This window comes from Triturus cristatus, chromosome 10 (genome assembly GCF_964204655.1).
Source record: "Triturus cristatus chromosome 10, aTriCri1.1, whole genome shotgun sequence".
Lineage (NCBI taxonomy): Eukaryota > Metazoa > Chordata > Amphibia > Caudata > Salamandridae > Triturus > Triturus cristatus.
The window spans coordinates 545,675,883-545,747,971 of NC_140593.1; positions in this window are offsets into that span (position 1 = coordinate 545,675,883).

Here is a 72,089-nt window from a genome sequence, read left to right on the forward strand (position 1 = left end):
CATTTGCTACACTTGTTATTTCTGTCATACTTGGTTTTGTCACAGTGCCTATGAAATGCACCATTCATGCTGCAACCCACAACATGGAGCAAAAACAGCCTTAGACAGTATGTGGGAATGCATATTTTACAATCCTGAACAGGGTTATCTCAATGGCTGGATTCATACAAACGACCTAATGAGTGCCTTACTAACCATAATCTCATTTTTGTTAACCTCATGGAGTACCAACCCTACATGACAGCATCAATCAATTTCCTGTCTCCCTTGCTCCTGGAAGCAATATGGTTCCTCAGTGAGCACTCTACAAATCCAGAAACATATACATAGTCTAAGTCCTAAATTCGACTGACACCACAAAGCAATCAGTGTAATACAGGCAAGGTGCGTTAATATTACATGAGCATGTACGTTTACAAGGACTATTTGAGCCACTATTGGACAGATAATTATAGAATGTACTGCAAATACCTTACCAGAATCTAAAAAAGTACACATTAACCAAAGCAACCCCATGACTAGCTCTGATTACCGCATATCGCCAACCATGGTCACAATTCAGTAACAGTGAACTCCACCCCCTGAACACATGTCTGTAAAGTTTGCCCCGTACTCTTCAGGCTGAAGCCCAATAGTGCTAGGTGTTACACATCCATCAGGACCTTAAGCCATGACACCCCAACCTTTCACAACTCATCACAGGGTGGGGAGGGGTCCACAAGACTCACTGATCCTACCCCACGAGTGTGACATGGCATGAAAGGGAGGTGTTAGAGGTTGCAGGCCGGAAGATGAACCCTGGAACCAATGCACTGTACCAGCATGGAGGTTTGTATAAATAGGGAGCAAGATCCAAATCACAGCTTCCGACGCTGACTGGACACTGAACACTGCAGGGAGTGTGCACTGTAGAGCACAGCTCTTCAGCTTTCAGTCTTCTGCGTCCAGTGCTCTTCACCTACGAGCCCATGAGGAGATAGGATCTGGTAGAGGCAGACTGAGCAAGAGAAAACCTTCCTTCTAAGGTGCCTGCTACCAGAAAGGAATGTATATGTGTGCGATTGGTTAATTTACATATGGAAAGGCTGCCCAAGATCCAGTATAGGCGTTAACTGATGAAGTCACTTGAAGCTTCATCGTGAAAAAGAGGTCAGAGAAAAAAAATTGTTTAACAAATATTGTGGTGCAACAATATTATGCCAAACATATCGAGGGATAGATTATAGAAGAAAACAATATTTTTTTATGTATACAATATTATTTTTTAGATATTGTAACATATAACTTGTTTACTTTGCTCTAGTTTTTCAATAGAATTTTTAAATTTACTTTTAATTATTTGATATATACATATATAATATAGGTTATCCTATTTTTAGGTATTAGTATTATTATAATAATTGTACATGTTTGAAATATAGTTTTTAAGTTTTGAAGTGCGATTACAAATGTTCACATTTAGTTTGTAATTTATAATTTAGTAGCAGGTCGTTGGGTTTGTAGGGGAATGGAGTGGGAGGTTATTTAAATAATTCGTTTTTTATTTTAAATTATTTGTTATATTATTTACACATTTAATTGGTAATTAATATCTAAATGATGATTCAATATTTTTCTTTTAATTATTTATGTGTTTTTTTTAGTAATCTAATTTTTCTATAGTTTCATTGCAATTGTAGAATTTGGTAGCAAGTTGATGGATTTGCAAAGGAATAGAGTACAAAGTTGTTTAAATTATGGGTTATTGATTCTTTAAAAAAGTATATGTTAAATGGTAAATAATTATGTACCTTATTTTAAATATTTGTTGTATTTTAATTCATTGTTAATTCGTAGATAAGTGTATTTAATATTCAGTTTTAATGAATTTTATATGTAATGCTTTTTTAAATGTATTTGTGTTATTTCATAATTTTTTAATGTTAGTAATATTTTCTATAGTTCTTTACAAGACGTTCCTTATTTTGGTAGTAGAGAAGGATGTGTATTTATATCAAATTCATTTATTTTGTTTAAGATTTGTTAAACTTTTTTTGCATTATTGATTTTTATTTTTCTATTACAGTTAAGTTTAGTTATGCATATAATTTTTATCTCAAATATGCTTTAATATTTTTTGTTGTTATGTTTGTAAATGGTTTTAAATAATAGATTAGGAATTGGAATGGTATATCTTACCATTGTAAAGTCCAACACTTTTCCTGCTTTGCTTAACCTGCAGTTGAAATAGAGTTAAATCAAACCCCTCTAAAGCCTAACACTTTCCCAATGGTTGCTTCGATTGTAGTGGGAATTGCAAATATCTATCTATCTATCTATCTATCTATCTATCTATCTATCTATCTATCTATCTATCTATCTATCTATCTATCTATCTATCTATCTATCTATCTATCTATCTATCTATCTATCTATCTATCTATCTATCTAGCTATCTAGCTATCTATCTATCTATCTATCTATCTATCTATCTATCTATCTATCTATCTATCTATCTATCTATCTATCTATCTATCATTATAGTTATATTTATTTATTAATTTATCTATTTTAAATAACTAATGAAACAGTTTTAGTTACATTATTATTTCCTAATTTTATATTTTAATTAAATTGCATATAATAAATATTATATATATTCATATTTAAACATTGTTGGGTTCGGAAGTTCATTCATCTAAAGAAAAGGCTTACACTGGGTACAATTTGATTGCATATTAGTAAACATATATATTTTGAAAGCACTTCTTTTATCTTCTACACTAAATTTGTTTGCACATTTTGCAGCTGCCTAATATATAGGGTAATACAATGTCTATATAATCACTTGCATAGTCACATTACTTTTAGACGTAGGCTGGGACCTCATTGCACCATAAACGCACAGCTCTATTCATCAGTATGCTACCCAGTCTTATGACGGTCTAGAACACACATACATCTGCAGTGATTGCATTACTTGGCTGAGCTGTCATTACGTAAAAGAATGCATTTAATTTGCATTTTTTTCCCATTAGGTGTGCATTATATTTTATGTACATTTACCCGTAGGTGAAAGGTCAATTAAACATAAGCAGAATATTTTTTTCTTTTAGCCACATCTGTAACTAATTATAGACAGCTTAACAAATGCATTTTCACTAGTTGGCCTAGTGACCTCAAACTCGGGCCTCTTTGCGGGTTTCATCATGTTGAATAATTGTGTTGGAAAATGCACCATGTATCCACATTTTCATAGCTCTGGGGGAGAACACCTTGAACCCACTTGGGGCACTCGTGTTCACATGCTTAGTTCATTTGATAGTAGTGCCTTGCTCCTCACCACTTCCAAAGTTCACAGACACTGCTAGTTCTATTTAAACAACATTGAGCATTGCATGGTAAATTAATCGGAGTTATCACTATCACGAGGCCCTGTGATTGTAACTTCGACCAATCTGACCAAGATGCTAGACTTCTTCTGACCCTTCTCACTTGTCTACCACGTTACAGCTGATGTTCACTTATCATGCATGTTATCATTTGTCAAGTGTTGCCAAAGTTGCATTGAAGTAACATTGAACTAAACTACAATGAGGCCTTTTGATTGTAGCTCTGACCAAGATGCTGAACTCCTTTTGTCCCTTCTCACCTGTCTGCCATATTACAAATGATCTACACTAGTCATGCAGGTCACCATTTGTCAAGTGCTGCTAAAGTGACATTGATGTGTCTACAACTACCATGAGGCCCTTTCACTCAAATTCTAACCAAGATGCTATAGTGAATGTGACACACTCACATTGCACACATCCAAGTTACTGTTTGATGTCAAAGAAACATCTGTATAGATGTGTCATTAAACTGAAACACACCTTCTCTAATACAACTCTGTAATGGACTCTCACACATCAGCCACATGAAAAGGCAATGTCAGTCAATGGGATTAAATAGAATCAGTGTGAGAACCATTCTAAGGGCACAATGGAAACACTCTCTGCAGATTAGCTATGCCTATATGAGGGGGAACCCTGAAAGGCTGGGGCATAGCACATTTTGCACATGTGTGACAAACTCTATGTGAACTGGACCTGGGAACTTAAGCATATCAAGGACAACCAATAGCAGAACCAAGTGCCATGCATGTGTAGGCAATGGGTAAGTGCAACTTATGACAGCAAACACAGCTTTAAAAACATTTGGTACACATCTCGATGAAATAGCTGTAAGGTACACACTAAACATTGGACACATGCCCATGCAGAACTCCACAAAGTTATGACAAGTTGACACCTCCATGTGTGGATGCACAACTATCTAACTTCAACACATCAAACACATACATCTCCAACCTACATCATAGGGAGAAGTGCAGCCTAAATGATGAGGAAAGTGGCCAGGCCAAGCTGAAATACTTACCATATAACGTCACCCAATGCAAAGTCTGCCCCATTGGGAAGTCATTTCCAATAGACATCCATCCAACATTTCCCCTTGTTCTGTCTAACTCCAGCACTGGCTCCAAGGTCACATCATACTAACAACTTCAACTGGAAAAGCAATCAGGGAACAAACAAACACAACTGTACTCACACTATATAATACTATACAATAGCATAAAATATTCAGAAAAGTAGTGGCAGGATTTCCAAACTGTAAACGTTTTTATTGAATGAATGAAAAAATCAAGAAATCAACCAAGGCAAATGGCCAGCCCATATTAGCACACTGTGCCACAGTACAAGGCTGTGCCACCAAACTTGCCCTTACTGACACTGCCAGGGAACCTCCAAACAAAGGGGCATCCATTGGGCATAGAAGGCAGCTCAAAGATGTTATTTGGGAAGGGGAGGGCGGAGGTTTAGGGAGGGGTGGGTTTGTCCTTGGGAGGGAGCTTCTTGGTTTTGGGGTCTTTAGGGCTGGGTTTAGAATTTTTTTTTCTTTTTTGGGCTGCGTCACGGGGTGGGGAGGTTGTTTTTTAGGGGTGGAATGGGAAGTGGAAGGGATGGGTTTGGGTGTGGGAGAAGGTTTTGGGACTTTGAGAGGGGTGATCAGGTGTCCCAGTGTTAAGGGGTAGGGTAAACAACAGATCTTCATGGGGAAAATGGATAGGGTGTTTGGGATGGAGTTCGGGTTGGGAGGAAGAGGGAGTGGAAGTATGAGGTGGGTCTGCTGCCTGCACTGTGTGTTGTGTTGGTGTCTGTTGTGTGAGTGACAGTGAGTGTTTGCTTTTTTAGGTGGGGTGATAAGGATATGCTGAGTGTTACAGACGGGTCTGTGGCTGTTGGTGCCGTTTCTGGGGATATAGGTGTTGTAGAGGGGTCTGTGGCTGTTGGTGCAGTGTCTGGGGATATGGGTGTTGTGGAGAGCTCTGTGGCTGTTGGTACGGTGTCTTGGGATATGGATGTTGTGGAGAGCTCTGTGAGTGTGGGTGAGGTGTCTGTAGGTGTGTAAGTGTCTGTGGTGGGGTCAAAAAGTGCTAGTGTGGTGTAAGCAGTTATGGGTGTGTCTGTGGAGGGGTCCGTATGTGTTGTTGTGGTGTGTGGGAGTATGCTGGAGGTGGTAGGGGTAGTGAGGGGTTGAGTGCCTGCTGTGTGCGTACATGTTTGAGTGTTTTAGATGTCTTTTGTTTGTGTGTGGTGCTTGTGTCTATTGAAGTGTGTGCTTAATTAGGAGTATGTGTGTGTGCTTGGGATAGGAAGGGTAATAAAGAATGTGGATGTGGAAGGGCAAGGGGCAGGGGCAGGAGGGGGGTGAAAGGTTGGGATGGGTGGAGGGCTGCCATGAAGGAGGATCCCAAAGCATGAAAAGATCTCTATAGGGCAGACATGGCAGTGTTTATGCCTTCTAGGTAGACAACCACCTGGGTCCGTTTTTTGTCTTGCCCCTGGACTGCATTTAGCACTTCTGTCTGACCCACAGAGATAATCCTCAGGTCAATAGCCTCCTCACTCAGGGCAAGGGGGTTTAAAGGGGCGGTGGATGAGATGCCTGGAGTGAAGGAGACTGCTCCCCTAAAAGCCTAACTTGTGGGGGGACAACAGAGAGGGTGGCACTAATCCTGTTTGGTCTGCCACCACTCAGGAGTGTCCACTGGAGGAAGACTCAAAAGATGACTAGCTTGAGATGCTCTCTTCCTGGGCAGTCCTCACACCCTCCTGGTCATTGGGTCCCTCCTTGTCCGACTTCTCACGTCTGAAGCCTGCTACTGGCTACTTCTCCTCTGCTTTCCCTTTATGTATCTGAAATGACATGTAACATGGGTTTATTGCAACTACGTTTCCACTCCTAACCATCACAAATCCACTGAAAACATTGAAGTCCACACATCACACCACCTTCATGGTTCCCACCATAGGCTTCTAATTTAGCCTGAACACATGCATGCATGCTGCATGACCTGCAAACAGTTGGGTCCCCTTATGCCATAACCACGTGTCAGCCCTAATGCATTGATGGAATTGTCTACACTCCCTCCTTATGTCCATAAAAGGGATAGTTGATCACCCTGCATACTTTGACACCTGCTGCATACCATTGTAAAGAGATGTAACCAAATAGGATGGATCCAAGTGTGAGATGTACACAAGGCCCAGATTCAAACACATCAAACTATTACTAACACATCACGATGAAATGACGATGTGCACAGTTCTGTAACAGACCTGTGAAGGCCATCTTGGGCATAAATGCTAGATGTTTAAGATTTGAGATTAATGATGTAAAATGTGTAGTGATGCATGTAGCATTCATGTTCAGATACATCACTTTTGCCTTACTCTTCACATATGTTACTCTGCACACTATGACCAATATACATATTTTGTGTTACTCCTCACATAAGAACCCTGTGAGAGAGAGAAGATGTCAGGCTCCAGTGTAACGTCCATTTCCAGACCTACACACCATAGAAAAGGGACATGTTATACAGAAGTTCAATTTGATTCGTCAAGCTATCCTGAATTTATGTAATCAGTTGGAGCATGACCTCCTAACTCACATCAGTAATCCTACATCAATCACACCACTTGTTAAACTCATGTCAGTTTAGCATTTTTTGGCCACAGTCTCAATTCAATTTACTGTGGCTATTTCAGGTGGAATGTCACAACCTACATTAAGTCGGGTACACACAGAGGTGTTAGCAGCACTTTTGAGACACGAGGGCAGCTACAACCAGTTCGCGAGGCATGAGGATTTAGCCACTGTGTATGCGGATTTCTATGGATTTGGCCACATCACACACGTAATTGGACCTATTGATGACAGGAAGCAAGCGTACCGAAACTGGAAGCACTTCCATTCTTTTAATGTGCAAGTTGCCTGCTTACTGAATTTGTACATCAAAAACATCTGTGCCTGGTTCCCAGGATCTGCACATGATACCATCTTACTGCGGAACAGCACCATACCCAAACTGATGACACAACTACTACATGAGAGACCCTGGCTTTTAGGTAAGTGTGATCTGTCCTAACTTATTGTGGGAAATGTCAGGTAGTATGATCTGAAAGTGTGAAATTAAATGTAACCCTTCTTTCATTCTTCCATCTAGGAGACTCGGCGTATCCCAACCGGTCATGGTTGTTGCACTGCTGAGGAATCCTAAAACGCCTGGGTAAGTTCAGTTCTATGAGACCCATGGAAGAACACAGGGGCTAGTGGAGTGGGCTTTTGGACTCCTGAAAGTCAGATTCAGATGTCTGGCCAGGACTGGGGAAGCCCTCCACTACTCACCCGGGAAGGTGTGTAAGATCACTGTGACCTGCTTCACACTCCATAACAGTGCCCTACGTCAGAATATACCTTACATAGCACCGGGTGGGCATCCTGAAATGGCAAACGAAGATGGTGATAGTGGTTAAGAGGAAGGAGTTGACTTGCATCAAGGTCTCATCCAGAACTACTTCTCCTAAGGGTAAGTATGGTGTGAGATGTGTTGACGTTGACTTCAGATGTATATCTGAGTAGAGCATTGTCTGTACATTTCAAACTCCATGATGAGAGTAGATCAGTTGTAACATGGCAGACAAGTGAAAATGGGCAAAAAGAGTCTAGTATATTTGTAGGAGAGTAGGATCTGCTTCACATGGGTACCCCCACTTTTTGCTGGTGTTTCACTCTTTTTCGACCTTAGTCTGGCTGTCGCCCTGCTAATCAGGACCCCAGCCTAGCTGCTTCCTCTCTAAAATGGTTTCCATGTACATCAGGTACATCTCTAATTGGATTCTGCAGTGCCTTATGAGCCCCTAGTATATGGTATACTATGTGCCTAGGGCATAGGTACCTCAGAGGCCTACCAGGGGCTGAAGCATGTATTATGCCACCCCTGGGAAGCACTCCAAAATGACACCACAGGTCTGCTCCTGCAGCCTGGGTAAGGTGGTGCATGCACCCCTTACTGTGGTATAGGCTAAATAGATCACTACCATTGCACACACATATAAAACCTATAAGTCACTCCTATGGCAGGCCTTAACAATCCTGAAGGCAGAGTGCTTGGTTTTTATGTGAGAGGGTGCCCCTGCATGAGCAGAGCCCCTCTGCAGCGCTCGGAGTACCTCCTCTGATGCTGCTTGTGGTGCAGCCTGACCATATACTCTTAAGTGCATTATAACCTCGCGGTAAATGCTAACTTTGGACTGGCTGCACGGAAACATGTCGTGTTTGGGGTCAAACACTTTGGAATACTACCCCCCCACCAGTTCTGGCAGAGGGGGTAGCATTCCACCCTTCTAGAGAGAGAGACATGTTCACACTGGTCTACCCGGTAAAGACTTTCTAAAGCCCTGGCATTACAAAATGGATGCCACAGACACAGGTCTGGCCTCCTGCTGCTGACCGAAACTCCGACAGGGGAGGCCTGGACAATAGGTTTCCTGTCTCAGGGAGGTGTAACCACCTCCCCAGACAGGCAGATGTGTATTGGGGCTGGGCGGGAGCACTCTCTAGTGCTTTGAAGTCCTGCACTGGGGGCACACTTGGTGTCCCTGTGCATAGTCCAGTTCAAACCGGTTGCAGGGGCTACCTGCCCCTGCTCTGGTGTGAAACTGGACAAAGGAAATGGGTGTAACCACCCCTCTTTCCAAACCCTCCCATAGGTGGGTCCCCAGAGTATGTCCAACCCCCTATCTTAGTATAAGTATGGGAACCCAGTCCTGGAGACTTTAGATTACCCTGGATGAAACTCTGCAACATATATCCTGGACCTTCGACTTTCTATTTTTGCTAGAAGACTGAAGAAATCTCCCTTGGGGTCAAGGAGTGACTCCCCTGCTTGGCAGGCACCAAAGAAGCAACTGTCCGGTCTGCAACTCTGAAGCTCCTGCCAGATGCCGAAGTCTTTGCATCACCAGAGGTATTTTCCAGACTTCCCTGAGGCTACCCTGAGTCCACAGCACAGCTGAGGCCTGTGGCTATCATGGGTGACGTGAAACTGTGATCCCTGGACACCATGATCTTTTGCCGATCCATCATCTTCCTGGTATTCCTTGAAGTTGTGCTTTGGGCTCCGAGTAGCCCCAGCCTTGAGCACCTCTTACACCAAAGATCTCTGGCCTCCACTCCACTAGTGACCCGTGGGCCAGTTTCAAGCGCGACTGCTTGAGGCTCCTTCATGATCGCTAGCCCGTTGGCTAGTGGGTCCCCACGAAGGCAACTCCTCTTCTGATTGGGCTTTTCTGGTTGCTCCCGATGTGCACCAACTTACCTTCACAGGGTGAGTCCCCCAGACCTTGCTGGTTTGCACCAACGTCCTTTTTCTATTTCCATGTGACTTGCCGTTGCCAAGGCTTGTTGGGTCCATCCTGGTTGCTGACACTGCAGCACTCGACAACCTTTGTGGGACAGCTCGAATACAGCTCCTGGTCATCGTTGACACCTCCTGGACCTTGTGGCTGAAGAGTCAAGACACCCGTCAACTCAATCGAAGCACCCAACATCTGTGGGCATTGGACTATCGTGCCCCTGGTCACTGGTAAGTGACCCAGACTCTGTCCCCTCTGCTTTCAGGTTCCTTCCATCCTCAATCCAGGCTTGGATCTCTTCGGACACTTCTCCTCTTCACGGCGTCAACACTTCTTTGCCAGCTTCCATTGAAAACAGCGACTCGACCCGACACCAAAAGACACCTATGCACCCGGCTTCCCTGGGTGAGGTAGCTCGAGTACTCCGGTGCTTCCATGGGTGTTGGCCCTAGACACCTCTAAGTCCAAAAGGGTTTGCTTGTAGTCATCCTCTAGGTGTCCTTAAACTCTTCATTTCCAACTGCGACTTTCCCCATAGAAGTTAACGGCGATTCGCGGCTGTGTTCTCACACTGCACGTGTCCCATGTGGGTCCCCTGTGTCACTACCTTGGGTGGTTCCTTGTGGTCCAAGCACTTCTACAGGCTCTAGGCCTTGTTTCTAGTTCAGTCGTGGTTCTTATCCCACTTTATTGGTATATGGTTTGGTACGCCCCTAGAGCCCAAACGTGTATTTGTGCTTTTACTGCTGAATACTGACTTGTAACTTAAGTACTTCAAACTCCAGCCTCATAAAGAGACTGGAGGGGTGTGTTTTATCTTAAACACATATATTTTAAATATATACCTGGTGTGGTTGTCCTTTCATTTGGTCATTCAAGAGATTATAGACTGGTAAAACAAGCTGCTTTACATTCCTTCAAGACTTAGCCTGAAGGCTGCTCTCCATAGGTACCACTAGGACAGCTTTCAATAAAAGTTGTCTTTAACCTATCACCATAAGGGGTTTGTTTGGACTGGTACAAGGTGCCCACTTTAATTAGTGGACATCATATACCAGGCCAACTTCTCACAATATTGGTCAGAGTTACAATCACAAAGCCTCATGGTAGTGGTAGTCACTTCAATGTCACTTATGCAACATTTGACAAATGGTAACCTGCATGACTCAAGTATATCAGTTGTAACATGGCAGACAAGTAAGAAGAAGCAAAAGGAGTTGTTGCAGGGATTCTGCTCAGGAGCAGAACTATGCTTGAGATCATAGACCATGGGGACTGAGTCATCATACCACCTCAGTATCTATGATCGCGAGTCCGACTAGCTATAGTGCCTCACTTGCTCTCCTAACCTTACCAGAGAAACAAGTGAATTGTCGCCCCAAAACACATCACTCTCGACCCTCTCAGGGATCGCGATGAAAGGACACACCCTTTTGCTCTCTCACTCATACTACTACACAGTAAAATAAACGAGACATAAAGGAAGTTTAGAATATGTATTCAAACTAATGTGTCTTAAAATGCAGTATTTTTGCCAAAATTAGAAAACAAATGCATACTAAAAATACTGTTGGCATGGTCAATAACCCACATATCCTAAAAAGCCCTGTCATGTATAAGACAGAATATCCTAAAACCCCCTCCCTTCTACTGAAACCAAATGAACATATATCAAAGATCTCTGGGATTAGTGACAGACCTGCACCTTAGCATTCATAGATGGGTATTCTGCATCTTAGCTGACGTAGCAGTCTTGTGTCAGGACCTTTGCTCGGTATGTATTTAAATTCTTGTGCTCAGTTATATGACAAGACAAGTGCTCATAAACAGCAGCTGCATTCTTGTGCTATGTCTAGGTGCTAGTGCAGAACACAAAAAATGTGCAGGTTCTGTGTGAAAATACAATGTGGCACAAAAGCAAGCGTGTTTATATAGTAAAGGAAAGTGCGGCCTAAAATGTGCACAATTAGGCTAACATAGGGGAAACTACAATGGGCCATGCAGGAAACACACGAAAGAGGGGCATATTCTCAAGAACATGTGATAACTACCGCAAAATTAGCTTAACACAACTCTTCACTTCGCAGTCTATCGTGGGAAAATAACGCCGCGTTAACGTGGTATTCCCAACACGGCGATACCGTGCGATAGTCTCACGATAACATGTCAAATGAACGTGTTAAAATCAACACGACGCCGCAAACATGGGAAACACAAACGCAAAAATAGTACCGATGACACCAATCGCGATACAAAAATCAGCAAAAATCAGCCACAGGCCTGAAATACCCATGTGTCACGTGGGAAAATGCACTATGAAAACAACAAAAAAACACTCTCAAACCAACTCAAACTGCGTAGCACCATGGATGCACCCGGACCGAGTGCAGAGGACAACCCGAACCCCACAAGCCCCACGGAGGGCCAGCCAGGAACCCCGTGTTTGGGGAAGGGCAAGGAGAAGAGGAAGACGGGGTTCAGTCCGCAGGAAGATTGGATCATCGTCACGGAGGTGATAGAACACTACCAACAACTGTTCGTCACCTCCACTGCGTCATTGGCAACACAAACGGAAATATGGCAGACCATCGTCACCAACGTGAATGTAGTCGGAGTGACAAGGAGGTCAGTGGAGGAGGTCAAGAGGTGCTGGCATGAAGTGCACAGCCAAACCAAACAGAAACTCGCTGCCAACAAAAAGGCAGCAAAGGCAACTGGAGGTGGGAGTCCTGCGCCACAGGAGGAGTTGGATGAGCTGGAGAAAATGGTGTCCACAGTCATCAGTGTGGAGATGGTGCAAGGATTTGGGGGTCTGGACACAGCTCGATATGAACTGACCCAACAGCAACAGGGTGAGCAACGACCAGGGACTGGGGGGACGGAGGGAGATGGGCACAATGGCACAATCATGTTCAGCACACTGCACACCCACAATGAGTGTGGAACATGTCCCTGATACACTTGGCACACTGCAGCACACATAGAAACACCAAGTAGGCCCCCGTCCACAATGTGCAAAAATGGGGCCCCCTCCATAGCACCAATGCCACAACCTACCCACGCACATGTGCTGAATCCAGAAAAGCAGCGGCTCTGTGAGCCACACTGACAATGCAAGTGCCACTGCATGACAGATAGCATGGCTGCAGTCACAATACATGACATGGTGCACGAGACGACATTGAGGTGGTAGAGTGTGGACCACATCCGTAAAGGAGCAGGCCACACTCTGACACATCCACATGCACCTACAACCCATGACGTCAGAAACAGATCTGCAGACACACAATGCACAAGAGTACAAATTTGTCCAAGAGCACAAATGACACAAGTCGCCAACATCCCAGCACCCGAAAAGCACACAAGTGAAAGGCACACCGACTCAAAGGGAACAATGCAGCACACACACATAGCAATCACAGTACATCAGCATTGACGACAATGTGGTACAAATTTCAACCCTTACACCACTGGACAGAGGACACAACTGGTGCCGCTCGTGCGTAGAAACTGGCCAATCACATCTGGCATTGCATGACTCTGTGAAATGATAATGTCCAATCAAATAGCCAGCTTCACCAAAACACTCACAATGTACATTGTCATGCAGTCTGAATGTAAACATCTACAATGCGTCAACATACATGGAACTCACTGTTAACCTGCATCTCCCCTTTTCGTTGCAGAGTGACAATCAACACTTCCTGCAGAGCAGACCACACATCTCTTCAGTGATGATGAAGAGGACACCCTGCACATTTGCTCAGACACCCTCCAATGGCTAATGGACAGCCTCCGCACTCTACCCCCAGGAGCAGGGCAGCCCAGCTGTATAGTGGTGACCCCACACCCTTCACACACCACCACGGCTGGCTCCCAGGACCCCCACGACCAACACATGGCATTCCAACGCCATATGTTAGGGTGCCAGGAGTAGATGGCTGATCAGCTGCAGGTGGGGTTCGACCTCATGGCAGTCAAACTCAATGCCATACGTGGATGTCTGAGTCCCATCAGGGATCACTTATAGTCCCTAAAGGACACCCACTGTCCGCACCAGGCACACCAACAATCCTTGGCTGACATCGTTGGGGCCATTACTCGGATACAGGAACTGTCTAGTCAGACAGGCTCCAGCGATGACAGCACAGAGTTGGCACAGATGCGGAGGACAATGGAGACCATGGAGCTGATGCAGCCTGGAAGTATGGCTGCCACGGCTGAACACCAGCGAGATGTAGCTGGGATCTTCCATGCCTTGCAGATCCTCATCTTGCCATTGCTGCCACTGAACCTGTACCAGATGACTGCTGCAGGAACCGCGACACACACATCTTCACCCCCGACATGTCATTGGCACATAGTGATGCAGCCCTATCACCTTCTCACCCTGATGTATCAGTGGCACCCAGTGATGCAACCATAACACCACCACACACACCTGACACACCGGACACAGAAGACGTCTCAGAGGAGTAAGATGTGGAGGGTAATAACCATGTGAGGAAGGAGGTAGTAGCATCCGTCCCCGCCATATGGCCTGTTCTGCCTGGTTCAGCCCTATGCATCATGCCATGGAACAACACCTCCCACTGTCCCCCGAAACACTCTACGACATTCACCTGGACCCCGACATGGACTGCCATATCTGCTCTAGTACCAATGACACAGCAATCCGGCTGCGGACTGAACTCTTCCTCTTCAGATTAACTTTTCATTCCCCCAAGGACTCTGGTTGGCACTCCACTGTGCAACCATGTAATGTGGGGTGTGCATGGCCATTTACTGCTCCAGCTCCGACACTCCCCAGAATGTGAATAAAACATTCCAAATCACACAGATGTGTTATGTCTATGTTCACTCACGTATAAAAGTATGGATGAATGTAGGGACATTGATTGCACTAAGAGGTTCGCCCTGGTAAATGTCATCAATGCGCATGTTTGACCCTGACCCACATGGCCAATTAGATGACTGTGAAGGTGTGAACTAGCTGTGGCCTCATTACACATGAACAACAATCTTGTTACCCCCCAACGTAGCCCCACTTCCATGTGTTAAATAGGGCTGTGTGGAAATGTCAAATTCGGTAGTAGTCCTGAAGTGGTGTCCCCATCACATGTGACAACAGAACGTCTCTTCGTATACCTACTCACACACATCTGTGTGGACACAGTCTGTTTTGATGTACAACCTTGATCTACATGGCAAGAAGTTGGACACCATACTCACAATGCTGAAGACACGTAAGAGCACAGGGCTGCCAGCAACTAACCCAACCACAATGTCTGGCTCACAGAGGTGGAGCTGTCAATAGGGACTCACCCCAATTTACAAGGGTCAGACAATCCCTCCCTGTGTACGGACAATGCTCATGGAGGCACACGATTTGTCATAATAATCAACACTCATCACAGTTGTACACTAGTGAAGTTGCGTAGACTTTATTAGCATGTGCGTGTCAGTATGGGCAAGGCAAGGGCCACAACATGCAGACCAATGTTTAAGACACTTACAGGCAGCTTAGGAACATGTTGAGGTGCAAAAAATGGGGTGGCAAAAACGAACACAAATCCTCACAGATGTCAACGGTCTCAGCCCACCTTGCCTTGTTGGACGAGTCATGTGATGCTTGGCATCTGCTCATTGCCCCATGTCAGGGGAGACGACTCACAGCCCTTGGGATCTGCATAGTGCTGTACCACCAGACTGCGCCGACTGTTGGTCTCGTAGCACCGGCACTCTTCTGACAGGCGGCAGTTATGTGGACAATATGCCACTGCTCGGAGCAATGAGTTGTATGTGTGTGCAACGTTTGTAAGTATGGGTTGTTTTTTAATTATGTGTCAAGGACATCACATGCAGGTGTACCTCAAGCAGGGACAAGTGTGTGTGGGGTGTGGACACGTTGGTCTTTCATTTGCGCATGTCATGGTGTGGGAGCATGGCAGTTCGGGCTGGACTGTTCCCATGAGGCACAGGGTCAGACTGATTTGCATATGGCCATGTCTCAAAAGGGGTGGTGGAGTGAGCTAAAGAATGATGATGGATTAAACCCAGATCAGTTGACTGGGGGTGAGTGTTTGATTTGCTCAAGCGCTCCGTCCATCATCCCCTTTGGTATCGCCGTGGTGTGGGAGCCATCCAGATCTGGTATGGTATCTCTCGCAGGGAGTGCCAGCCGCATTCAAGACCAAAGTCGTGGGTTCAGATGTCCTTCCGCCTTGTGTATTGAGACAAAGGAGCTTTCATACCTAATGTCAGTCTGACTACGGCTTGCATTTTTGAAATGTGATGTGGCCTTCGTGTTGCAATTGATGCCAGGCCTTTGACTTGGTGTGCACCAATAGCGATACACACACAACAGTTGGCATATATGAGCCAAGACCTCGATTGGCCTTGCGCTTCTTGTACAATCTCACTCTTTCTCTCTCTTCCTTTCTCTTTCTCTCTCTTTCTCTCTCTTTCTCTCTCTTTCTCTCTCTCCCTCTCCCTCTCTTTCTCTCACTCTCTCTATCTCTATCTCTGTTTCTCTCTCTCCTTCTCTCTCTTTCTCTCTCTTCCTCTCCCTCTCTTTCTCTCACTCTCTCTATCTTTATCTCTGTCTCTCTCTCTTTCGCTTGCTCTCTCTGTCCTTTGATGAGCGAATGACACACCTTCTTATCTTGAATTTTGTTTTGCAGGATGTGACTTACAGATTGTCCTGAGACGACCCACCATGACTCTTCAAAATAGTTGTTTTGTGTTTATTCTGAATGAAACAAATTATTTGGAAATTCTAAGATGAATGTATGATTCTCATTTTTCTGACCACACGTGTATGTTAGGTGTTGTAATTGTGCGACATCAGGCACATTGTTTTGTTCATGATTTCGCAACATTGATGTGACATATCTTTGTTCGGGGGTGGGTGGGGTGTGCCCGAATTGGGGCACTGGGGAGGGGTCCTGGGGGTGGTGGCGGTAGGTGTTGTTGCCCTCTTGGGGCTCCGGGATGCATGGTCAGTGGCTCCATGGCATCTGTTGTTCTTCATGTGTGGCTCTGGGCTGGGCTCCCTTTGATGGTGCAGGTTGTTGTCCAACTTTACACCAGGTCAGAGCAGATGTTAGATTTCTGCTGCTAACAAGCATTATCACATGTTTTGAGATCTTATCGTCGATCTGGCTGGTCGTTGAGAATGTTGCGGAGTGGTGTTGTCGCGGCCTTTTGCATGGGCATGCCTACTCTGCATCTCATTAGCGATAGTTGCCGGGCTCATCTGTGGAGATGTTTTTTGCGGCTGCTATCACAGGTAAACCGGTGTTATCGGCTGTTAGCACCAGGTTGTGTATGGGGCGATAAATTTATTGTGACTTTGGCTGCGATAAAGTGCCGATAACTCGGCAATAGATCCTTGAGAATATGCCTCAGAGTGTAGCATCTTGGTTAGAGATGGAGAGAGAACCTCATGGTAGTTGTCATTCAATGTCACTTTAGCAACACTTGACAAATGGTAACCTGCATTACTAGTGTAGATTAGTTGTAAAATGGCAGACAAGTGAGAATTGGCAAGACGTGTCAAGCATCTTGGTCAGAGTTACAATCACAAGGCCTCATGGTAGTTGTAGTCACTTCAATGTCACTTTAGCAACACTTGAAAATTGGCAACCTGCATGACTAGTAAAGATCAGTTGTAACTTGGCAGACAAGTGAGAAGGGGAAAAAAGGAAGGAGTCTAACATCTTGGTTAGAGTTGAGTGAGAGGGCCTCATGGTAGTTGTAGTCACTTCAATCTCACTTTACCAACACTTGACGAACGGTTATTGTACCATAGCTATTGGCAACATACATTTCTGATGGTACATATATTTACATTTGAACCCATATCATTGGTCCTGGATTGATATTTTGATGGTAATGCACTTGCAGACAGCATTGCAACATGTGGCAGTTGATGGAGTTGGATACATGTGCTCTTATATACAGCAATACACATTGCCACAGACAAACAACCATCTCAGATACTTTGAGTATTGCATGTTAGTAAAGTAGATAGGGAACACAATAGTAAAAGCAGAGGTGTGAGCAAACAGGACATTGTGATACTGTGGCAGTCATTGAAGAGTAATGGAATTTGAGAAGGGCACTCACTGATTTATTATAAACTTAAATACTACTAGTACTGGTGTGCTTCTGAGGAAGGCACGCTGTCAGAACATGCCAGAAACCTATTTAGGAACAATGCAAGTAGGTCAAGACTTGCACTCAGAGCAACTTACCCTGTTAGCTAATGCTAACGCATATTTAGAAAAATAACAATGGTTTTGTAATTAGCCAGAATAAACCGGATATTTGTGAATGAAATCAACAACCAGAACAATTTGTCAAAAATTACTCAAATACAGGTTGACATTTATTTTTGTTAAAGTCACAAAATATGTCTTGTTTATATTCAGAAATACAATAACATGTCAATCCATGATCATATTCATGTCTGCCCAATGCATTTCGGGCCTTTCTGTGGCCCTTCTTCAGGGGTAATGATCTGAAAACAATATAAATATTATGAACATTACATTTTGCGCGTGCAGGGAAGCACTGTTGTCAAAAAACTAATAAACAATCCTAACACAAACGACTGCATCTTTTTCTTCGCTTTAAATCTTGAATTATAAAAATGCCAAAATGTAACATTAAAGAATTTGCAATAAAGAAACCAAGAAGAAACCAATCACCCTGTGTGATGATGCTAGAAAGTAACATAACTAAAAAAATCTAAAAAAATAGCGTGATAAGTATGCGAAAATATTATAAAGGGTCACCGCTTGTATGAGAGGAAGTACCTGGATAATCTGTTCTCGTAAACTTCCTGAAACGCAATAAACCAACACCAAGAATTACTGGACATGAAAAGAAAACATCGGTACCCTCTAACCACAGCTGAACACTCTGCTAGAACTAACCTTAAATCTTCAAATGGTAAACTTGTTCGGATACCAACTTGCTATTGCACAACGTAGAACGGTATGGCTACAAGGAAAAAAGCGGAACGATTTAAAAACGAGTTGTGGTCCCCGTATGTATGAGTAGAGCCTAGGTAAATACAAAGATATCTAATCTCCTGCTCACCTTCAGCGGAACCCTCCGGTATCCATACAATAAAGGCTGCAATCTGTTCGACTCGTTCACTCGTTGTAAGTTTTCCTATTGACTCCAGCGTCTACCATATAAGGCTATCTGACCAAGTGATAAAAAACGGACTACACCTCGCTGCTCACTCGACTTTATACACGCCATCTTGAAATGGGAAACCAAGGAAGCTCTAATCTGCGTTCCACTGCAAAAATTCAGATGACTAAAACGCGTAGGGGTAACTGACTGGAAGTGATCCTACGAAAAAAAAACTCAACAATGAACAGGCTGTGCTAAAAAAATGTGATAAATGTGGATACTGAAGAAGAATGTGAAAAAAAGGAAAGATACAAAAACGAGGGAAGATAAAGAAGCGAAATAATAACACTTTAGAAAATACTATGATACATTTGGCATGCTTCAAATTCCTAATACATCGTATACAAAAAAGATCACAGGTGTATAGAATGAGTCTCCATGACCTCTAACATGGTAGAGTATATCGGGCTATAAGTAACATCCTAACTCAACTTTACCATTAATCCCCTTGGGATCTTGAGTATTTAACCTTCTTATCCAAAAATGTTCTCTCTGAAAAAGCGTTTTGGTTAGATTTCTACCAGGGGCTGGGACCACTTGATCAATAACTTGAAATTTAAGTTGTGATATAGAGTGTTTGAATTTAATCCAATGAACTGCCAGACTGCTTTTTATATTGGCATTGCGAATGGTACTTTTATGTTCCGAGATGCGAGTCTTGATTTTCCTCTCGGTCTTGCCTATATAAAGAAGTCCACACGGACACTTTATGGCATAGATCAAATTCATGGAATTGCAGTTTGCATTATGTCGCAATTTGATCGTTTCACCAGTTGATGGATGATGTACTTCATTTTCACTTATTACATTATTGCAATGCACGCAATTCTGGCAGCGTTGAGTGCCTTTAAATTCTGTGGTATTGGTCATCGGAGTGGAGGTGAGCATCTCTTTTAAATTCATTGACCTACATGTTCCAGACAAATCAAAAAGATTATTAATACAAGATGGGAGATGCTGCAAAATGAAGAAGACTTTAAAGATTTATTTAATGAGAAACCTTTATTTGCCTACAAAAGGTCAAGGAATTTAAAAGAGATGCTCACCTCCACTCCGATGACCAATACCACAGAATTTAAAGGCACTCAACGCTGCCAGAATTGCGTGCATTGCAATAACGTAATAAGTGGAAATGAAGTACATCATCCATCAACTGGTGAAACGATCAAATTGCGACATAATGCAAACTGCAATTCCATGAATTTGATCTATGCCATAAAGTGTCCGTGTGGACTTCTTTATATAGGCAAGACCGAGAGGAAAATCAAGACTCGCATCTCGGAACATAAAAGTACCATTCGCAATGCCAATATGAAAAGCAGTCTGGCAGTTCATTGGATTAAATTCAAACACTCTATATCACAACTTAAATTTCAAGTTATTGAACAAGTGGTCCCAGCCCCTGGTAGAAATCCAACCAAAACGCTTTTACAGAGAGAATTTTTTTGGATAAGAAGGTTAAATACTCAAGATCCCAAGGGGATTAATGATAAAGTTGAGTTAGGATATCACTTATAGCCCGATATACTCTACCATGTTAGAGTTCATGTAGACTCATTCTATACACCTGTGATCTTTTTTGTATACGATGTATTAGGAATTTGAAGCATGCCAAATGTATCATAGTATTTTCAAAAGTGTTATTATTTCGCTTCTTTATCTTCCCCTCGTTTTTGTATCTTTCCTTTTATTCACATTCTTCTTCAGTATCCACATTTATCACATTTTTTCAGCACAGCCTGTTCATTGTTGAGCGTTTTTTTAGGATCACTTCCAGTCAGTTACCCCTACGCGTTTTAGTCATCTGAATTTTTGCAGTGGAACGCAGATTAGAGCTTCCTTGGTTTCCCATTTCTTCATCATCACACAGGGTGATTGGTTTCTTCTTGGTTTCTTTATTGCAAATTCTTTAATGTTACATTCAGGCATTTTTATAATTCAAGCTTTAAAGCGAAGAAAAAGATGCAGTCGTTTGTGTTAGGATTGTTTATTAGTTTTTTTACAACAGTGCTTTACAACAGTGCTTCCCTGCACGCGCAAAATGTAATGTTCATATTATTTATATTGTTTTCAGATCATTACCCCTGAAGAAGGGCCACAGAAAGGCCCGAAATGCATTGGGCAGGCATAAATATGATCATGGATTGACATGTTATTGTATTTCTGAATATAAACAAGACATATTTTGTGACTTTAACAAAAATAAATGTCAACCTGTATTTGAGTAATTTTTGACAAATTGTTCTGGTTGTTGATTTTATTCACAAATATCCGGTTTATTCTGGCTAATTACAAAACCATTGTTATTTTTCTAAATATGCGTTAGCATTAGCTAACAGGGTAAATTGCTCTGAGGGCAAGTCTTGACCTACTTGCATTGTTCCTAAATAAGTCATTGAAGAGTATCTTACCTGAGTCCACTCCCCCTCCTGTCAAGTCCACAGTCTATAGGATGGCCAAGACCTTCTCCTCCCAAGTAAATAATTGTAATCGTGTGCTGGAAGGGCCAGTCCTCTGAGCCTCCAGGTGGTGGCAGTTGTACTTGGTACGTACCCTCAGCCTGAGGTCGTTCCACCTCTTCCTAATGTATCCCTGTGTGTGCAGGGTGGTACCAACAGCATTCACTCTGTTGAATATCCTGTCCCACATTTCAGATTTCCTACTGAGAGGAGTCAAAATTGTGTGGCTCTACTCTAATGATTTCATCCACCATCACTGTCAACTCTTGCTCAGTAAAGCTTTTTTTCCCCAGGCATGGTGAAAAAATAAAATGTGAGTATATGAATGAAAAACAAACAAGTGATAGAGGTTAAAAGGTGCAAAACAAAATATTACAGGTGGAGAAGAATGCTAAATGGAAAGAGGAAAAAGGTGTGCCTTAATCTAAAAATGCAGAAAACGCTGGTGCTTGTTTTGTGGGGTGCAGATGTAAACCAAAGGATTATGGCCAGGGATGGAGTGTGTCTTATAGTGTGATTTGCAGGTGTGTTCACTTGCCAAAGCACATCAGGTGTGTAATTTTCAAATCCATCCAATGGTCACTATTCTGTTGTTTTTTTGTACCATGGACCGCAGCGGTCAACTGCCATTGGATAACCACCGTTTGTTGACCACAGATGGGAGACCCGTGAGTATGATTGTGTTGTCTTTATGTACTCAGCGGGTGGACCGCACACCTGGCAGTGTCAGTGGATGCACCGCCAACATTGGTCTAGCTGGGTAGACCGCCATGGCTGCGGGCAGCTTTTCAGACAGCATAACTTATAATACAGTGGATGGTAGATTGCCGGCGCAGCATTGGCGTAGACAACACAGATGCTGTTCTTAGCGGTTGTACCGCCAAACTCATAATCAGCCCTTAAATGTGCAAAAGCAATTTTCACACTCTATGTTAGCTAGATTGTCCATTAACAGGCAGAGGTAAAATTTGAATCCTTCATTTCTATATTTTCCTGTGAACATAGCAGCTACACGATTCAAAGTTATTTCCCACTATTCAATACAGAAGAAGATTTTTGATAACTTTAGAGGAAAAGTGTTAAGATTCCAGTTCTTCTGGAGCAGTAGCTTAAAGATGCCCACCTTCTTCAAACACCAACTCTGCAAAAAGTAAACGGAGCTTTGGAGAAGCTTTTCATGGACAGGGCTATTAGGGAGGGTACTGAAGGGAACAAAATCTGGAACAAGAGAACCAGAGAGTAAAGTTGCCACCCTATCAACATTATGATAAGTGCAAAATCACAAAATATTATTTTAAAATTTGTAACGTGCATGGCTGCCTATAGGGCTTCCCAGCGCTAGATCAGCGAGGACAGATGCACCTAGAACCATCAAAAAAGCCAAGTCTTAAGTTTGTTATGAAAAATCTCAGGGAGGTGGCAGTTTGAACTCCACAGGGGAGCCTGTTCCAGTGCTTAGGACCGAGATATCCAAAAGACCGGCCTCTTAGCCAGACCCGCTTTACCTGAGGGGTGACCACAAGTCCCAAACTACATGAGTGTACAACATACTGAGGAACATAAGGGGCAACCAGCTTGTTATTAAAGTCAGGAGTCAACTGGGCCATTACCTTATACATGATACACAGGGGCATATTTACTACGAAGGAGCGAAGCGTGGTGTTAGCCTCCTTGACTTAACGCAGTGCTCCGTCACTTCTGAAATGCAGGGCTGCTCCATATTTACAACAATATGGTGCAGCCCTGCATTTCTCCCTGCACTTACGCTAAATTTAGCATTTATTTGGCTTAAAAATATTCCACTAAATTTATTGATTGTTTATGTGCAGGAAAGGTCACCTTCCAGCACATAAGCAATCAATGGCCTTTTGCTGTTTCTATGTGTGCTGCATAACGCAGCACACATAAAAACAGCAAAAACAAGGAGAAATGAAACCTTTCTCCTTGTTGTGCCTGTTTAAGACCAGCTTTTTCCTGGTCTTAATTTTTGCACTGCCCAATATTTACGCTGTCGTTGCAAATATGGGGCAGCGTCAAAATCAATGGGTGTTGCGGTGGAACGCCCCCCACCGCACCCATCGCCTACACCTTTTATGCTAAGTATAGCGTGAAAGGGAGCCTTATTTACTAGGCAGCGTTAAGCCACGTTAAGTGGCTTACCGCTGCCTTGTAAATAAGGCAGTGCCCACATCGCCACAGAAACGTCACTTCAGGTGACGATCCTGTGGCGATAGGAGCTTGTGAATATTCCCCACAGTGCCTTAAACTGGATCCATTTTTCAATGGGAAAACAGTGAAGCTCAGGCAAGTGAGCAGAAACTGAAACATGATGAGGGACATGACAGAGTAGCCTAGCAGCTGTTTTTTGTATTTTCTGCAATCTGTTCAGTAGGGACTTCGAAAATCCCAAATACAGCATGTTGCTCTAGTCCAACTTGAAGTAATAAGGGCCTGAACAACAGTTCTCTGAGCAGGGACTGGCAGAAGCCCCAGGATTTTATGCAGGCTCTTAAGAAACCAAAATCACATGGCTGCAACCCACCCTGTAAATTTGAGAGTCCATGCTAAAATTGCCATCTAGGTAGAAACTGAGATCCTTCACCGCTTGCTTAGGGGAAGGGATGGGATCTAGGGCTTCAGGCCAATCCAACAGACCCCAAAGCTGAAGCTGACTGCCCCCCACCAGGACCTTGGTTTTATTTCCATTCAGCTTTAAGCAATTGTTTTTCATCCAGAGTGCCTCTTTTATCCTCTGTATAGGATAGAGAGATAAATATTTAGGTATTGTCAGCATAGGAAAACAAGGTAAACAAGACTAATGTCTAATTTCTTACCTCAGTGGGTTTATGTGCCTATTATTCCCACTTTTAACATAGCAAAATGTGCTTACTTTATACTTGTATATAGCATGAAATCTCACATGAGCAAGCAAACATTTGATATGGGTTTAATACTCCAGATTAACTACTCAATCTGCACTGCATAGATGCTCACTTGACAAAAACCTGGAAATATTGTTGGTTCACAATATTACAATGTGTGCATTTTGAGCAATATTTTACATTCTGAATCATTCACCATTTACATAGTCTGACACCTTTAATCCTAGTGTACCGGTGGGGTTTCCATTCTTCCCCTGAGTCTCCTATAGCCTTAGTTATTTGCAATAAGCACAGTCACTTTATGTTGTAGTTACTTATCCAAATTAAAGAAGTATAGCCCCCCAAGTATGGCCAGAGAACAGTAAAATGTAATGGAAGGTTTACTCCTTAATGTGTTGCAATGTGCTCAGAACAGCTAGCTTACAGTCACTAATAGTAGCTCCAGTCTTCATCACCAGCATCCGCAACGCAGACAGAAAATGAAATGCCAGGATTCTACCAGTGACTGAAAATTCCAACCACTTGCTTGAATATTCAAAGAATAGCAAGCCATGCAGACTAGACATGCCACCTGGTACCTACCACCTATGTATGGTCAGATTCCCAAAGATGAGGACCGATGACTTAATTCACCTGGCATGGGATTTGCGTTTTCTTATCATGCAAGAACAGGAGACCAAACACCACCTTCTGCTTCAACTACCACACCGCCCAAAAGCCCAACAAGTGCCTTGGCACTGCTTCAATGTTTTAAAAATATATGTGCACATCCACAGATGCATGCATGTGAATGCAATCGGCTTACCATCCATGGCAAAACATAACTGTAGGAAGGAAGGGTAATGGTCAACAACTGGCTACCTAGCTCGGATTAGACATCTAGAAGGGGTATAGTAACAGTTGACAGAACAAAGGAAAGACTTCACACTACCTCTTTTGACTTGCAGATATTATATGGTGCTGAAAGGGTCTGCTTTTATTTGTTCAAGGACCATCTTACACACTGTAGCTCCGGTCCCAGCTTGGGGAGAAACCAGTTGTTAGTCCTGACTGAGGATCTATACTGTATCTAAACAGGGAAGTGGTTTAGGGAGAGGCTGAAACCCTTCTGATAGAAAAAATGATTAGCCATTTGGATTTAGGGCTCCTGAGAATGTTTATGATAAAGCAAAGAGGAAGGACTGCAAAAGGAGATGAGCATTGGGTGGGAAAGTTGAAATGATTGTGTGTGGAAATTTCTCTAGTCACTCTAGCGCATGGATAGAACTGCCATCTCACTATCAACTCCTCAGAACATTCCTGGACCTAGGAAGACTACACTGGAAGAAGAAAGCCCTGCTGGAAGAAAGGAGATTCGAGGACTCCTGCTAGAACCTAGAAACTGGCTCTGCTCTCCAAGTCTGTCAGGATTGGTGGCTTACCATTCAAGCATTGGCAACTGCATGAGGGTACTATGCCAAAAGCATTGGTTTCAAGACCTTGAAATCGTATTGATAACTTTCCAACTTTCCAGTTTATATTCATGGAATTTTTCAGAAGTAAAGCCATGATGGTAGAAAAATGAGCACAAAAAGAACTTGGATTACTTATGATATGCATATATGATTGTGTGCAAACTACAATAGGTGTTTATTGATTAGTACATATGTATATGTTGCTGGAATTAGGAACCACAGAGTATTGATGACTGTTAATTAGCTTGCAGATGCAGATACAGAACAGCAAGGAATCATCTCTATCATTTCCAAAGAGTGCACATTCAAACAGCTTAAAGTAGCTAACTTATCAATAAAGAAGAAGTAGTTTAATATTTAAGTGGAATGGAACTAGTTCTGTTTCAGTTTCAGCAATATTATCTTTGCTTCAAGGACACAGAGAGTGGGTTGCAGAGAGATAATTGCTGTTAAATCACAAATTATGAACGATATCCATTTGCCATTAGATATTTATTTTGACCAGCTGATCTCAGTGCCCAGCAGAGTGACTGAGTAGAGGGTGATATTCAGTGTCTCTGTTTTCACTCCTACTCCATATCTCTATCCTCATTTTCACAAGTGGTCCACATTACTGCTGTGTAGGGTTGGTAGTAAATGTACCGTAGGATGGAGGAGTGCCTATTTCCTGTTGGATCCAGAATACACAGTTAATGTGATTTCTGACAAAGAGTCAAGTGGCCAATCTCCTGTTTGCCTACTCCAGTGACCCAAAAACACAGTGGGACTCCAGAATTCAAGAACAACAAGCTGACCACTGAGGACTGGACTCCCTCGGAGCCCTGGCTGAAGAGAGTGCTGATGCCTAGAAGCCTAACATTAGGACCTGAAAAGCAGCAGCAGTGACCAAAATCGCTTTTCACAGAACATGGAGAGAAGTGAGAATTAGCCATTTATCCATCTCCAGAGGACAGGGACAAGTTGCAGAGGTTTGCCTATGGACAGTGCAACCAAGACTGGCAAGACACCAGGTTCTTACTGCTTGGAGGGTTTTGCCACACTTAAAACCAATTCAATGGCACCTCACTGTAAAGGTATCTGGCCTAAGGGAACTTTGGCCTGCTACAGCTTACAGCCTTTTAGTCCTTCCACAATGGAGAAACAATAGAGTGACTAAGTCCAAAAGGAAAACTTTGGATAGGTTCAAGGTGGCAAATCTAATCCAGTGGAGAAGTGAACTAAATGCAACTTTGTGCCGCTCAGAGCATTTGGAATCAAAACCAATGGACGTATTCAACTTTAAGGAATTCTTTCCAATTTTATTCTTGTACCTTGCCCCACTGGAGGATTGTGACTTCCCCCAAAAATGTATTTACACAAAAGATAAGGCCTTAACTTTGACTGGGATAAGCGGCGTGGTGTATCCAGCCTCCACTCCATCATAGTCGTCCTGAAATCGAACCCATGTCACCGTCCTTTACCTGTTCCAACCCATGTGTTCAGTAATAATATGCAGCTTAGGAACCCAATGAAAAATGAAGGAAGCGGATTGACACCGGAGACATTGTTTCAGAGTAGCACCCACAGCAATCAAGATCATCTCAGAACCACTGCTTGGATATCTTGAATAAAAGAAACACAAAATAGACTGTGAGACTTATACGATACAATATATACAATCTGTAGTGTAGTGCCTGGAATCGTTGGTGATGTCCAACAAGTTCTGATGACAATCTGTGAAAACTCCCCAAAATGTAGACTGCTCTAACAAACAGGTTCCAGGCAGAACTAAATACCAGAGGGAAATCTAAATGGATGCAGAAACAGAGAGAAGCAAAAAACACACCAAGAACCTTCTGCCTCACCACTTTCTCTCAACTCACATCACTTATCACAGCAATGTCAATGATCAATACTCTCTGGTAAAGGGAGATCTCTATATGCAAGGAAAATGATATATACGAATTTAGTAACAGTAGTTAGCACTTGGAACTTGCTAAGATGTTAGCTTGCATTAGTCATTCATTGACTTCTAGATGGTGTGCTATGCTGTATCTAAGTCACACTGGAGTAAGGAAGTAAGACAGCTGGTAAGCAAGCCAAGGAAACTTTACAAGAGAAAGGGAACAAGGCAAAGAGAAAAAAGGAATGCGAACAAAGCCAAATCGAAGTCCAGGAGCCAAAGTGAAAAAACAGGTAAAAAGATGAGACGTACAGAGGGAACCAAACAGGAGTAAAATAACAAAGGTGAGGGGCGAGACAAGAATGAACTCTATGGAAAGCGGACAGTCATGGCAACATGGATATTTGCTAGGCAGCAACCATTTGTCCAGTTGGTCTCTAAATAGTGTAGCTACATGCAACGACCTGGAGGTCCCGACCCCTGACCTTAGAGTCCATGTATCTCCTGGAGCCCAAGCCTGCAAAGGCCAGTCTATCACAGTCTAAAAGAAGAATGTTTCCCGGATCTTGTAATTAGAGGTCTCAAACTCCCCATACCCAGCTCATTTTAGACACGTATGCAACTACAATGATGTTATAAGATTTGCATCTCTCTGTGTGAAGAAGCATTGTGACTAGCTCCTGTCCTGTCCGGAAATGAGGCCTAGAGCCGAATAGTAGAGTAGAAGCTTCAGAACCACAGAGATGAATGAAGGCAGATCACTAAAAGAGCAAGGTAGTTTGCAATGTAGTAGCTGAAAGATGTTGCACCCTAATGGTGAGGATACCTAGATGGTAGGCAATAAGGCCTATATCAGATCATCAAACACAAAAACAGTGTAGCAAGCAAAGGAAGAATTCAGAAAGTAAGTGGAAGGTATCAGAGGGAGGAAGCGCAAAGGGTCTGTAAGGGGCATGGAACCAAAAGAAACAACACAATAAAGATGAGGGTAAGGAATGCTGTATGAAAAACTCCCCTTAGCAAAGGAACCAAAACAACTGGGAAATTTTGCCAGGATCAGTCCCCCAGTCTGCATTGAAGCTATATATTCAGTGACTCCCAGAAGTCCCTCCGGCAATCCGGAAGTGTCCGTCAAGCTAATGTCCAGGATTTAATTCACCCTTCACACCAATCCTGACCTCCACTAAACTTAAGTGAGGGCTTGAAACCTGCTTGTCTGAATTGGCCCTTAATTAGAGAGAGTTTCCCGCTAATCCTGACAGTATTAAGCAATAGACAAGATGTGTCAATTGAGTAACCAGTTTGAAAGGGGATGTTGGGTTTAAATACAGATCGATCTCTATATCTAGCCCAATTAAAAATAGATATTATGCCTCAAATACCTAAAAACCCATACCATTCCTCACATTTTTAAACATATTTTTATATCTACATTAACACCTTAATGCTCATTTACTTCTACTTGCTAAACAGGAAAGGCTTTAAATTCAAAAGCTCCAATTCCAAGAAAATGGCATTCAGGAGTGCCTCACTTGTGTCTTGAATGCAGAATGTTAGCACTCTAGTGTTCATTAGAAATTTGCGGTGAATCCACAGTAGGTCACTTGGGAGTCAAATGACAGAATACTGCTGGTATTTGAAGTACAGCATGGCAGACTTCTTTCCTGAAATGGATAGGGAACATTTTTGAAAATTCATAGAAAATTTGTTTTCATTGTACCTTTCTAGATCAGTAACCACAGTGTATATGACAAAACGAAGCCCATTGTTTTGTTCATTTACTGCCATCTCCTCAGCAGGAAATGTTTTTACTTCTACAGCTCTGATTAAAGCAACATTCTGTTAGCTGTTCATTTCATTCCAACTCTCTGTTAAGGCTGCAGTAGAACCCTAAGGAATGAAATGACTCAGCATGCACAGTCGATAAGCTTCTCAGGTCTATGCATGGCTAGTTACTACAGTCCTGGTTTTTTTATTCTGGGGATGGTAGTCTCGGTATTTAAACTGAATTAAAAAAAGACTACAAGTCCCAGAATTCTAAGAAAAAAATGGGACTGGCCCAACTAGTCACACATCAATCTGGAAAACTTGGTAGTTATGAGGATGGCAGACTTTTACTCACATGGCTTAGGGAGATAATTGTCAATTTATAGAAAATGTGTTCTTATTTTAGATTTTGAAACACTTACCATAACTGCTATGAGAGAAAACCATTTCCTTTCAAACATGGATAACCCAATCCCAGCAGAATATCTGCTGTTTTAGCAGGGTAAAATCTCCTAATAATGCACTATAATTCCTAAAAGTAGTAGGATACCACCAACAAACAATTTATATTGTGACTAACATCTGTCATCACACCTATATTTGTTACTTTTTCTGACCATGACCAAGAAATTAGTACTATGCATTTCAGTGGGACAAAAATGTTGGATACTTATCACCCCAAAAATGCGACAGTATTGCTTCTTGTAGCCTTCAACCTAAGTAGTCCCATGCAAAACACACCATCTAGCAAAGAATGTTATGAATTTCACCCCAAATGTTTAGGGTCAAATTTACAATAGCAATATTGTTCAAGAGGAAGCACCCTCCCTCTCAGGTAGTTATTGATCAGCCCTGAGCTTCATGTCAGGATTCCCTGACTCCACTCCGGTTAATAACTAGCTAGAAGCAACCCCCCCCTTGAATATTATCGCTTAATTAGAACATTTTAAAATTTATGAGCTCTAGGGAAGGCCCATGGAAAATTCTGGCTGGTATAGGCCTCCAGCTCCAACATTCCAATGCAGTTTTTCTGTTTCTCCCTTTTCATTTTAAACATAATACCCCTAGTGGGTCAAATTTTCAAATAACATTATAGCCCTTGGGACTGTGCCTATAACGGTTGTTAAAGGCCCCCTATCTCGTTATCAGCCCTTGATTCCAGTCAGTAACTAGAAGTCAGCTCTTTAACAAGTGCTATAGCCCTGCTGGAGCTGGGATCAGTTTAAATAAAACCTGATTTACCATCATACAGGCTAATCCCTGCTGTCAATCAGGTCGGTGGACCTTTGCCGTTATTTTGGAGAAGATCAGGAGGCATACACCACAGCAATTTAAAACAAAAATATCTATTCTGTTTTCAGTCAATAATGAGAGTTTGGTATGAATTAAAGGATTTATTATTCAAAAGTTTAGTAAGCCATCTTTATTGCAAGTCATAAGTTTTATTTGTATTAATCTCAATAATCAAATATGAACAGAAATCAAAATGCCTAATCAATAATCATATTAAAATCCATAAAGCGCCTTCCATAAAGTAAAGAATCCCTATTCTAGGAATTAGGACAAAAGGGTGTCAGTTAGAACCCCTAACTAATTCCAGTTCGAGAGAGAGAAAGCTTTAAGCATAACATTTTGACATATAAAGTAGTTCATTAAATCAAAAGTCGATCAAAGCAGAACTCAGTAGAGTCTCAAAGCAGCGTGAAATCAAGATAAGGGAAATGGATAGGATCAGCAGTGGCAGTAGCAACCACAAATAGCAATGGGGTAAACAAATGTGGTATGGAAAGTGGTAACCTACTCTAGGAACATTCACTATTATACAGTCAAAAAGATTGAAGCAGTCTTCATGTTGCAGCTTCCATTTCTCTCGTCCAATCACCTTTAGTTGATAATTCCGTATCTCCATTGTGCAGTCGACGGCACCTCATGATATACACAACACATCTTTAGCAGACAAGACAACAATAAAGTGTATTCAACACTTTTTTCAATATTTACTAAGTGTATTCTACACTTATCTCAAACTCAAGGGATCTTAGACTACCTTTGAGTCGGATAACCTCTCCAACTTCTTCACATTAAACACATAAACATCACCAATTCATTCAAGACATAAACTTCAATTACTTTAATATCTCACTTATAAAGTTGATTCTTTTTATACTTTCCTGGGAATGCGTTTACTGTCCATCTTCTCAAAAAAATACAATAGTCCCCAGACAGCAATGTTAGACTTGCAACTTAATTGTAACAATTTTAAGCTCACGTGGAACATTTTCTCAGTCAACACTACTTTCCCACATATTAACTAGATCTCTAACCTCCTGAATATCTAATTGTAAGTTTTGCTAACAATGATCTATGTAGAAGCTGAAACATCTATATACGAAAAGAAAACAGATTGAATGACAGCATCCTTTGGAATAAAACAAGGGGCAGATTTATAAGAAAGTCATGCAGCACAGCACAGCAAGTCACCTTGCTGCGCTGTATGACAGGGAAAGGGCAGGAATGTGCCGTATTTAAAAGAATATGGTTCATTCCTTCCTTTGTCCCTTCACTGGCACCGTTTTGGCTGTCTAGCACCATTAAAGGCACCCTTGCACCTGCATTTTAAGGAGGATCGTTTTGTGTAGGAAGGGGCACCTTTCTGTACAAAAACAATCCTCAGAGGCATACTCCTCTTTCTATATGTGCTGCAGAATGCAGTACATGTAGAAAGAGGAAGTAATGAGGAGAAATTGAGATATTTCTCCTTGTTATGCCTCCCCTGGGAAGCCATATATTTTTGGTGCATTCCCTGGTCTACCAGTGAAGGTAAATCTGGGAATGTGTCAAAATCCATGGGAGTTGCATGGGAACACCCACACAACGCCCATGGAACACCTTCCCAGGTCAGAGTAACACAACGATTTGCACTGCATTGCGATACTTCTGATTTATCAAATCTCTCAGGGCATTCAAAGTAGCCTTGTGTGTCTTGATAAATCACATTTTGGGTTTGTGACGTGCATGTACCACATTGCGTGGTACAAACACGATGCAAATCACTTCATAAATAGGGCCCCCAGTATGTTAAAAGAGGTAAAGTTGAGTTTAAATGCTGCGTTTTTATAAGAGGTTTTCCTTCATTGCTTCACTAAACGGCAATTTCTAATCATGTGTTAACAGTGTTCTTTGTATAAGTAGAAACAGTTTAATGCGAGCATCTATGCAACTATTATTTATTTAAAAATGTGTTCATGCAAATGTCAAGAAATAATTATTTTCAGCATCTCTAAGCATTTCTAGTCATTTAGCTTTTCAGGCAATCATGCTTCAACCATATGAGGCCTAGTACAAGTAAATATGGGTGCCTGGTTCACTGTTTAAATTTAAGCGTATTTTCTTTTCTTTACGTTAATTCTGCACATTCATAATAAAATGTATTATTTTCTTGAAATTATTAAAACGCACCCTCAGCTCTATTAAAGAATTGTAGCCTGGTAATGAGGGCAATACAGGATGTTAAATGTAATTTCAGCAAGTGACAGGCCAGAGTATCAGGCCAATGCGTGTCACAGAACAGAAGGCATTGAAAACAAGTATAGACTGAAACAGGAGGGCTAAAATGCTTGAAGATTTCTATATTAAAGGGGGCAGAATGTTCTCAACTGAACAAGGAGAAACAGAGAAACATTAGAAAGTTAAAGCAGAAATTAAAAGTCTAAAAATCGTCATAGATACAGCAAGAAAAAGTCCATACCTGGGATCTGTTTCTTTTCATATAACCCTAAAGAAATTAATTTAGGAGTCAATGAGACTTTTATATCCAATATGATAGTGAGAAATCTTTGTATTTTATTTTTGACTGCTTCCAAAGATGGACAAGATGCAAACATATGAACAATATCAGCACAGCAAGTGAAACAACGCGGACAATTGGTTCCTGGACCGGAACCCCACTTCGCGATTCATGCAGGTGTATAGTACAACATAAAACAGGTTTTAAAAAACTGGACTTGTAAGTTTTCCGACATTAAAACGGTTTGAGATAGGCTGAGGGCCTTTGCAAATTCATTTTCAGAAACCGTCAGCTTATTCTGCCACTTAATACACTGTTTATCAAGATAGTCTTTCATTTCATTGTTCAGTAACTGATAAATCATCCCAATGCGGACCGAATTCTGTGTTATTAAATTGTCAACCAAAACCTTTGTTTCATAACCGGTGGGGCCACCCACTTTCCGCTGGAAGAAATCCCTGACTTGTAGGTACTTAAAAAACTCCTTGTTGTTAATACTAAACCGTGCTTTTAACTCATCAAATGAAGCAGGGCCTGCGGGAGAAAATTAAGTACCTAATTTATCTATACCTGCAGAATACCAAGCTTGCATATAGCCATCATTACAAATTTCAGGTACGTTTGGGTTAGTCACAATCGGAATATAAAAGTTAAAGCTCCCCAAGCCTAATAGTTTCCATATAGCGACCCAGGCTTTATACGTACCTAAAATACGCTTAAGCCTTACTTTTTTGTATTAGTGTATTCCAGTTGCCACAGCAAACACCCCCAAGCCTCTTTGCCTATCAATAATGTGTATATAGAAGGAGTAAAGTTTCGAGAGGTCGTTAACGGGGACTCCATTAATAAAATCCAGCTATATTGCAACATTGATGCCCAGTAATATAATTTGAGATTGGGGAGAGCCCACCCACCTCTCTCTTTTGGGAGCAATACATACCCCAGCGCTCTTCTTGCTTAGCATAGGCCCATAAGAATCTAGTTAATATGGCCTCAAAGGTTTTAAAACATTCAACAGCAAATTCTAAAGGGATTGCTCTAAAAAATACGATATTTTAGGAAAAAGATCATTTTTATAAGATTGCAGCGACCCATCATCGTAAAATGCAAATTATTTAATCTTGCCAACTGTGGCTAGAACCGCATCCCCATCAGTTCCAAAATTGGCTTGCCCGCCTAGTAGCCACATATAAAATGGAGAAGATGATCTATTGTAGGAAAGGCTCTAAGACAAAGGAAAAAGGACATTTAATATGGGCACCTTTACTGGAAAACTGATGTTGTATGTAAAGTTAGGATGGATTGCTAACATTTACTCACTCTAAGCCCTGTCTCTTTGTGTTTATCTTTGCACACCGCACTTTAAGTAATGGCTGTAGGTTTATATCTGTTTTTATATATCAGAATTATTTATTGATGACATTGTACCAGGCTGTCCATCATCTGCGGATTAAGCCCAATATTGTACTTGTATATTCCGATATGCATTATGAACAATTGTATTCATGTTATTTATTTCCTGATCGGGGGGTTGGGCAGGTGGGTTTTTGGGGTGTATTTTTATGATGGAAAATGCTTAATAAAGATTAAAAAAAGAAAATTAAAGCCGAAGTCATACGCCAGCCATTATTAGTCCTTCATCACATCATAATCTTCATTGGGGCTCCTAACTTTCCAATGCGCCATAAACATCCTGAAGGAGCATTGGAAGTGCTTGGAATTCGTAGCGTCTTGATTTCCCAAAGCTGAGTGAGCAGCAATTTATACTATGTTTTGGCACCATTATTAATGCATTCTATCGTACTTTATGGCTTTGCATTTTTCAAAAACAAGAACGTATGCCGGACCCTCACAGTGCACAAGTCCTGTATGTCTACGCGCGTGGGACCTGGTCCAAAAAATCATTTGTACTTGAAAATCAGAGCCCAATAAACCCCTGACCAGTGTTTCACTCATCCACTGCACAAACACTGTTTTGTACCATTAAAGTAACTGTTCTTGCCTCATTATCAAATGGAGAAATTGCAGTTTATACCAAAACAATGTCTCATTACATTTGTTCTTCCATCCATTATGTTATAGCATTTGTATTGCAAGAGCCAAAGCAATGTAATGATTTTGTTGTGGTTTTCTCCTGGATCTTTTTATCCTTTCCAACAATAGCAGACCAACAAAATGTGCTACTGAAGGGCAAGCTCTGCCTCTTAGAACTGCTGGCCATAACTATAACCACATAACCTATCAAAAATGGAAGGATACTTTTGAAAGCAACATTGGACATTGTTTGCAGTTTTAATATGTCTTAGAAAACGGAAATAATTCGCCTGTTGATACTGCTGCCTTCTTAAATGTATTGGTTACCTTGAACTGTTCTTATCGCATTCTGCATGATATTGCTTGAAAAGGGAAAATAATGTATATGAGTCTAAGAGTAGATACATATTAATATAACTGTGCACAGAGGGGCTTATTATCATGTCGGTCAGAGTTGCCTCCAACCGACACCATCTCGAACTCGGCACTTACCGACCCGAGGTCGGCAATTCCGACCTCCTGAATACGATGCGATCGAACACTGTTCGGTCAGATTCCCACTGTTCTCTATGGCAGCTTGTGTTACGGCCATAAACCGGTTGTAATACAGGTTTCTATAGAGAAATAGGGGTGTGCAAAACCTTGCACCCTGTGGCAGGCACCGCATGGTGCCTGCCATACAATGAAGGGTTTTACAGGGGGTTAACCCAGGTACCCCTCGACCACCAACCATAGTCCGCAGAGGCAAGGGGGCCTGCTACGTGCCCCCAAAGTCGCTTTCCGACAGATGTTCTGTGTTGGAAAGGCCTGCACGGAAAGGCTGTCGGAAACAGACATCATAATCCAAAAGCCAGAACACCGTCCATAGGGGATTACAGTTTGGTTCCAACTAACAGGAATACTCTGAGAGATGGTCAGAACCGAGTTGGAATGACCAGCTGGTTTACGTTCCAACTGCTGACATCGTAATCGAACGGTCAGACCGCAAGCCGACTAGCGGTCGGAGGCTTTCTGACTGACATCGTAACCAACCCCACAGTTTCACAAGAACACATAATGTGCATGTGGCATTATTATACATTACCTGCTATATATTTTGGGGTGTTTCCTCACCAGTGACACTCTGGATATGAATTTATTTTATTTCCTTTTGATAGGAGTAAATGCAATGGCAGATGCCCCTAGAGGGCGCAAGGGCATTTACCCACGTCCTCGCTCTGCCACTATTGCTTGGCACCTTACAGCTTTTATGTGAAAACAAACTATCTCATGATCTTTTGCATGTAAAAGCTGTAATATTACCTGGTCAGCAGAAGAAGGCATCACTAGCTGGATTGTGCATGTGTCTGGCAGGGGCTGTCACACTTCAGTCTCACTCGGGCACAATACATATCTGAGATGGTTCACTAGTGTCACACAGTGCAGCATGTCAGATAATGGAGCTTAAGGGTTTGTCAATCACATGCCCTTTTGCTCTGTCAGAAGCTAGAATAGAGAAAAAAAAGTCTACCTCGATTCCTACAAACCTATTCCAGCTTCTGATTGGGTGGAAGCTCATGGGCCTGCCGCATGTATACTGTAGATGTAAGAGGAGTCATAAATCATGGGTCGGTACCAGGTAAGTTTTTGTGTTTAGCAGGCTATATGTGTGCTTGTCTCTGTGCTGAGGAGCAGTGACGGCTCCTCCGCTATGGCGGAGGAGCGTCACCCCAGTGCTCGTTGAGCAGTGCAAAAGAAAAAGAAAATCATAATAAGAAGAATTTATTATCATTTTATTTGTGTGTGCCATTCAAAACCATGTTAGGTGTGGGGCGGGGCTGAGCTCCCCACCGTCAGAGGGAGACGGAGTGGTTTGCATTCCCTAAGTGCGCAAGAAGGCTTGGCCGGCCAGTCATGCGCACTTAGTATGTTCTCCCCTGGGCTGTGTTACACAGCCAAGGGGAGAACATGCCCAGCCTCCCAGGTACTGCCTGAGCTGCCAAACAGGCTGCTCAGACCAATGTGCTACAGAGTGAGGACGGAGGTGAGACGTGCAGCGGCAAAGAAGGTAAGTTTATTTTTTGTTTTTTTCATCCCTCCCCCAGCCGCACCACCCTGTTCCGAGGCAGCCGCCACTGCTGAGGAGTGCATGTGCATGTCTGTGTGACAGCCTTTCTGTTGTGATGTCTTTCTGTGTTCATGTATGTTTTCTTTTATTCCTGAGTGTGTGTTTAAGTATGTGTGTGTGTGCGCATGTATTTGTGTGTGTGTCTGAGTGTCTGAGTGTGAGATTTGAAAGCCTTTGAAGGGATTGGCAAGGACCAAGGCAGAGTGCTTTTGGGCTTCTAGGGGCCCCAACACTTCCAAAATCCACCAGCTATCATTGAGAAAATCACTGCTAAATCCTCAGTGGGAATGCGCCTTCATAACATTTGGGTATACCTTAAACTGTTTGTAGGAAAACTCGTTGGGATGATTGTGCCCTGGGTGGAGATGGCGCTCTATCTTTTCGGTGTATATTATATTATTGCTAAATTTTAGTTAAAGGTGCCCAGAGAGGGGGTAATCATCCACCGACCCACAATTCAGATCCACGGATCTGTACACAAATTCTTAACAAGCCCTGGCACACATATAAACAGTGTAACAAGTAAATCACTTATATTGAGGAACCAGGCATATCAGAAATGTTTTGTTTTAATGATTTCTTGTTGTGGAAACTCCAGCCAACACGTGTTTCGACGATCGGGACAAGAGACCCGCGACTTCTTCAGGGCTTAGTAAGTATGACAAAGTCTTTGGAGCCTTCTGGCTGGTTATAATTCCGTCCCAGCCTGAGTATGGCTGGGAAATTTCACGTGCAGTAGTGGCTTCAATGTTAGGATTTTCAACGTGCACGACTTGGAGTAAAATCTGTGCAGGGAATCTTAGGCTGTATATCTAGTCAGCCATCGGTGCGCTGTGTGTGGCAGTGTCCAGGCTGTGTCCGACCGTGGCACTTCAGTATGGCTGCTGTAAGTCGAAGTCCGTGTCTCCTTCTTTCTCTTCCTCCACCCATCCATTAATGCATCCATTGCTCAATCCATTCTTCTCCCTATCTTTCTCTCCATCTATCTATCATTGTCCCCTTCCTTCATGTCATTCATATATTTTCCTTTCATTCATCTATCCACACTTCCCTCATCCACCTATCCACTGTTCTTTCCATTCACCATCCAAACATCCTTCTTTTCATCTATCAAATTCTCCATGTTTTTCTTTAGCCCTCCTTCCTGCTTTACTTTTTTTTATTCTGCTCTTCCATACCATTTGCCCCTACTTACTCCATAGCTCCAGTATTGGTGCTTATGAGTGTCTGTTTGAAGATCAGCATTTCCAATTACAGTTAAGGGAGAACTAAACAACAATTCAATAGCAATTTGGATTAAACACAATTGCCTTGTGTCACCCATCCCTGCTTAAGCTGCAGTGGCGGCTCCTTCGCCTTGGTGGAAGAGCATCGCCCCACTGCTTTTAAGCAGTGCGTGGTGTACATAGTAGAAACATAAAATGATAATAACTTTGTGTTATTATCATTTTGTGCTTCTTGCTGCTTTGCGGGCGGATGGGTGGGGCTGCTCTGCTCTCAAAGCAGGGCAGGGAACAGTGATTTGCCCACTCCTAAGTGCGCAATGACTGTGTGGCCGGCCCTCTTGGGCCACCCAAACCAGTCATGCACACTTTCCCCTTCTCTATGCAGGATGGGTTACAGCCTGCATAGACAACATGCTCACCCCTCCAGCCTCTGGCTGAGCGCTGTGTCACGGCACTCAGACCAATCACAATGCTGCATTGCAGTGTTGTGATTGGTTTAGGGGAGGTAGCCTGGCTGCCTGCTTCCTTTTCCTGGAGCGAAGACAGGAGAGCAGGAGCAGAGACGCGGGACCCGGCAGAAAGGTATTTTTTCATGTTTTATTCGCAACACCCCCGCGACACCCTCGCGATCCCCCCGCAACATCCCGCGTGCCCGCCCTGCCAACTGTGAGCCATACCGGCAGCCCCTGTTAAGCAGGTAAAGCTGGGGGTTCATGACGCCGTTTGTATGAAAGCCCCTGTACCCTATGGGATGTAGTAAATGTGATATTATTCTATATCCAATTTATCAAAACAGGAATCGACAAAGGACAGATTTTTGAACTTTGCAGTGTTTGTTATATAGTTTAAGGTAAATCCTCAGCAGTGCAAGTGCTCCATCCATAAACGTGGAATTTGTGTCAGCATAAGGGAGTTGAGATATTTAAAACATGCGGTAAATATAGCCAATTTAAGTTATGCAATGAAAAATCTGAAACAGGCAAACAAATCTTGTGTAGAATGAGTGTGTTACAATGTTAGGCAAAGGTACCTGGGCTGCGCAGAGATAATTATGATCATTATTTATAAAGAGCACGAGAAGAGGAAACAGCAACACAATAAGATCCGTGATTGTGTCTTGAATACAGAATGTTAGCACTCTAGTGTTCATTAGAAATATCGGTGAATCCACAGTAGGTCACTTGGGAGTCAAATGACAGAATACTGCTGGTATTTGAAGTACAGCATGGCAGACTTCTTTCCTGAAATGGATGAGGAACATTTTTGAAAATTCATAGAACATTTGTTTTCATTGTACCTTTCTAGATCAGTAACCACAGTGTATATGACAAAACGAAGCCCATTGTTTTGTTCATTTACTGCCATCTCCTCAGCAGGAAATGTTTTTACTTCTACAGCTCTGATTCAAGCAACATTCTGTTAGCTGTTCATTTCATTCCAACTCTCTGTTAAGGCTGTAGTAGAACACTAAGGAATGAAATGACTCAGCATGCACAGTCGATAAGCTTCTCAGGTCTATGCATGGCTAGTTATTACAGTCCTGTTTATTTTATTCTGGGGATGGTAGTCTCGGTATTTAAACTGAATTAAAAAAAGACTACAAGTCCCAGAATTCTAAGAAAAAAATGGAACTGGCCCAACTAGTCACACATCAATCTGGAAACCTTGGTAGTTATGAGGATGGCAGACTTTTACTCACATGGCTTAGGGAGATAATTGTCAATGTATAGAAGATGTGTTCTTATTTTAGATTTTGAAACACTTACCATAACTGCTATGAGAGAAAACCATTTCCTTTCAAACAGGGATAACCCAATCCCAGCAGAATATCTGCTGTTTTAGCAGGGTAAAATCTCCTAATAATGCACTATAATTCCTAAAAGTAGTAGGATACCACCAACAAACAATTTATATTGTGACTAACATCTGTCATCACACCTATATTTGTTACTTTTTCTGACCATGACCAAGCAATTAGTACTATGCATTTCAGTGGGACAAAAATGTTGGATACCTATCACCCCAAAAATCCGAAAGTATTGCTTCTTGTAGCCTTCAACCTAAGTAGTCCCATGAAAAACACACCATCTAGCAAAGAATGTTATGAATTTCACCCCAAATTTTTAGGGTCAAATTTACAATAGCAATATTGTTCAAGAGGAAGCACCCTCCCTCTCAGGTAGTTATTGATCATGGTGCGGTAAAGCCCTGAGCTTCATGTCAGGATTCCCTGACTCCACTCCGGTTAATAACTAGCTAGAAGCAACCCCCCATTGAATATTATCGCTTAATTAGAACATTTTAAAATTTATGAGCTCTAGGGAAGGCCCATGGAAAATTCTGGCTGGTATAGGCCTCCAGCTCCAACATTCCAATGCAGTTTTTCTGTTTCTCCCTTTTCATTTTAAACATAATACCCCTAGTGGGTCAAATTTTCAAATAACATTATAGCCCTTGGGACTGTGCCTATAACGGTTGTTAAAGGCCCCCTATCTCGTTATCAGCCCTTGATTCCAGTCAGTAACTAGGAGTCAGCTCTTTAACAAGTGCTATAGCCCTGCTGGAGCTGTGATCAGTTTAAATAAAACCTGATTTACCATCATACAGGCTAATCCCTGCTGTCAATCAGGTCGGTGGACCTTTGCCGTTATTTTGGAGAAGATCAGGAGGCATACACCACAGCAATTTAAAACAAAAATATCTATTCTGTTTTCAGTCAATAATGAGAGTTTGGTATGAATTAAAGTATTTATTATTCAAAAGTTTAGTAAGCCATCTTTATTCCAAGTCATAAGTTTTATTTGTATTAATCTCAATAATCAAATATGAACAGATATCAAAATGCCTAATCAATAATCATATTAAAATCCATAAAGCGCCTTCCATACAGTAAAGAATCCCTATTCTAGGAATTAGGACAAAAGGGTGTCAGTTAGAACCCCTAACTAATTCCAGTTCGAGAGAGAGAAAGCTTTAAGCATAACATTTTGACATATAAAGTAGTTCATTAAATCAAAAGTCGATCAAAGCAGAACTCAGCAGAGTCTCAAAGCAGCGTGAAATCAAGATAAGGGAAATGGATAGGATCAGCAGTGGCAGTAGAAACCACAAATAGCAATGGGGTAAACAAATGTGGTATGGAAAGTGGTAACCTACTCTAGGAACATTCACTATTATACAGTCAAAAAGATTGTAGCAGTTTTCATGTTGCAGCTTCCATTTCTCTCGTCCAGTCACCTTTAGTTGATAATTCCGTATCTCCATTGTGCAGTCGACGGCACCTCATGATATACACAACACATCTTTAGCAGACAAGACAACAATAAAGTGTATTCAACACTTTTTTCAATATTTACTAAGTGTATTCTACACTTATCTCAAACTCAAGGGATCTTAGACTACCTTTGAGTCGGATAACCTCTCCAACTTCTTCACATTAAACACGTAAACATCACCAATTCATTCAAGACATAAACTTCAATTACTTTAATATCTCACTTATAAAGTTGATTCTTTTTATACTTTCCTGGGAATGCGTTTACTGTCCATCTTCTCAAACAAATACAATAGTCCCCAGACAGCAATGTTAGACTTGCAACTTAATTGTAACAATTTTAAGTTCACGTGGAACATTTTCTCAGTCAACACTACTTTCCCACATATTAACTAGATCTCTAACCTCCTGAATATCTAATTGTAAGTTTTGCTAACAATGATCTATGTAGAAGCTGAAACATCTATATACGAAAAGAAAACAGATTGAATGACAGCATCCTTTGGAATAAAACAAGGGGCAGATTTATAAGAAAGTCATGCAGCACAGCACAGCAAGTCACCTTGCCGCGCTGTATGACAGGGAAAGGGCAGGAATGTGCCGTATTTAAAAGAATATGGTTCATTCCTTCCTTTGTCCCTTCACTGGCACCGTTTTGGCTGTCTAGCACCATTGAAGGCACCCTTGCACCTGCATTTTAAGGAGGATCGTTTTGTGTAGGAAGGGGCACCTTCCTGCACAAAAACAACCCTCAGATGCATACTCCTCTATCTATATGTGCTGCAGAATGCAGTACATGTAGAAAGAGGAAGTAATGAGGAGAAATTGTGATATTTCTCCTTGTTATGCTTCCCCTGGGAAGCCATATATTTTTGGTGCATTCCCTGGTCTACCAGTGAAGGTAAATCTGGGAATGTGTCAAAATCCATGGGAGTTGCATGGGAACACCCACACAACGCCCATGGAACACCTTCCCAGGTCAGAGTAACACAACGATTTGCACTGCATTGCCTTACTTCTGATTTATCAAATCTCTCAGGGCATTCAAAGTAGCCTTGTGTGTCTTGATAAATCACATTTTGGGTTTGTAACGTGCATGTATCACATTGCATGGTACAAACACAATGCAAATCACTTCATAAATAGGGCCCCAGTATGTTAAAAGAGGTAAAGTTCAGTTTAAATGCTGCGTTTTTATAAGAGGTTTTTATCATTACTAAACGGCAATTTCTAATCATGTGTTAACAGTGTTCTCTGTGTAAGTAGAAACTGTTTAATGCGAGCATCTATGCAACTAATATTTATTTAAAAATGTGTTCATGCAAATGTCAAGAAATAATTATTTTCAGCATCTCTAAGCATTTCTAGTCATTTAGCTTTTCAGGCAATCATGCTTCAACCAATTGAGGCCTAGTACAAGTAAATATGGTTGCCTGGTTCACTGTTTAAATTTAAGCGTATTTTCTTTTCTTTACGTTAATTCTGCACATTTATAATAAACTGTATTATTTTCTTGAAATTATTAAAACGCACCCTCAGCTCTATTAAAGAATTGTAGCCTGGTAATGAGGGCAATACAGGATGTTAAATGTAATTTCAGCAAGTAACAGGCCAGAGTATCAGGCCAATGCGTGTCACAGAACAGAAGGCATTGAAAACAAGTATAGACTGAAACAGGAGGGCTAAAATGCTTGAAGATTTCTACATTAAAGGGGGCAGAATGTTCTCAACTGAACAAGGAGAAACAGAGAAACATTAGAAAGTTAAAGCAGAAATTAAAAGTCTAAAAATCGTCATAGATACAGCAAGAAAAAGTCCATACCTGGGGTCTGTTTCTTTTCATATAACCCTAAAGAAATTAATTTAGGAGTCAATGAGACTTTTATATCCAATTTGATAGCGAGAAATCTTTGTATTTTATTTTTGACTGCTTCCAAAGATGGACAAGATGCAAACATATGAACAATATCAGCACAGCAAGTGAAACAACGCGGACAATTGGTTCCCGGACCGGAACCCCACTTTGCGATTCATGCAGGTGTATAGTACAACATAAAACAGGTTTTAAAAAACTGGACTTGTAAGTTTTCCGACATTAAAACGGTTTGAGATAGGCTGAGGGCCTTTGCAAATTCATTTTCAGAAACCGTCAGCTTATTCTGCCACTTAATACACTGTTTATCAAGATAGTCTTTCATTTCATTGTTCAGTAACTGATAAATCATCCCAATGCGGACCGAATTCTGTGTTATTAAATTGTCAACCAAAACCTTTGTTTCATAACCGGTGGGGCCACCCACTTTCCGCTGGAAGAAATCCCTGACTTGTAGGTACTTAAAAAACTCCTTGTTGTTAATACTAAACCGTGCTTTTAACTCATCAAATGAAGCAGGGCCTGCGGGAGAAAATGAAGTACCTAATGTATCTATATCTGCCGAATACCAAGCTTGCATATAGCCATCATTATAAATTTCAGGTAAGTTTGGGTTAATCACAATCAGAGTATAAAAGTTAAATCTCCCCAAGCCAAAAAGTTTCCATATAGCGACCCAGGTTTATACGTACCTAAAATACACTTAAACCGTACTTTTTTGTATTAGTGTATTCCAGTTGACTCAGCAAACACCCCCAAGCCTCTTTGCCTATCAATAATGTGTATATAGAAGGAGTAAAGTTTCGAGAGGTCGTTAACGGGGACTTCGTTAATAAAATCCAGCCATATTGCAACATTGCTGCCCAGTAATATAATTTGAGATTGGGGGGAGCCCACCCACCTCTCTCTTTTGGGAGCGATACATACCTCAGTGCTTTTCTTGGCTTAGCATAGGCCCATAAGAATCTAGTTAATATGGCCTCAAAGGTTTTAAAACATTCAATAGGAAATTCTAAAGATATTGCTCTAAAAAATACGATATTTTAGGAAAAAAGATAATTTGTATAAGATTGCAGCGACCCATCATCGTAAAATGCAAATTATTTAATCTTGCCAACTGTGGCTAGAACCGCAGCCCCCTCAGTTCCAATATTGACTTGCCCGCCTAGTAGCCACATATAAAATGGAGAAGGTGATCGATTGTAGGAAAGGCTCTAAGGCAAAGGAAAAAGGACATTTAATATGGGCACCTTTACTCAGACTGGAAAACTGATGTTGTATGTAAAGTTAGGATGGATTGCTAACATTTACTCACTCTAAGCCCTGTCTCTTTGTGTTTATCTTTGCACACCGCACTTTAAGTAATGGCTGTAGGTTTATATCTGTTTTTATATATCGGAATTATTTATTGATGACATTGTACCAGGCTGTCCATCATCTGCGGATTAAGCCCAATATTGTACTTGTATATTCCGATATGCATTATGAACGATTGTATTCATGTTATTTATTTCCTGATCTGGGGTTGGGCAGGGGGGTTTTTTGGGTGTATTTATATGATGGAAAATGCTTAATAAAGATATAAAAAAAGAAAATTAAATCCTAAGTCATACGCCAGCCATTATTAGTCCTTCATCACATCATAATCTTCATTGAGGCTCCTAACTTTCCAATGCGCCATTAACATCCTGAAGGAGCATTGGAAGTGCTTGGAATTCGTAGCGTCTTGATTTCCCAAAGCTGAGTGAGCAGCAATTTATACTATGTTTTGGCACCATTATTAATGCATTCTATCGTACTTTATGGCTTAGCATTTTTCAAAAACAAGAACGTATGCCGGACCCTCACAGTGCACAAGTCCTGTATGACTACGCGCGTGGGACCTGGTCCAAAAAATCATTTGTACTTGAAAATCAGAGCCCAATAAACCCCTGACCAGTGGTTCACTCATCCACTGCACAAACACTAGTTTGTACCATTAAAGTAACTGTTCTTGCCTCATCATCAAATGGAGAAATTGCAGTTTATACCAAAACAATGTCTCATTACATTTGTTCTTCCATCCATTATGTTATAGCATTTGTATTGCAAGAGCCAAAGCAATGTAATGATTTTGTTGTAGGTTTTCTCCTGGATCTTTTTATCATTTCCAACAATAGCAGGCCAACAAAATGTGCTACTGAAGGGCAAGCTCTGCCTCTTAGAACTGCTGGCCATAACTATAACCACATAACCTATCAAAAATGGAAGCATACTTTTGAATGCAACATTGGACATTGTTTGCAGTTTTAATATGTCTAACGGAAATAATTCGCCTGTTGATACTGCTGCCTTCTTAAATGTATTGGTTACCTTGAACTGTTATTATCGCATTCTGCATGATATTGCTTGAAAAGGGAAAATAATGTATATGAGTCTAAGAGTAGATACATATTAATATAACTGTGCACAGAGGGGCTTATTATCATGTCGGCCAGAGTTGCCTCCAACCGACACCATCTCGAACTCGGGACTTACCGACCCGAGGTCGGCAATTCCGACCTCCTGATTACGATGCGATCGAACACTGTTCGGTCAGATTCCCACTGTTCTCTATGGCAGCTTGTGTTACGGCCATAAACCGGTTGTAATACAGGTTTCTATAGAGAAATAGGGGTGTGCAAAACCTTGCACCCTGTGGCAGGCACTGCATGGTGCCTGCCATACAATGAAGGGTTTTACAGGGGGTTAACCTAGGTACCCCTCGACCACCAACCATAGTCCGCAGAGGCAAGGGGGCCTGCTGCGTGCCCCCAAAGTCGCTTTCCGACAGATGTTTTGTGTTGGAAAGGCCTGCACGGAAAGGCTGTCGGAAACAGACATCATAATCCCAAAGCCAGAACACCGTCCATAGGGGATTACAGTATGGTACCAACTGACAGGAATACTCTGAGAGATGGTCAGAACCGAGTTGGAATGACCAGCTGGTTTACGTTCCAACTGCTGACATCGTAATCGAACGGTCAGACCGCAAGCCGACTAGCGGTCGGAGGCTTTCTGACTGACATCGTAACCAACCCCACAGTTTCACAAGAACACATAATGTGCATGTGGCATTATTATACATTACCTGCTATATATTTTGGGGTGTTTCCTCACCAGTGACACTCTGGATATGAATTTATTTTATTTCCTTTTCATAGGAGTAAATGCAATGGAAGATGCCCCTAGAGGGCACAAGGGCATTTACCCACGTCCTCGCTCTGCCACTATTGCTTGGCACCTTACAGCTTTTATGTGAAAACAAACTATCTCATGATCGTTTGCATGTAAAAGCTGTAATATTACCTGGTCAGCAGAAGAAGGCATCACTAGCTGGATTGTGCATGTGTCTGGCAGGGGCTGTCACACTTCAGTCTCACACGGGCACAATACATATCTGAGATGGTTCACTAGTGTCACACAGTGCAGCATGTCAGATAATTGAGCTTAAGGGTTTGTCAATCACATGCCCTTTTGCTCTGTCAGAAGCTGAATAGAGAAAACAAAGTCTACCTCGATTCCTACAAACCTATTCCAGCTTCTGATTGGGTGGAAGCTCATGGGCCTGCCGCATGTATACTGTAGATGTAAGAGGAGTCATAAATCATGGGTCGGTACCAGGTACGTTTTTGTGTTTAGCAGGCTATATGTGTGCTTGTCTCTTTGCTGAGGAGCAGTGACGGCTCCTCCGCTATGGCGGAGGAGCGTCACCCCAGTGCTCGTTGAGCAGTGCAAAAGGAAAAGAAAATCATAATAATAAGAATTTATTATCATTTTATTTGTGTGTGCCATTCAAAACCATGTTAGGTGTGGGGCGGGGCTGAGCTCCCCCCCCGTCAGAGGGAGACGGAGTGGTTTGCATTCCCTAAGTGCGCAAGAAGGCTTGGCCGGCCAGTCATGCGCACTTAGCATGTTCTCCCCTGGGCTGTGTTACACAGCCCAGTGGAGAATATGCCCAGCCTCCCAGGTACTGCCTGAGCTGCCAAACAGGCTGCTCAGACCAATGTGCTACAGAGTGAGGACGGAGGTGAGACGTGCACCCCAGTGCTCGTTGAGCAGTGCAAAAGAAAAAGAAAATCATAATAATAAGAATTTATTATCATTTTATTTGTGTGTGCCATTCAAAACCATGGACTGGACTTTTAAGTTTGCCGCATGTATACTGTAGATGTAAGAGGAGTCATAAATCATGGGTCGGTACCAGGTACGTTTTTGTGTTTAGCAGGCTCAACGAGCACTGGGGTGACGCTCAGCACAGCAAGTAAACAACGCGGACAATTGGTTCCCGGACCGGAACCCCACTTCGTGATTCATGTAGGTGTGTAGTACAACATAAAACAGGTTTTAAAAAACTGGACAAAACCATGTTAGGTGTGGGGCGGGGCTGAGCTCCCCACCGTCAGAGGGAGACGGAGTGGTTTGCATTCCCTAAGTGCGCAAGAAGGCTTGGCCGGCCAGTCATGCGCACTTAGCATGTTCTCCCCTGGGCTGTGTTACACAGCCCAGTGGAGAACATGCCCAGCCTCCCAGGTACTGCCTGAGCTGCCAAACAGGCTGCTCAGACCAATCACTGTGCTACAGAGTGAGGACGGAGGTGAGACATGCAGTGGCAAAGAAGGTAACTTTATCTTTTGTTTTTTTCATCCCTCCCCCAGCCTCACCACCCTGTTCCGAGGCAGCCGCCACTGCTGAGGAGTGCATGTGCATGTCTGTGTGACAGTCTTTCTGTTGTGATGTCTGTCTGTGTTCAAGTATGTTTTCTTTTATTCCTGAGTGTGTGTTTAAGTATGTGTGTGTGCGCGCATGTATTTGTGTGTGTGTCTGAGTGTCTGAGTGTGAGATTTGAAAACCTTTGAAGGGATTGGCAAGGACCAAGGCAGAGTGCTTTTGGGCTTCTAGGGGCCCCAACACTTCCAAAATCCACCAGCTATCATTGAGAAAATCACTGCTAAATCCTCAGTGGGAATAAACTGTTTGTAGGAAAACTCGTTGGGATGATTGTGCCCTGGGTGGAGATGGCGCTCTATCTTTTCGGTGTATATTATATTATTGCAAAATTTTAGTTAAAGGTGTCCAGAGAGGGGGTAATCATCCACCACCCCACAATTCAGATCCACGGATCTGTACACAAATTCTTAACAAGCCCTGGCACACATATAAACAGTGTAACAAGTAAATCACTTATGTTGAGGAACCAAGTATATCATAAATGTTTTGTTTTAATGATTTCTTGTTGTGGAAACTCCAGCCAAGACGTGTTTCGACGATCGAGACAAGAGACCCGCGACTTCTTCAGGGCTTAGTAAGTATGACAAAGTCTTTGGAGCCTTCTGGCTGGTTATAATTCCGTCCCAGCCTGAGTATGGCTGGGAAATTTCACGTGCAGTAGTGGCTTCAATGTTAGGATTTTCAACGTGCACGACTTGGAGTAAAATCTGTGCAGGGAATCTTAGACTGTATATCTAGTCAGCCCTCGGTGCACTGTGTGTGGCAGTGTCCGGGCTATGTCCGACCGCGGCACTTCAGTATGGCTGCTGTAAGTCGAAGTCCGTGTCTCCCTCTTTCTCTTCCTCCACCCATCCATTAATGCATCCATTGCTCAATCCATCCTTCTCCCTATCTTTCTCTCCATCTATCTATCATTGTCCCCTTCCTTCATGTCATTCATATATTTTCCTTTCATTCATCTATCCACACTTCCCTCATCCACCTATCCACTGTTCTTTCCATTCACCATCCAAACATCCTTCTTTTCATCTATCAAATTCTCCATGTTTTTCTTCAGCCCTCCTTCCTGCTTTACTTTTTTTTATTCTGCTCTTCCATACCATTTGCCCCCATTTACTCCATAGCTCCAGTATTGGTGCTTATGAGTGTCTGTTTGAAGATCAGCATTTCCAATTACAGTTAAGGGAGAACTAAACAACAATTCAATAGCAATTTGGGTTAAACACAATTGCCTTGTGTCACCCATCCCTGCTTAAGCTGCAGTGGCGGCTCCTTCGCCTTGGTGGAAGAGCATCGCCCCACTGCTTTTAAGCAGTGCGTGGTGTACATAGTAGAAACATAAAATGATAATAACTTTGCGTTATTATCATTTTATGCTTCCAGCTGCTTTGCGGGCGGATGGGTGGGGCTGCTCTGCTCTCAAAGCAGGACAGGGAAGAGTGATTTGCCCACTCCTAAGTGCGCAATGACTGTGTGGTCGCCCTCTTGGGCCACCCAAACCAGTCATGCACACTTTCCCCTTTTCTATGCAGGATGGGTTACAGCCTGCATAGAGAACATGCTCACCCCTCCAGCCTCTGGTTGAGCCCTGTGTCACGGCACTCAGACCAATCACAATGCTGCATTGCAGTGTTGTGATTGGTTATGGGGAGGTAGCCTGGCTGTCTGCTTCCTGTTCCTGGAGCGAAGACAGGAGAGCAGGAGCAGAGATGTGGGAACCGGCAGAAATGTATTTTTTCATGTTTTATTCGCAACACCCCCGCGAACCCTTGCGATCCCCCCGCAACATCCCGCGTGCCCACCCTGCTATCTGTGAGCCATACCGGCAGCCCCAGTTAAGCAGGTAAAGCTAGGGGTTCATGACGCCGTTTGTATGAAAGCTCCTGTACCCTATGGGATGTAGTAAATGTGATATTATTCTATATCCAATTTATCAAAACATGAATCGACAAAGGACAGATTTTTGAACTTTGCAGTGTTTGTTATATAGTTTAAGGTAAATCCGCAGCAGTGCAAGTGCTCCATCCATAAACGTGGAATTTGTTTCACCATAAGGGAGTTGAGATATTTAAAACATGCGGTAAATATAGCCAATTTAAGTTATGCAATGAAAAATCTGAAACAGGCAAACAAATCTTGTGTAGAACGAGTGTGTTACAATGTCAGGCAAAGATACCTGGGCTGCGCAGAGATAATTATGATCATTATTTATACAGAGCACGAGAAGAGGAAACAGCAACACAATAAGATCCGTGATTATTGGTAGCAGAAGAGAACTGATTTGTGACGTGATATGTTTATAATAATTGGTGAGCTGTTTTCTATAAGATGTTATTGAATGTTAAAGGTTTTCTCCAGGGGATGCCAAGTTGCAGGGACCACTAATCACTCTAAAAGTTAGAACACAAGGGGCCTCTACTAAACAGAATACGAAATACAATGGGTAACGCAATCAACCCTTGACGGCTTGGGTAGTATAAAATAAACAGGTAAGTGTGCCAACATGGGATTTGTTTATGCAATTAGTTTGAATTATTTTTACTTTTTACTTAAAGCAAGCTTTTATGATATGCTTGCAAATTAATTCCTTTTGAAATAATTATCTGTGCACAAACAACTCATATAGTTTAGTTCTCTACAAATATGAAAACAAGCATATGTCAAAAGGTTATATGGAAAGAATTTATCAATGAATAACGTATCAAAACACTGGTGTATATTGAAAAAATAGATTTTATCGTATTTAAAAAGTAATGCTCAGAGGTACTAGATCACTGAACACACAATGTAACAGGAAGTTGCATACATAAATAGTTGTTCTTTATACTTCTCAGTGACCATTGTGTACACTTTTTTCAAAGTACTCATGCTGGCATCAGCCACAGCTTGAGCAGGAGGCCCCATGGGAATAATCTCCCTGAACAACAGTGTTAGACCTGGCATCTTTTGGCGTGTTTCCTGTCTTTTTGCTTTCTAACCTACTGGCTTAGACACTGTTTTTGCTGGTTTAGTGTCTCTGCGCACTCCCTCACTGCTGTTCAGTGTTAAAGTGCAAGTGCTCCTATTATAAATTGTATTATGGATTGGTGTTTCCATGGTTGGCATATATGATTTACTGGTAAGAACTTAGTAAAGTGCACTGAGAGTGCCAGGGCCTGTAAATCAAATACTGCTAGTGGGCTTGCAGCACTGATTGTGCAACCTACACAAGCAGCCTTTCAAAGGATTCTCAGACCTGCCACTGCAGTGTCTGCATGCAGTTTTTACTGCCATGTTGACTTGTCAAGTGCACCCACTTGCCAAGCCAAAACCTTCCCTTTTATTACATGTGAGTCACCCCTAAGGTAGGCCCAAGGTACCCCAATGGACAGGGTGCAGTGTATGTGAAAGGCAGGAATGTCCTGGTGTGTGTGACGTGCCCTGATGGCGAACTACTGTGTCATTAGTTTTTCACAGTTAAAAAGCTATCTGTCCCATGAATACTTGGTAACATTTTGCGAGTATATCTTCCCATTGGGACAGATAGAGAAATGGAGTTTAGTATGCCTGAACTCAGAATGTTGACATGGGTAACTGTGTGGGTGGAAATTCCTGGACTTCTGGTGCTATGACTTTAGATGCTCATAATTTATAAGTGGCACATTCCTCGTAAATGGCTACACCCAAGAGCCATTGTGGAAATAAGTATATAGAGGGATGGAGGATTGTGACCTCTTGATATGTCAAAAGGAATCTGGAAAAATTATCAAACGTCTTCTTGTGTTATTCGTGCTTGGTTTTTATTAGAGTTTTTTCCGTGAGAAGGAGAAACAGACTATTGAAAGATAGCCGACACGTGTTTCGCCCTAGTGGTCCATTGACCGTGGGCTTTTTCAAGGCAAAGCTTTGTTGTATGTGGAAGTAATCTTCGTGTTTCTCAGGAAAGACGTTGTTTGGTCTCTGCGGTCCTGGAACAGATAATTTTTCTATTCTGTTTTTGAAAATACCACTATTAGAAAGTAGCTATTTTCTTGCTTAGGCAGTGTTCCTGTGAGGATGTGGATTGACTGTCTGGCTTTGGACTGACAGGAGCTGGAGATGTGCATTCTCTTCAGACAGCCACTGGGGGGGTCGAGGTGTGTCCTGTCCTTTCTAGATGAGTCAGGGCTGGGCTGAATTGACCTGGGCTGCATTTAGAGTAGAGGGAGGAGATTTACTTGCACCTGAATGGGCCTCGTCTGCCTTGGACAATGCTGTCTACGCCTACTGCTAGGAAGCTGGGCCAGAGAGGACCAAACTGGTTTGGGGCAAGCCCAGATACTCTCTGCCCAAGAGAACAAAGAGATATGCAGTATAAAAATTGAGGCCCAGGCCCCAGAACTTTAGAACTTGCTTGGATCAAGGAATCTGCCAAGAAGAAGAGCTGAAAGAACTGCCAGGAGGAGTACTGCCACTTTGCTGTGTTGTTGCTTTGCTGGGTTGGTGTGCAGTTGCTGCTTCTGCCTTGAGCAGTGAAAAGACTGGACTGAACTTTTTTTACTTGTTGTTGAGTATCTCCAAGGGTTTGAAATATAGCTTACCTCCTGTTCACAAAGTCTCAGGAACAGCAAAGACTGCACTTACCTCTGGTTACCGCCTTTTGAACTGTGGGATTCAGTTGCCACAGAGGGGGAAAGCAGCCAACACCGTCACTAACACCACTGCAGACTCTGTGTCCTGAAGGCTCCACACTTCGCACTGCAACCCTGGTCTCACCAACGATGACGACCGCAGCTGCCACTGAGTCGCTGCTTGCATCTTGACTTGTGGGCACCGCACTCCGCACCGCCTTGCTTCAGTCCACCACCCTGGTCTCACCGACAATGTTGCTGCCCACTGACTGTGACACCTGTGACCACACCATGGTTTGGGGGCACCGCTCGTAAGTTACATGATGCACTGCCCTGTCCCACACCGCCTGTACTGTTGCTTGCACCATGATCAGAATGTATGACGTTACAACGCATACATTTACAATGCGTGCCTTTACAACGCAGTTTTTACATCGCAACATCCTTTACAACTCATTCTTTTACATTGCATGCCATTACATTGAATTTTTAGAAACCACCTTTACAACGCATTCCATTACATCGCATTATACCATTACAACACATATCATTGCAACGCATACCATTACATCGCATTTAAGGTAAGTATTGGATAGTGTAGGGGTAATAATTACTATTCTAACTCCAGTGAGTGCAACAGTAGGGTAAGTGTTGGATAGGGTAGGGGTAAAAAATACTTTTCTAACTCCAGTGAGTGCAACAGTAGGGTAAGTGTCGGATAGTGTAAGGGTACTATGCATTGTAATGGTATGCATTGTAATGACTTGCGATGTAATGCTTGCGTTGTAGTGACATGCGTTGTAATGACATGCCTTGTTGTGACATGCGATGTAATGGCTGCGTTGTAATGACATGTGATGTAAGGGATGTTGCGATGTAATGACTGCTTTGTAAAGGTAGTGCGATGTAATGACTGCGTTGTAAAGGTTGTTTCCCGACCTGTCAGCACCGCCACAAGCACCACCTCACTCCGCATTGCAGCCCTAGTCTTGCCGATGCTGCTAGCTGACCCTCACCGAGAACCATTGCCTGCACTGTGACTTGAGGGCATCGCACCCCGGACCACTACGATTCACACCGCAACCACGACGGTTGCCACGACAGGCCGCACTGACGCGGTCGGCTGGAACCAAAGGTACTGTTTACGAGTCTGCTGAAACTAACGCCGGTCCGCACCGATGCGGTTGGCCGGAACTGTTAGATTCTGTTGTTTTCAGCACCACGGTAGCACAGGACAGAGCTACCGACTTCAAGAAACTGCATTTTCAAATCCTACTTGCAAAGTGCCTATCTTCTATTACTGTAGGTTGGTCATTTATTGATTTGGTCTTGTTTGCACACATAAATATTGGTTCTTTTTCTAAAACTGATGGGGGTGTCTTCTTGTAGTGTTTTCACTGTATTACCGTTGGTCACACACTGCTTCTGAGATAAGCCTGACTGCTTTGCTCGTTCCAAGCTACCAAGGGGGTGAGCAGAGGTTATTTTTGGAGTGTATCTCTCTTATCCTGACTAGAAGGAAGGGCCCCTATTTGGACAAAGGTGCAAACCATTGCCAACTAGAGACCCCCATTTATAACAAACAGGATGGAAAGAACTATAGAGGGTCTCCCTTTCACATGAGAGCAAATGGATATCTCAGAGGACAACAAATGTGCAGTTTAATGGGCTCCTCTTAGTACAAATCATAAAGGCAGATGATCTTTTAGGCAATTGGGATGGTACTGATGCACAGGTTGTCATGGACTTTCACCTTTACAAGGCTTTCAGACACGAAGCAGAACATTTATCAAGTTTACAAGCACCAACACTAGTAGATGGAGCAACCATAACTGTGTAAAGATTGGGAAGTACCTCTCTGAAGACTCTGCCTTTTCAGTAGTCTCTGGCCAGGAAGATATTAGCATGGCTAGATATGTGGTGTTGCTTTGGCTAGGACGCAAGTCATTGTGAGGTATTTTATAAAGTGGGCTAGGTTATGCATATAATTGGGAATGATGAACATCACCTCAGTGCATAATTCCCCACTGCTGTATGGCAACCTACATTCTCCCACAAAATTCAGTACGTTATTTTTAGCTGTAATGTGTTTACTGTTTTTCACATCAACAATGGACAAAAACAAGATCAGAAAAATAGAAATAACGCGGTGAGTGGTATAGAATATGCAAAAAATAGAAAGGATGCTTGTAAGAACAATTAGAGCATCATAATACTTTATATGGTTAATGAAAACACCAGGATGCTTTACAGGGAGAATGAAGGTGTCATGATACAGTGCATGGAGAACAGAAACATTAGAATAGGTTGAACAAAAATTAGTCCAGTATGTTCTGTTTGAATAACAAAGGCATCAGATATTCCTTTTACTTGGAATAAAAGCCATAATTCTATAATTATGTAGAAGAAAGCCACCAGAATCAGTCGTATGAATAATTAATATATCAGAATGCCTAATAATAGAAAAAGGCATAACAATTATTGAATGGAGTATATTAACAGCAACAAATTTCATATAGTTAAAAAATGCCCAATATTATATTTACAGAAAAAAGATATCTCCCCTCCGGGATCCTATATGTCAGTGAGCAAACCCGATCTGTTTGTGTAGCAGTCCCCCTCTCTTTCCCCACCAGCTTCCTATGTGGTGCATTCACATTGCACCTTTTCCTGTGTGACCATATGTTACCACTGTGACATAACATTGGCAGTCACTATTTGTTAAAGCTTAAAACATCCCAATTCACGCCTTGAACATTATTGGGTAAAACTTTCTTGCTCTTCCAAAATTGGGCCATATCTCCTGACTTCTGTCTTCAGGGCTCTGAGGTAGAAGCAACTGATCGACGTTCTGATTGCTTGATGCACTCTCCAAATAGATGCATTTACTCAAGGTTTCTTGAGCCTTGAAAAAGTCATCAAATTCGACGAAACATGTGTCTGCTGTTTTATTCTTGGATCTCACAGAAACTGAATATCAAAAGAAATAATAAAAGTGTTTGGGACACTTAAACCCATAAGGGGTTTTGTATAGTTTGGATCTTTATTCATTTGACTTTTATTGTTCTGCGTTGGATGACACCTTTGGACCTGTTGGATTGACGGACCTTATATTTATTTGTCGCTGTGCTCTGGAAATGCTTTTTATATTGACCAGATGTTATGTTATGCTATGCTATGATATGTTATGTTATGTTATGTTATTGCCACTTGATATAGTGCAGCGACTCACAGCCGAAGGTGTATCTTGGCACTTCACTAATTGAGGTTTGTAGTGACATTTGAACAACCACTTCTTTTAAAAGTCTTTTAAACATGTCTAGTCTGTGCACAAACACATTTGCAGAGGGAGTTTATTTAAATGAAATGAGGCAAGATATGAGAAGGATCTGCTCCCAAATCTTGTAGGGTGGAAACAAGGAATCTGTAGCAGAGTTTTGTTTGTGGATATGAACAGTCTGGGGTGCAGTAATGGCAGACCTTGTTGTGCAAGTAAACTGGTGCCTTGCTGGTTAGCGCGTATGAGTAAAACAACAAAGCTTGAAAATGGTGTGCTTTCTGACTGACAGCCAGTGCAAAGGTTCCAGAATGGGTGCAGAGGAGGAGCGTGAAGGCAGGTTGCAAATCAGCCAGGCAGCAGTGTTCTGCATGACCTGAAGCTTAGACATCAGTATATCATTTTCCCCAACTAGCCGCGTGTTTCCATAGTCAAGGTGACTTGTGATCAAGGGCTGGATTAGGGTTTTCCTTGAGGCAGACAGGAGCCAAGGTAAGACTTTCTCTATAAGACACATTGTGGTAAAGCAAGAGCCACAGATAGCACTGATCTGGTCTTTCATAGATAGTGTCTGATTCAGTTTTATGCTGGGTTTTTTACTACCTGTCTCAGACATTAGGCTAAGCCTAACTCAACAGGCTACCAGTCTGAAGATCAGAGCTCCTCAGCCTTTACAATCAGCAGTATCCCAGTCTTGTTGCTGTTTAATTAAAGACAGTTACTTGTCATCCAGTTAGCAGTTTTTCTCATGCGGTCGGAAAACCAAGGATTGTCCTTATCATGGTCCTGCCTGATAGACCTGCCATCTTTGGTGTGTTTTTCCCCTGTCTATTTGCTTCTGATCTCCTGTTTTTGACTGTGTGCTGCATTTGGTTTTTGCTGGTTTTAGAGCTCTAGACACTTTACCACTGCTGATCAGGGTTAAAGTGCAAGTAATCCCTGTGTAATCCCATTACCCTGACTTGAAGGAACCGTCCCTACTTGGACAGAGGGCAGGTCACTGTCAACTAGAGATGCCCATTTCTAACAATGGTGGTCAGCGGTGAGGATAGGACTTGTGTTTGTACTTGACATACAGTGATTAGTGTATACTGCCACCAGATTGCAGACCATTACGCAACGACATGCTGTTTTTGATTTTTTTCCTCTTCTTTGCAACTCCTGAGTTTTATCTACAAGTCATGTCTCAGTCTGGTGAGCCAGCAGTTGGAGCTGCAGAGTCAGAATTTGAGCTAAAGGGGTAGAAATCCTACACGGTACCCCAACTTAAAAAAGTTCAGCAAGAAGCTCAAATGTCCTATCAAGGGCCTCACTAAAAAGGAGTAGCGTCAAAAGAGGCTGAGGAGCCAAAGGCCTGGGTGGAAGCACAGGAGGCTGGGAGGCACCCAGAGGAAGAGAATGATGATGTGGAGGAGAAGAGCTTACAGGGGTATGTTGTGGATCAGGATCTGCCTGGGAAGAAGGCACCTTCCAGGGCAAGCAGCAGTGTCTCTACCAGAGGTCTGTCCCCAGAGAAGCTGAAGGACAGGCGGGAGACCAGGAGGCATCAAATTGTGCTGGAAAGGCTCAGGATGGGGCATGAAAGGGAGCTCTAGAAGCATAAATTGGCAGGAGAGTAGAAAAAAATGATATTAGATCAAGAAGTAAGCCTGAAGGAGGTGGACTTGAAAGCCAAGTCCAGCACAGATGGTGGCAGCATTCATCCATGCAAACTGAGAGAATGGTGCACTGGCCAAAGCATGTAAGGAAAGAGAATACCAAAGGAAATGAAACCCTGAGATGGTTTCAAGGTTATGAGGCAGGGCCTCACATGAATGGGCTCCCTGAGAAGCACTGATGGGCAGGGATATGGAATCTCTTCACAGTGGAGGGGAGGGATACCTTGCTAGCCCTGGGGGACAACCTTGCACCTACATACCCATAGACGAATGCTGACTTACTCACCCAGTATGGTCTTACCCCTGAGAAGTACAGGGATCAGTTTAGACAGAGTAAGAAACTTGATTACCAGACATGGTTTGAATTTACAGATTCTTTTTGCAGAGCTTTGGATGTTTGGGTGTAGAGCAGTAATGTAACAGATTACCAGGGGCTGTACATTTTAATTGCATGGGAGCACTTTTCTGGTATAGGTTTTGCATAGCTGCGCCAGCACCTGATGGACAGCAGGCTTACTGAACCCTGGAAGCTTGCTCAGGAGGCAGACCACTGGGTGAGTACCAGGGTCCACAAGAAGCGGTATGGGGGAATTCCACCAAATGTGGGTACTGTCCCCATCAGAAGAGTGGGGGGAAAGTATACAGTAGGACTTCTCAAAAGGGCCCCAAACTAGTTCAGAGGGTAAATATTCCTGCCCCTAGGTGATAAGAAACCATTGAAATCTCCAGGAAAGCCTGGAGAGAGGGGTCCCAGGAAGTGTTATGCTTCTGATCAGGAGGGTCACAGGAGAGGTGACCCCAAGTGTCCCACGTGGGCACAGCCCACCAACCGGTGGGCAAACAAGGGTGATGGCTAGTGTAGCTCTTGGGGAAGAGTTGGTCCCAAGAGGGTTGTGGGGACCCAGCTGAGATGACCCTTGTCTCACTAGGGGGCAGTGAGATGGTCCAGAGAAACCTAATACCTGATAACACTGAAAAATTCAGGCAGTGGGTGACCATCAATGGACAGATAGTAGAGGCTCTGGGAGACACAGGAACCAGTGTGACTACTGTCAGGTGCCACCTGGCATCTGAAGAGCAAGTAGTCCCTGATGTACTTCACCAAGATGTTGCAGTAGACAACAGTGGGCGCTTCTGTAAAATGGCTCAGGTTCCCTTTGAGTGGGGGTGTCTCAGGTTCTGTGCATGTAGCTGTGAGCCAATCTCTCTAGGAAAAAATGCTTAGAACGCTTCATGCCAAAGATGGCTGCAGACGGGGTGAAGCAGGAAGTGGAGCAGCAGTATAGACTCTCTCCGCATCAAACGGATATGCCGCGGTTGACCAGAGAGTGATCAAAGTGGAAACAGACAGTTTAGTGCCAAAGTAAGTAGAAATTAACATAAACAGTTTAAAACACTAAAAGTGTGGTGTGTAATGCAGCACTTGCCTCTGAATTAGCTGCACATCTGAGTACTCATTCACCTTAAGTAGGCCTCACCATCTAGGAGAAAACACCTTGCCTGCTGCCTGCTCATGATTACTGCGGACAGTTTTCAACAGAAAGTCGGCAGCAGTTCAGACGATCTCTGCAACAATCAGCTAGGCCTTGGCAGAACGGAGAGTGATCAAAGTGGAAACAGACAGTTGTGTCTGAAGCCCTGCCCCCTTGTGGAGAATGGCGCAAGAACAGCACAAGTGCCAAAGTAAGCAGAAATTTACATAAACAGTTTAAAACATTAAAAGAATGGTGTGCAATGCAGCACTTGCCTCCAAGTTAGCTGCGAGTCTGCTCACTCATTGGCCTTAGGTAGGCGTCTCCAAGGTAGAAAAAAAGCCTTGAAAGATTCATGCCCAAGATGGCAGCAGACAGGGTCAAGCAGGAAGTGAGGCAGCAGTACAGACTCTCTCTGCAACAATCAGATATGCCATGGAAGACCAGAGAGGGGAAACAGCGTTTACAACACTGCCATCACATCGCATTAATGTTACAACACGGTCCTTACAACGACCGCGTTGTTAGAACGTGATACCTTTACATCGCAAGTCATTAGATTGACTTGCTGTAGGGGCGCTCTAACATAAGTAATAGTATCATTTACTATTCCAACACCTTCCCTACTGTTGTGCAGGCTGGAGTTGAAATAGTAAATTATCCTATTCCTAAGTCCAGCGTGCCCCGTACAGCAAGTCGATTTAATGAGTTGCAATGTGAAGGTATCGTGTTCTAACAACGTGGTCGTTGTAACAACCGCGTTGTAATAGAACGCAATGTAATAGTATGCCTTGTAACATGCTATATTCCCAGAGAGTGATCAAAGTGGAAACAGACAGTTTAGTCTGATCCCCCGCCCCCTTGTTGAGAATGGCACAAAAACAGATCAATGCCAAAGTAGGCAGAAATTAACATAAACAGTTTAAACACTAAAAGTGTGAGGTGTAATGAAGCATTTGCCTCTGAATCAGCTGCGTGTCCGCACATTCATTGGCCTTAAGTAGGCCTCTCCAACTAGGAGAATATGTAAATTGTAGCGGGATCCAAATTGAAGAGAATTGATTTTTGTAGAAAAATTCTCGGGGCTCAAATTTCATCCCCAACTTATATATACCACAAGGAATTGAACCTATATTATGTGGAGGATTTTATTAAGTCTCGTCCAGCTATATTCTGGTTAAAAATATGGCAGAACCCCGCTGCGATTTTAACAAGAGAGATAATTATAGATTGCCTTAAATGTGATAAGGGTGGTAGTATACCCTGGCTTGCTGCAGTTAAAAATAGTTTAGCCAGTGTGAAGTTGGAGCACATTTTTTTATGTCCACTAGCACTGGAAGACATAAGTACAAAATCACTTAGGGGGGCGCTGTATGACCTGTATCATAAAGAAAGACAGAACATCGAGCATCATAAATCATCGATTGTTAGGTATATGCCCCTTCTGGAGGTACCGAGCACTCAACATCATATGCCACAGAAATATCTCAGGAAGGATATAGGGAGATGGAAAAGGAGCTTACTTTTCCACCTATGGGATGGTAGCATAAAATATTCACTCTGCTTCCCGAGAGGATTTAATAGCAACCTTGAGCAGTTGTGTTGTCCATGCGGTATTGGTAGTAAACAAACATTGTTACATTTTTTACTTTTTTGTAAATTTTACGCTAGATATACAAAACAGTACTTAACTCCCTATTTTAAGGCATGGGCTATTTTTGATTTTAAATTAACATATTTTGAAATTTTACGGCTAGGAAGTGATGATTTCATCTTCCGAGTAAGCACGTTCTTACAAGCTGCGGTACGCTCACGTGCTTCTATGAATGAACTCTAATGTGCCACAAATTTTGTAACACCGCCTAGTGAAATTCATCTTTATCTTTGCTCTTATAATGGTCATTAATATTGCCCGTAATCAAATATTTTGATAATGCTGCTTGTATTGGTAGAATTGAAAATGGGGCTTTAGTTAAATTATATCTGTACCTTGATGCCTATAATTGTTTGACTTATTGCACGTTATCGCACTTTATTTGTAATATACTGCCGATTTTGCACATTGGTCTAAACCTCATACTTTGTTATTAATGCTTCTAGATTTTGCAGGTTCGTCCAACCTTTTTATTGTAATTTTATTACTGTAATTTTGTATTTGTATAGGATGATATTGTATATTTATATGTTTTAAAACTTGTATTGTATTTGCCATTGGTAGTGATGAATTGCGCTTTTATGGATATTTTTACCTGAATAAAGATTATTTGATTGATTGATTGAATAGGAGAAAATGCCTAGACCGCTGCCTGCCCAAGATGACTGCAAACAGTGTCAACCAGGAAGTGGAGCAGCAGTATAGGCTCCGTCCGCAACAATCAGCTATGGCGTGACACAGTGGAGAGGGATCAAAGTGGAAACATACAGTTTGTTCTTTACAACCCCACTCTGCTTTTGGAGAACTGTGCAAAAACAGCACAAGTGGCAAAGTAAGCAAAAATTAACATAAACAGTTAAAAAAATTAAAGCGTGGTGTGCAAAGCAGCACTTGCCTCTGAATTAGCTGTAACTAGGAGGTTCCTCTTGTTCCTTATGCATATATTTCAGTTGTACGCCACCAATTGCAGGTATGGTTGACTTCACTCACAATGATCTACTAGTACCAAACTATTCCTACAGTCTCATCCTAAAACTTACCTACAATTTCCATGTTCAATGAGTCTCCCCTCAATTCCATCTGCAAGTGAGCTACTAAACTGGCTAGTGTTTGGCCTTATTGTATAACAGAGCTCCCTGGATCCCCAATCTATCCGCAATATGGAGGGGACTACTGTAAGACTTGTGTCAATTGTCAAACATTTCTTTAAAAGATAAGTGCACTCTATCTATTTTTGAACTGATCACAAAAAGAGGGTCAAATGAAGCATAATTGTAGTATAATTGTTGTAAGTTTAGGTAGGTACATAGAACTATAGAGAGAGGTAAAAATTTGAAAGAGAGGAGCATCACTGGGACTGTAATGACTCATACAGAATGTTTTTTTTTCAGATTCTTAGTTCATAGATGGAAAAGACCGGCTGTCTTGCTCTTCCTTTTTTAAACTTCTAAGTCTGGTCTGCAATCTTATGGCGCCTTGGCTGCAGGAGTGCAAACATTCACCAGAGATGCTGAGCTTGTCTGTAAGATAAGGGGGGTGCTGGTTGTGATAGCTTTGTGGTAGCTTTTTAAAATATGCATTTGGATCAGAAGATCGTGCAGGCCAGAAAGGGGAGTCAGGACAGCGGTGATGCGATCATATTTCTTCAGGCCCTAGATGAGACATGTTGCAGCATGTAGGATGTCCCTGAGGGGTGCCATTGTGAAGTCTCGGAGGCATGGAATAGGGCATTACCACCATCCAGGTGTGTGAGTACGAGTGCTTAACCAGCTGTTGTGAAGTCGCTTTCTGGACTTTTATGTCATCTGTTTCTCCCTTGCGAAAGTTGCTATTGATAACACAAACCTTCTCAACAAAAAGTCTCTGAACCTTGCCTTTTACCAACACAATCCCATGCCTAAATGTGCTGTTGGTATGTATTTCACACCTATGCTGTTCAGTATACTGAAAAGTTTACCTGAAGACACTCAGTGGCATATTCTCAAGGATCTATCGCTGAGTTATCAGCACTTTATCGCAGCCAAAGTTGTGATAAATTCATCGCCCCATTCACAAGCTGGCGCTAATAGCCCATAACACCAGTTTACCTGCGATAACAGTCGCAAAAAACATCGCCACAGATGACCCCGCTAATGAAATGCAGAGTAGGTGTTCCCGTGCAAAAAGTCGCGACAACACCACTTCGCAACATTCTCAATGACCAGCCAGATCGGCGATAAGATCACAAAACATGCAATAAGGCACGTTAGCAGCATGAAATTAACACCTGCTCTCACCTGGTGTAAAGTCGGACGACAACTGGCACCAGCCAAGGGAGCACAGCCCATAACCACACATGAAGAACAACAGATGCCCTGGAGCAACTGATAATGCAGCCAGGAGCCCCAATAGGGGAACAACACCCACCGCCACCACCCACAGGATGCCACCCTCCCCCCCCACTGGGTCTCTACCCCGGGCACCCCCCCCTTTGGAGAAAGATATTGCACATTAACTCCACTAAACCATGAACCAAACAAATTGCCTAAAGTCGCACAATCACAAGACCTAACATACATGTGTGGCCAGAAAAAGGGAAATCACACATTCATATCATAATATCCAAATAATACGTTTATTACAGAATAAACCCAAAACAACAAGTCTGAAGAGGCATGGCGGGCCTTCTCAGGACATTCTGTAAGTCACAGCCTGCAAAACAGAAATCTAGATAAGAATGTGTGTCATGCGCTCATCGAGAGAAAGAGAGGGAGAGAGAGAGAAAGAAAGGGAGAGAGAAAGAGAGGGAGACAGAGTGCCGACACTGCGGACCTAGGCCTCACTGCTCACCTGCTGACACCGGTGTGTCTCCAACCACGTGCAGGTATACACTGTAGTCCCCCAGGTCCCTCTTCTGAAACAGTTTCCAGAGACATGATTGGCAGAGTCCATACAGTTGCACATGCCATCATCACTTGCCCGCCCCTGCACACACAGACTGCTGCACCCCAGCCCCTCCCGCCGCCCAGCAGTGTTTGCCCACCCCTGCGCAACCAGGCCTCACTGCTCTACTTCTGCCACCAGCGTGTCTCCAAGAGGGCCCACCACGTGCCGGTGGGAGCTCCAAGCCCGGGGCCCGTGACCATGGCACCCTCCACATCATGCAGACTCGCACCGCGGGCCACCAGGTCACACACTTGATTCTGAGTCTTGATTTCGCAATGGCAGAGAACATATCAGTGCACACGGCATCATCGCAGGCTGCACACAAGCTAAGCCCTATAGGTGCCACTAACTCTGTGAACCGCGAGGCAACGTCATGTGGCAGGAGGCCCGCACTGACCGCTGGCTCAGGCCTACACTACGGTCCAGCAGGACTCACACTAATCTTTGCCAGTCCGCACCAGACCACCAGGACGGTGCATCATCACAGGCTGCACACCCGCCTAGCACTTTAGGTGCCCCTATCTCACTGCAACGCAAGACTCCATCCCGTGGCGGGGTGCCTGTACTTGCCGCAGTGTATCCGGTGCCACCAAGTCTGTGCATCGCTAGCCATGGACCCTTTATGATTGAGTCCCGTGGTGCAGACGCCATCATATCACCTCCGGCACTGGGCAATGTGAGGTGGCAGGGCACTAGGCCCTCATGCATAAATGAGAACCACACGGAGACACCCCACTTTACATTGTTGGCCAGTGGAGGGCCAGCCAGAGTCATTCAGGGAATGACAAGTACATCAGATAAGGAGGAGTTCAGTCCGCAGTCTGATAGCTCTGTCATTGGTAACCAAACAGAATATGGCAGTCCATGTCGAGGTACTAAGCTGAGTGTCGCAGAGTGCAACGGGGGACAGTGGAAGGTGATGATGCAGAGGGCAGATCCAAGCAGAAACAGGCCACATGGCAGAGATGAATGCTACTGCATCCTTCTGACTGCGAAGGGAGATTCATCCGCATCTTCGTCCTCTGCTGTTGCATGTGCCTCACATGTGGGTGGATGGTGTTCTGTCTCCAGCACTAGGTGGCAGTGACACCTCAGGGGCCAGAGGTGGAATGTCTGCCACACTGTGTGGCACTGACACATCAGGGAGCCAGAGATGTGGATGGGGTGGCAACAGCAGCATGCATCAGCCCCAGACCTTGTGGCAGCAATCCCATGAGATGGTCTTTAGGGCTTTGAGGGACCAAGCTACCTCTCACTGGTGTGCAGCCATGGCAGCCGCTCTTTCCGCCTGCGTCTGCTCCATGTTCTCCATGATCCTCCGCATGTGTCCCAACTCCCGGGCGAGATCGCTGGAGGCACTCTGACTAGACAGTCGTTCTTGTTGCAGAGTCAGGACTCTAGCGATGTCAGCCATGGTTCGTTGGAGAGCATGGAGTGGACTGTGGGTGTCCGTTAGGGACTGTGAGTGGTCCCTGATGGGAATTAGACACCCACGTATGGCATCTAATTTGGCTGCCATGTGGTCGAACCCCACCTGCACCTGTTCAGCCAGCTTCTCCTGGTACCCCAACCCACGGCGTTGGAAGGCCATGTGTTCGTCGTGCAGGTCCTGGGTGGCAGCTGTGGTGGTGGGTGCTGCCTGCTGTGTGTTCTGTGCAGGGGGCGGGTTCTCCTTGTGACAGCTGGGCTGCCCTGCTCCTGGAAGTGGGCTGCGGAGGCTCTCCACGAGCTGTTGAAGGGCATCAGAGTTTAAGATGTGGTGGTCATCAGAGAAGAAAGGTTTCGGACTACTCTGTAGGAGATGTTGGATTTCCCCCTGCAACGTGAAGGGGATAGGCAGTTTAACATTGTGTTCACATGTATGTTGACGCATTGTACATGTTTACATTCAGACTGCATGGCAGTGTACATTGTGACTGTTTGGGGGAAGCTGCCCATTTGATGAGGGACTGTGGACATTCCAACAACATCACGGATGTGTGTTTGTACTTGTACATTGTCAACTCACATTTCTCTGCAATGCCAAATGTGATTGGCCAGTTCCTATGCACATGCAGCACCAGTTGTGTCCTCTGTTCAGTTGTGGACGAGTTGCAGTTTGTACCACATCGTCAATGTTGATGTGTTCTGCATGTGGTGTGTGTATTTTACATTTTGGGGGAGTCGCCCCTGCAGCTCTGATTTAGCTGCCCTTATCCCTTACATGCGATGTGCCTCTGGCTTCTGTGCTTATGCAGTGCTGAGATGTTGCATACTTGGGTGCATTGCTCTCTTGGTGGAAGTTGGGGGTCTGGGGCATGGTTTGTCCGCAGATGTGCTCTGCTTAATTGTGCATGTGGGCCATTGTGCCCATCTCCCCCCTCGCCCCAGTCCCTGTTCGTTACTCACACTGTTACTGTTGTGTCCAGTCATGTTGAGCAGTGTACGGGCCCCCAACTCCAGCCACCGTCTCCCCACTGATGACTGTGGACATCATTTCCTCCATCTCGTCCAGCTCCTCCTGTGGCATTGGACTGCCACCTCCAGTCTGCATTGCGGCCTTTCGGTTGCTTGCGAGTTTCTGCTTGGTTTTGCGCATCACATCATTCCAGCGCCTCTTGACCTCTACCATTGTCCTCTTCAGCACTCCGACTGAATTCACCTTGTCCACGATGGTCTGCCATATTCCATCTTTAGTTGCCAGTGACACAGTGGAGGTGACGAACAATAGTTGATGGTGTTCTATCACCTCCGTTATCAGGATCCTGTTTTCCTGCGAACTGAACCGCTTCTTGCTACTCTTATTGTCCTTGCCTTTCCCTGATCCTGAGGTCCCAGGCTGGTCCTCCGGGGGGTTTGTGGGTTTCTGGTTTTCCTCTTTACCTGCTCCAGCTGCCTCCATTGTGCTTCGCTGTTGTTTGGCTTTTTTCGATTTTTTTTTCTACTTTTATAGTGCATTTTCCCTCATGATGCGTGGGACTTCCAGGACTGTGGATGGTTTTCACTGATTTTTGTATCGCGAATGGCGTAATCGCTACTATTTTTGCATTTGTGTTTCACGTTTTTGCGGCATCACGTTGATTTTAAGGCGTTCATTTGACACGTTATCGTGAGACTATTGCATGGTACCACTGTGTTGGGAATGCCACGTTAACACGGTGTTATTTTGACGCGATAGACTGCGATGTGAAGAATTGTGTTAAGCTGATTTTGCGGTAGTTATCACACGTTCTTGAGAATATCCCTCTCAATACCTTGACCATTTTATATCCTTTATCCCAACATGGTTGTTGATGCCCTACCACCAAGGAACAGCATAAATTCAAAATAGGTGGACATACAGTAACACTAAACCAGTGAGGAAGACTGACGTATCTAAACTCAAGTCTATCTCATGCATTGCAACATGGCTGCCAACAGGAACTGTTGGTCTTTAACAGCTGTGAACACCCTCTGCCAAAATCACTCTCACATTAACTGAGGCAGTGAGCTGAGAGGCAACCACCGCAGTGTCAATGTTTTAGAAATGCTGGTATCCTGGAAAGAGTGTTACTGAGTCAAGGGATGTCACCCGGATGCTTACGCAAGGAATAACCCTGATTTTCCTGCAGCTGCTTGTGTGAATATAGAAAACTTTGTGATCAATGAGAAGTATCATGCCTGCTGTCCCTAAACCATGTCCATATCACAATCTCCTCAAAGGAATACTGTGGGCCTCTAGGGGTGTCACTAGAGCTACTCTCAGTGACGTTATACCTATGCTTGGACAGAAGAAATACCAGGATCAGAAGAAAAGTGAAGTAGAATGCGCACTGAGACTGTGAGAATCAAAATAGTTATTTTCTGGGGAAGTTCGAAGTCTATGAATTCTCATCAGTGGTGGTGAAAAGACCAACTACATGTACATTCTGATGGTTGGACTCACAGAGCTGCTGGTACAAACAGCAATGGAAGATGGCAGGTTGGACGGTGAAATAAACATTAACAATGGTGAGCTGTCTGCATCATTGTCAATGGAACAAGTATGCCTATGGAGAGATATTGCCAGACTGTCAAGTCACAATCACAGGACAATCTTAACTGGTTAATGACAAAAGGCATTCACACCTCCAGACTAGCCCTCTGTTGCACATTCAAAACTGAATTCATTAACACTGTGTTGTCAGATACACTGGTCTTCTTCTCAGACTGCAACTACATGTCTAAGTCTACCTGGGTTGGAGTCCCTGTCTCCATGTATACAAAAAAGTGATAAATGGAATGATATGCAAAATACAGTGCACTAGAATGCAGCCCGAGTGATTACCAGTCGCTCAAATTAATTCAAGCATTCCATCACTTTTTGTGAACTTTACTGTGCCATCCTAAGTGGGATGTGTATGCCCAGACATTGGTCCCGTGCACACTGTGTCACTGGAACCAAGCTATACCTGGCTGATGAGTCCTAGAAAGGGCGAAACCGGTCCTGGTTTGCTTGTGTTCTAGTTCAGGAATGACCTGGCCTTGCAGTTTGGGTTGCACTGTTCAAATTGGAGAAGGGTCAAGACTGATTTGCGTATGGCACCGTCTAAACTGAGGTGGCATTGTGTGCAAAATTATGATGGACTGTGATGCAGCCTGAGTGATTAGCAGTGGCTGATATTATTTCAAGAATTCCATCCATCACTGTTTTTGTATACTCTAGTGTATCACTCTAAATGGGACGGGTATGTCCAGACATGGGCCCCATGCACACTGTGTTACTGGAGCCAAGCTACACCTGGATGATGAGTCCTAACTAGGGCGAAACCATTCCTGTGTTGTTTGTGTTCGAGTTCAGTGAGGACCTGGTCTAGCAGTTCAGGCTAGATTGTTCCTATTGGATCAGGTTCAAGACTGATTTGCACATGGCTGGGACCAAACTGAACATTCAATTTAGAGGTTTGTCAGCTGGAACATGAAGGGAGGCAGAAATATTCCAATGACGGCAAAACAGAATACTAGGCTTGCAATTTACAAACAAGAGATTAAGGGCCTGGTTTAAATGCTGGCAGACCGTTCTGATTCTGATTTTGATTTGCGCGGACCATAGTTTGATGACCGAAGAGACTACTCCGTCTCCGCCATGGTAAAATTCTCCAAGAGGGCATCAGAGTAAGGGCCATTGGAGAACTGACTAAATATCCGCCCACCTGATTTAGAAGGGCATACATGTCCCTTCGCCATGGGAGAACACTCCCTTAGTGGAGGGGAGCGTTACATTTGTAATTTTCAAAAAGAATATTCTGCTTTGTGATTTTCTTTAAAAAAACATTTTAAAAAGTGAAAGTTGACCATTAAAGTTGCCATGATTATGATTTCTGTCAATGCTTAAAATGTCCATCAGGCCTACTGACATTTCCAAATTTGGCCATCTGCACCTCCGCCAGGACACAAATGCGTCAATATCTTACGCCTGCCTCATGGCAGGCGTAAGACTGACGCAGGCATATTTAACATGAAACTTGCCCATGTGTAATAGCCCATTGCTGGAGTTGCGTCACTTTTGTGACATGCTCCAGCAATGCGTTATTTTTGCGTCTACAGATAAGTCAGAAATACTGGCGTATCTGTAACTCCTTGCAATATGATGTGTCATACTGTAAATATGACGCATCATTGGTTTCGCACGGAGAGCGCAATGAAAAGTGACTCATCGCTGTTTTCTCACAGCGATGCGTCACTTTTCATAAAGGAGGCCCCAGAATATTTATTGCAATAAAACTGGCCAAATAATATTTTCGAGTAACAGTGGAATTAAAGTCACCTTCAACACTATAAACCTATATTCCTTTCTCACAAGACCTTTGATTATGTTATTAAATTTCTTTTTTATAGAAATTGACACTATAAGGGTCTACATTGCCTAGGAATCCATGGTGCCTTCAGTAACACTAATACTCGACACCCCAAAACATCCCAATCCTCCAGTGCTGCAGCAATATAAAGAAATCACTTCAGATGATTTACAAAGAACTATAGTTTATTGCCACAAGTAAGATTCTCCTCATAATCTTTGTCCAGCTAAATTAATGTGATTACCACCCCCCCCACCCCACTCAAACTGAATTTTTACAAAAGTTATTCAACTGCTCTTTGAAACAAAGGGCCAGATTTAGTTAAAAATCCCATAACCAGTGGTGGCTCGCAATGTGCAGTACTGGTGGGTGGGTACACACATGAACACTCTCTTCCACAAATGCACACACATACACTCATCCACATGCACACTCACTCACACCCATACATTTACAAGCACACACACATACACCTACTACTCACAAGCACTTATATAGGAACACACTCACTCACATCACTCATACATACACATACATTTCCACATACACACATGCATCCGACATTCAACAAGGACTTACCGGGTGCCGCCACGACATTGGGTGACAGGAGAGAAAAGCAATAAGGCCTCGGTGGTTCTTGGAGGCTTTGGGGAAGGAAGAGTTTGCTGGAAGATTCCACCACCTCCTGTCATTGGTAGATCTTGTCATGGGCCAGCCAATAAGAAGAGGACCTTCTCTTCCTCCTCACAGAGTGGGATGGGGTTAGTGAAAGCTGCTGCCCCCCCCGCTCTGTGACCAGGCATCACTGATAGACAACCCGGTCACTTGTGAGTCTATCAGTGATGCTCCCCCTAGTGATGACTGAGAGGCTCTCAAAATACTTTACTAGGCTGATTAAGTCATGACCTCAGGACAGTGGAATCTTGAGTGTAGCAAAGCTTGGCTCAGGTTGCTAGGTGCCTGCAAATTTTGCACATGTAAAGGGCGTGGCTGCCTGATCCTGGCATGGTAAGTGTCCGTGAGGCTGACCCTTGCTCAGCATAACTGACACTCGTCATGCTTTCCAAAAGGTTGTCTCCTCCGCCTTAATGACAGGCTGTATCTGCACATAATGCAGTGCAGCAACCAATCTTGCTGCGCTGCTTGCATAAAAGTGAGATGGCAGAACAGAATCAAATTTATTGCACTATGGCACTGTTGCTGTTATCCCCTATGTGGGAGCACTTTCAGCTGCCTTGCGCCACACTCACGCCCTTACATCATAGCAGTTGCAGTCGGCATTAATCATGGGTGGGGAGGCAGGAGGTCATGCGGGGAAGAGGGGGTTGTTTAATTTATAAATATATAAAAAACGTACCTGTCCGCTGGCTGGGTCCTGTGTTTTTGTTGCGCCAGTCTTGCACGGCGACTGCTACTGCTCTCCTGCCAGGAACAGGAAGCAGGCAGCCTCCCTCCCCTCCCCCAAGCCAATCACAATGCTGCAATCGCAGCGTTGTGATTGGTGATGATGCTGCCCAGCCATGGGCTTACGGGGAGCCATTTCCTCCATGTAGTCTGCATTGCAGACTGCATGGAGAAAGGGCAGAGTGCACATGACTGGTTTGGACAGCCCCAGAGGGCCAACCAAACCAATCATGCGCACTCAGGAGTGGTAACACCACTCCTCCCCTGCCTAGTCCTGCTCGCAGAGCAGCAACCCATCCACCCGCCCGCAACCAACTCCTTCTGTTCTGCTTTCTCACAGTGCGAGAAGCACAAACATAAAATGGTAGTTATTGCCATCTTATGTTTCTGCTTCTCGCACTGCGAGAAAGCAGTGGAGCGATGCTCCTCCGCCCTAGTGAAGGAGCCGCCCCTGCATCATAGTGTAAGGGAGTGAGACTGATATCTAGCATAGGCTTTGTATTGGAAGGATACCTTTTGAGGAACACATTTTATGCTTAGACATAGTTTAAGACTTTTATATCTTTGCAAGTGGTCTGTACATTACAGCACACATGAAAAGTAAGGAATGTTTTGGTAAAAGAAATCTTTTCCCAAACGTTATCCCTGTCTCAAGGAGGTATACATTTTGGCGCAGAGCCATGTCTACCTTTTTTAGCAAATAGGGCTTTGCGTCAAAAACTATGGGAGGTTATATGGGAACACCCATATACCACAAAAAGGACCCCGCTTGATGCAAAGTAGCACAATGTGCTGCTTTGCATTACTTTGGGGCTACTTTCCAGTAAAAATCAAGTTTTGGTCCTGGAAAGTAAATGGTTGTTTCAAGACTTTGCGCTAGGCTCCG